The sequence below is a fragment of the Oncorhynchus clarkii genome, chromosome 16 (genome assembly GCF_045791955.1).
Source record: "Oncorhynchus clarkii lewisi isolate Uvic-CL-2024 chromosome 16, UVic_Ocla_1.0, whole genome shotgun sequence".
Taxonomy (NCBI): Eukaryota; Metazoa; Chordata; class Actinopteri; order Salmoniformes; family Salmonidae; genus Oncorhynchus; species Oncorhynchus clarkii.
Genome location: NC_092162.1, coordinates 39,913,759 through 39,985,847, shown reverse-complemented (window position 1 = coordinate 39,985,847; position 72,089 = coordinate 39,913,759). Strand labels below are relative to the sequence as shown.

At 41.2% G+C, this 72,089-nt stretch overlaps 2 protein-coding genes across 2 annotated transcripts; both read right to left on the bottom strand.

Annotated features, from left to right (window-relative positions):
- Nucleotides 1-7,916: 7,916 nt before the first annotated feature.
- LOC139367599 (homeobox protein Hox-C12a) lies at nucleotides 7,917-9,737 on the bottom strand. The gene is made up of 2 exons (XM_071105861.1): nucleotides 9,122-9,737; nucleotides 7,917-8,155 (listed from the first exon to the last, which is right to left on the bottom strand). The coding sequence occupies exons 1-2, from the start codon at nucleotides 9,735-9,737 to the stop codon at nucleotides 7,917-7,919; spliced, it is 855 nt and encodes a 284-aa protein (XP_070961962.1).
- An 11,039-nt stretch (nucleotides 9,738-20,776) lies between these two features.
- On the bottom strand, nucleotides 20,777-24,706 carry LOC139367598 (homeobox protein Hox-C13a). Its single transcript, XM_071105859.1, has 2 exons — nucleotides 24,046-24,706; nucleotides 20,777-21,036 (listed from the first exon to the last, which is right to left on the bottom strand). Exons 1-2 carry the CDS (start codon nucleotides 24,704-24,706, stop codon nucleotides 20,777-20,779), a joined length of 921 nt encoding a protein of 306 aa, XP_070961960.1.
- Between the last annotated feature and the right edge of the window lie 47,383 nt (nucleotides 24,707-72,089).

Here is a 72,089-nt window from a genome sequence, read left to right as displayed (position 1 = left end):
GATGGTGAAGGGTGATTCATCACTTCAGAAACGCGTTTCCACTGCTCCAGAGTGCAATGGTGGCTAGCTTTACACCTCTCCAGCCAGCAATGGCGGCTAGCGTTACACCTCTCCAGCCAACGCTTGGCATTGCGCATGGTGATCTTAGGCTTGTGTGCGGCTGTTCAGCCATGGAAACCCATTTCATGAAGCTCCCAACGAACAGTTATTTTGCTGACGTTGCTTCCAGAGGCAGTTTGGATCTCGGTAGTGAGTGTTGCAACCGCGGACATACGATTTTACGCGCTACGCACTTCAACACTTGGTGGTCCCATTCTGTGAGCTTGTGTGACCTACCACTTCACGGCTTGGCAGTTCCTGACGTTTCCACTTCACAATAACATCACTTACAGTTGACCGGTGCAGCTCTAGCAGGGCAGAAATATGACGAACTGACTTGTTGGAAAGGTGGCATCCTATGTCCGTGGCACGTTGAAAGTCAATGAGCTCTTCGTACTTTTGTATATATATAGTGTTTCTTGCACAAGAACATCAATGTTCACCAAACAAACATGTCTTAATTACCTTAGATGTATGTCTGAAATTGAATACATTACTACAAAGAAACAACAACTACCAAAGAGGTTCATTTCTGCAGGTCTAATCGATACCAAAACGCATTCAAATGAAACAATTTAATGTAGCCGGTATAGGCCTGTTTTTCCATTTAAGTTCTTGCTATAATTACATTTGACTTAGGTCTTCTATGCCTACTTTATTTTTGACTTTATTGTTAGCATAGCAAACCCCTTTTATGATGTATTTGTTAATAACGATGGATCCCATTTGCCATATGGCTTTCCCTTTCCGAGTTTTTCCACCTAACCTTTCAAGTCAAAACGACTTTCATCAACGTCATTTCCCATGCAGCAAGAGTTCAGACACAATGGCAAAGCTCGACGATTTCAATATACGTGTTTATCTTTATGTTGCACGACGCATATATCAAATGTAACATTGGCATGCCAAATTATTTAATTTAGCAAAAGAAGGAGGTGGCTGCTGTGTTGATCAGTGGGCTAACTAGGTCTGTGCACGGGTATCCAAGTCCCGCCTTTCTTTAGAAACAAAAGGCAACGGCGCATTGAACTCTAAACACTGAGCACTGAACAACGCACAGCGCAGATATGAGCTAGGCTAGCAGCACTAAAGTGCATTCCTAGGCATGTTGACTTAAACAGCACTTAAATAACATTCAGGCAACATATGCTTGGTGCTCGAATGTTGCATATTGCCCAAATGAAAGGTATAGGATTATTTTGTAAAGTAGCCCTATACTGTATTTTCCATTGACGTAGTATAGTCTAGTCCTATTTCATTACCTTATCGTTTCACATACAAGACAACGCATCGTCTGTATATACCAGAGTCACAGATTAAGCACGGAATAAATCTGTGCCAATTTCTGCTGCACAACTAACTACAAGGCTAACAGGGTTTAACTGAAAGGAGTTCAGAAGAGCTCAAAGTAGCCAAATTATCCATGGTGTTCAATGCATTTTACCAGTGGCACGTACAACAAAAGGCAAGACGGAAACTAGCTAGACGGTTGTTTTTGTTGTCTTCCCAGTCTGAGACAATTCACAGTTTTCTATTGCACCCAGTAAGTCCGTCAGTCAGTCTGTTAGTGCACTAGGGATCCATATAAGGTGCATACTAACTTGACCTTCAATGTGTGCACTGCTCCCGCCCACACGTATCAGTGAGGGGATTGGGGCTGAGGAGAAGCTATGGAACCCTCCCCACAACTGTGCATAGGCCTCTAAAAAGGTTGTGCGTGCGTATTTTTAGACAAATAACGAATAGGCCTACACACTGTGGAGCTTTGGCCGATCGAAATCCTGTTGTCGTTTGAACGACATGCCATGCCATGCCACAGAACAGTGAGTGGTATATGCCATGTCACAGAAGCTGACAAGTAAACCGGTTACACATTTTAAAATTAGCTGCAAAATACGCTGTTTTGGTTTAGTAATCACAGCGTTTGGTTTGTCTAGACTAAAGGATTTAGACAAGAAAAAGTATTTTCAAGAAACGTTAATAGAGGGCCTACTGGTACGCATGCTGAAACGTCAAGCATTTATGTGGGTCTAAATGGACAGCGTTTTCTGATACGTCCTCGGATTCGTCCTCAAATGTTTTTTATTTTGTGACAATTACTTCTATAAATGATCTTACTATTATTAGTATGATTATTAGTAGGCCCAGTGGTGGTATATTTGCATTGGCAGTATAAGTATTAGGCTTTTCTTATTAGCTCATTACTATTAGGCTATCATTAGAATTAGCATAAAGATGTTCATACTACGGTGGTCGTTATACACACTGACGGAGCCGTCTCTTTTCACCAATCAACAATGTAACATATCATTATGGATAATATAAGTAGACCTTGTTTTAGTACACTCATACCGCGCATGCACACGCACACACACACACACACACACACACACACACACGCGCGCGCGCGCGCACACGCACACACACGCACACACACGCACACACACACGCACACACACACACACACACACACACAGTTGGGTGCATGGAAATACTACTGCCCATTTCTCACTCATTTCCATCTCTCTAACAAGCTCGGTGCCATAAACGGTATGAGAGAGACTGAGAGAAAGGTGGCCTACTAGACCACATGGCTATCTGTGGTGAAGTTCTCTGTGAAGGGCATGCACGGGTGCAGCTCACTGACCTTTGAGACGGGCCGGGAAGGGAGTCAAGCCACCATAAACAGATTTAGACAGTCTCAAAGTCAAAAGCGCCCAGGAGCATTAAACAAGGCCATTGTTAAGATCGCTGCGCATGCAGCCAACATATCTATAGTAGGCCCACACGAAGATCTACTAAATGTGCTTTTAGAAATGGGTCCTTCGGTTAAATAATATTTTGAAGGCTCTATAATCCTCAGGAGTGCCTCTTTTTCATCGCAAGGCTTACTTGGCTCGGCACAATAAACCTTTCTTGGCTTTCATTGCATGTGGAGGCATATGCGTAAAAGCACGTTTATAACACTAGAAGTAGCCATTACGCAATGTACTAGAGGGCCTATAACCTAACCCAACGTCGAATATGTGTTTTGGAAAACGGAAAATAACACGGAGAGAAAATAAAAGGCTATTTGCTCTACTCTATTTGCTAAGATACAAATAACTAACAATTGTTTTGAAATGAGGGCATATTCTACACAAATCCTGACAAAATGTATATATTACATACCATAACATACACAATACTTATATCATTCGTATTAAAAATACTACGCAGTACTAGGCTAATATTGGTCCAGTAACACTACTAATATTATTAGTAATACAATATATTGTATATTGTAACACATCAAAAAAGTGTTCAACATTGAAACTGCAAGAATATTTTCTGCGTGATCTCTGCGCAAAGGCGCTTGATATTGAACTCCAATGAGTACAAACACAAAATGTAACCCGAATCGATTAGACATTTAAAAAAATGTGCGTGCATTCACTTCTATAATCTCAAATGTTTAGACTATTATAGACTGCATGTGCAACCACAAATCAGGAGCACTATATTGCTTTGCCTTGTGCATAAAAAATTCACATATTTCCACCATGCCTACTCCATAGTGTCTTAGATTGAATGCATTTAAACGTACATTCTTTTGTATTAAATATTCGACAACTTGTATCATCTGAACAATTATTCAGATGATTGCTAGTTGCGACAGTAGTACCCAATATATGCTCTCTTTCTCTCTCTCTCTCTCTTTCTCTCTCTCTCTCTCTTTCTCTTTATTCACTTTATCTATAAACAAGTCCAGAGGCTGGTGCTGGAGCGTGGGGTAAAGGCATCATGGTGCAATGCATCTCTCCATTGATGACTTAACGCACCTCTCAATATCTCGACCGTAGAAACTATACATACACACATTGGTTAGTTGAAAGGGCAAAATCACAAGAAGAATACGACAGAAGAAAGAAATGAAGCTGAAAGGGATAGCGAATATGGCGACGTTTTCTAGTAACACCTCACTGTGATGATGATTAAAATGTGCGGTCTTCCAAATTCTCAACGAATGCATGTTCACGCACAGGTTATTGGTGAAATACTTAGTTCAACACAGGCTAGTAGGCTATTGGAAAAGGGCATAAGAGGCTGCAGCGTATGATGGATGTGTTTTGATCATACAGGGACTAACTCAGACCGCTTGGCTGGTGCCACGAGTCGGTCGCTGGAGCCGGTCTGCTACAGTTCACTGAAATGCCAACAACTGATCTCAGCCCAGAAAAAACACAAGCCGACAATTTAATGTGACAAGACCTTAATTCCCAATAGGTTTTTATTTGCAAAGATAATTATGTTTGAGAGTTATTTGGTTGATATTTACAATGCGAACTCCATATTTTCTTTTTAGCTGTGTTTTCCATATAGCGAGTGCTCGTATTGTTTTAAAATCCCAAACAAGAGGGCTATTCAGGCCACTTGTTCATACCCCATCAATTTGACCTAAATAATGATTTTGCGGACCACAGTAATCGTACGTTTGTGGACACAGCATGTAGGTTACTACAATCAAAAATACTCAGCCAAGTATGAGTTTCAGGATATTATAAATGGAATGTAAGCCTGTGACTGATTTAAAGGGCAATTGTGTGTTCGAGTCACTGTTTAGCGTTTCAGCTACATTGACAACATGGCTTTTGTACTGCAAGGTTTGTTTACAGCCTACCATTTAGATGAGTGAGCTATATTCAACTTACTGGTCTTCAGAATGTTTTTTCTAGAAGAAAAAGGGAAATAAAGTAAAGTAGACATATTTCGTGTATTCAACGCAATAATGCTCAAATGTGACTCAATTGTTGTACCATTACATCATAATACAGTATTTAAAATCACAGCATAATGATGATGGTAAGACCAATGATATATATATTTTTTAAAGATTCTGTTTATTAGAAACCTTACTCATACATAGATACATTCATGTCATTATTACTTTTATACAATAAAACGTTTTAAGCAGCCCTCACAAGCGCAAATAAGGGAATGCGATATTGTACAAGAGAACAATAACATAAAACACTATTACACCAAGGAGAGGGTATCTTGAAATAGCATGTCAATAGTACCATATCATATCATATAACCACGTCATTTCATATCCCCTTACAAACGCAAATAATGGAATGCGAGATTGAATTCTACAGGACGAAATAACGGGAACGTTAACAGAAGACAGTATTACATTGAGATAAGGTATCCTCAAATAGGATGTAAATAGCAACATATCACATCTTTTCCATACTTTTACAATTTGATACACGTTATGAGGTAAGAGACATAGAACACAGCGAATAGCAAGCACAGTACAAATAATAGTCAGCAACTCCGACCAATACTATAATAATGATAATAATAATAATAGAGTAATAATAAGCATAAATACTTTCATAATAAAGGTTTCATACTTACTTGCCTTAAAATGCAACGACACTTCTTTAAATCTTTCAGTCGTTTCTACTTTGAAAGTTCCTAGGGCCAGATAAATCGTTTATCTATTAACCATTTGTTATATTTCACATAATCACTAACATGCTGCAAGTATCTTTCAGTGCCATTTGTAGGTTTTAATCCATATACATTCAATATAATACAGTGTGCTGTCCAGATGTTAAAGGAGAACACACTGCGTTTAGATGGTGTAGCTCATGTATGTTTATAATACGAGAATTCTTTCCACAATGCTTATTTTTCACTCAATTTTATATCTACTTTCAATTATGCCTATATCAAATGTGCACGTTTCTATCAGTAAGCGTTATCAGGTACAAAACGCTTATTGAGTGTATATGGGATTTCCATTTATAGGAAGAACACATGCACCTCGGTTTGATATTGCCATAAGGAAATCCATCAACTTGTGGAACACTAATTTAATAATAGTTTTCAGCACAGCTATGAAGGCTACCTTTCTTTGATAGCAGCCTGCACAAAACCTCGCTTAAACAGCAACCTCATCTGTTCTGATCCAACACTATTAGCAAAAAAGGTGTCGTCAGGAAGGTAAAAGGCTTATTCGCCTGTCCCCATAGGAGAACCCTTTGAAAAAAACAATTTTGGTTCCAAGTACAACACTTTCAATTCCATCTGGGTTCCATTCCACAGATGGTTCTACATGGAGCCCAAAAGGGTTCGACGCGGAACAAAAAATGGAATCCTGGAATCCTACCCTAAACACTAACCATAAGCTTCCCTGCAGTCAAATGACCTAGTAGCCTCATGGGTGGAATGTTATTATTATTTTTAATAAGTTCATCATTAATTAGCATTATTCATTAAAAAAAGGCCAAAAATCCGGTGTTTTTACGTTATATTTCAGTCTTCTGTGATTTATATAAAGTGTAATATTAGGAAACCCAAAATGTAATACTCTATCTGACATGGTACACGTATCGTCTTTTTTGTAAGCCCATAGGGCTCCCGAGTGGCGCAGCATATCAGCACTGCATATCAGTGCTTGAGGCGTTACTACAGACACCCTGGTTCGAATCCAGGCTGTATCACAGTTAAGAATTTGTTCTTAGGATTTGTTCTTAACTGACTTGCCTAGTTAAATAAAGGTTACATTCTAAGAAGAAAACATAACCATGTGTGTGGTGTATACTTTTGTTTCAAAGTAGATTTGTTTAAGACTACCACGAAACACTGTGTGTGACCCTGATTTAGCCCACTGCAGTAAAAGGTTAACCCTTACCTCAATAATAACTCTTACCTAAACCCTAACTCTAACCTTAAACCCTACCTTAACCGTTATAAATTTCAACTTCAATGGGGTGACGTCAGAGTTGGGACGTCCCACGGATCAGTTGAGACTTTTCCAGTGCCCTATGCTATGGAGGACAGCCAAATAACCATTTTGGATCATTTTATTCTAAGAGCGAACACCAATGTTATGAGAGGCGGTTGGTTCAGAGGGGGCGATGACGAGAGAGGCGATTAAAAAAGTGAAACTATCTAGAAAAAGTTGTCAGCACTTGAACGAATTCATTGCAAATAATAGTTCAATGCGCTGCATTCATGAAGAGGCTGGCATGGATTTAGAGTTTTAGCTATCTCTAAGATCCTCTGATGTGCGTTTTGGAGTCTTACTCCGTGCCCGTGACAGTGAACGTGCCCAAACACGTGGCGGAGACTACGAAAAGTAGATAAGGGTATTGCGTTTCGTATCACTTACAAGTGAACTTTGGAGATATTAAACAACTGGAAATGTCCTCCATCTTAACCAATCTACACTGTCAGTGACAATGAATGCGCCTAAAGATGATTCAGTTAGGTCTACATTTGGAGAATTGGCTTGATTACGGCTTAATCTCTCACTCTGGTCTCATTTGCTTATTAGGCTACATTGCTTTTCATTTTGTTCATTTAGTTTTCAAATTCATATTCACTGGCCATATGACTAATAAGGAGTATTACGCGGTTATAAGTAATTTATCAGAATCAATTATTCATTTTTAAGGGCTTGGGAATTTACCAGAGTCTAGGACACCAAGCACTAATTCCATCCTTTAGGCCTATCCGGCGGGGGACGCAAGAATATCATCTCACAAGTTTATAAACGTCTGTATAAGTGGTTTACCATAACACTATACAGGAAGTACTATCTGGCACAACTCTGCAGAGATTCTAAGTTATGGCAGCAGATTCACTTGGTCGTTTTGTTTGGGGCCTACACCTCAAATACCTTCCTGATCTTTTTGTACCTCCTGTGTGATAGAGATGGAGTGAGAGTAGGCTAGGTGCTTGCATGCATTTATAGCACTTGCAGACAGGAGAAATACTGCCTATCAATCGATTCTCCGTATACTGCTGCATCTCTGCTAATTCTAAAAGAAGGACAAAGCTTGTTCCCTCATCATCAGTCTCTTCTTCTTCATACGCCGGTTCTGGAACCAGATTTTAACCTGTTGGTCGCTGAGGTTAAGGCGGTCAGAGAGCTCCCTCCGCCGCTGTCTGGTGATGAATTCATTCAGCATGAACTCGCCCTCCAATTCGGCCAGTTGGAGCTTGGAGTAGGGCTTGCGTTTCTTTCGGGTCCGGCTGTGCATCGGATACCACGGGGCACCTGGAGGAGGCATACAACAGATGTATAAGTCACAACAGTTAGGTCTAGAAATTAAGCTCACGGTCACCTCCAAGGGGAGGCTATGCTCTCCTTAAAATGTGACTTCCTGTGCTGTGCACATACACACAACCTGTTGTGTTACACTTGACTTGTTTTGGTTTGCAGTCTATGTCTGAATCTCATTCAATGACACGGGGCATGTTTGTTCAGAAGCAGCAGCTGGAATTCTCTGTGTCCTTCTTGTCGTGTTTATACATAAAGTCAAAGGGACCACTAATTTACAGTAGTTTGTGTCACATGAAGTTTTACTGACGCAGTTAAAGCTACATTAACGTGATAATTAGGCCTAAATCTTGCCTTGCAAATACCCCTACTTATTTACCAGTTTCCAGGCATATTAAACGACTCCTTATTGTACACAGCGACAGATATTAATTCAGTTTACGAGTCATTAAAACGAAACCCCTCTCTATTCGATGCAGTCATCCACAGCGCATTACCTCTTTAAATCACTGCACTCATGTGTGTGCGTAATAGACATGTTCTAACAAGGTATATGATCCAAATAGACCGAACTGATACATTCACATCGATTAGGTTATTCAGATTTTTTGTCTCTGACTCTTGAGATAGGACAGTAAAGACCTAAGACCGTGGACTAAAATGGTCTGCAGTCTATATATAGCCTTCTGGTTGGTTCTATCAGTAACAGTACACAAACACTTGAAGAATGATGGAACATTGTATGGCAACCCCTAACCTCTAGCAGCGTTTGTCCAACATGCAAGTCAAGTCGCCTGCAGGCAAAAATCAAAACAATGTGATGAGCATCATGATTACGAATACCTAGTCTACAACAAATCCCTGGCTATGCTGAACTAGTACGAGTCATTTGATAATAAACAAGCATCTTTGGGATTTCTAATATCATATAACAGTGTCTGGATGAATGAAAATGGGACCCACCTCCGCCTGCAGTGATGTTGCCCGAGTGGACCGTGTGGTTTCCTGGTGACACCAGGGTCTGAGGGTCGCTGGAGGACGGTTTGCTGCCCTCGTTTAGAAGCGAGGAGTTGGAATCGGATTCCAGAGATAGGCAGGACTGCGGGTCTTGAGTGAGTTGCTCGGTCCCATAATCATACTTGGAAAAGGCACCACTGTTGTTGCTGCCCATGCCAGTGTGCATACCGTGATCAGATGTTATGGATGATGATGTGTCCCTCGCCCTATCCTCTCGTTTTAGGCTGCTCCCCCCACCACCCGAACAGCTCTCTCTGTTGCTTGCGCTGCCGTTGCTATAATAACATTTACCCTCCTCCGGTCGAGTAATTTCACACGACCGGTTGAAAGAAGGGTTAATAGATACGGGGCTGCTAAAGTAGGATTGAGAGTATCCATTGCACGGCTCCGATGGGTTCCACGGGAGGGAGCAAACATTGTCCCTTCTCGGGTAGGGGAGAGACGGTAGCCCCGCCAGTTGTCCCCCCGAGGCTCTGAAATTCGGAAAGTAAAAAGTGTCTCCAGTGTGGATGTTTACCAAAGGTCCCACAAACCCGGGATTAAGAAGATTATGCTCGCCCATTTCCGTGGGCCCGACCAACAGCTTCTAGTTTATTGCAATCTGACATTTAACGTAGTTAAACCTGGGGGTGCAAATGATTGGTCAAACCCAAGTCACGTGGTCTGAGGGCTAATTTATTCTACACCAGGGTACCACCCACTTGGTCCATCTCAGACAAAACAAAACATTAACTTCTGTATTATGGGGGTTTATATGCTTTTTTTTAAAGTGCTATAAATATTTTATTAAATATGTAGAATCTATTTTTTATTCTCTGGAAGCCAGTAGAGTCCAAACCTACTTCTCTATACTGTACAAACATGTGAAACTGTCCCTAGTCTCGTTTAATATCTTTATTAGCTGGCAAAACTTTTCAAATATTATTTCTTATGAAAACTATTTATTTCCCAAGAAGGAGAGGGTGCATAGGACATCTTGTTTTCAAGCAAATTACGGTTGAATTCAATGTCATATAAAGCTGTGATGTCCCTCTTTTACAAGCTTGTTTTAAGAAAAGACTGATGTTCATTGCTGCGCTCTACTCATATTTACAGTATCGGGGTCAGCGGGTTGAAACCATTGGCTCTGTTAAAATCAGACGATATTCAATAAGGTTACTTTAAGAGCATATATTTCACATAATATTCTCACATGAACAACTTTAACAGATACCCCCTATAAACGTTCGCAGGCAGACTCGATGGGGATTGTTATGCCTCTCACTGTTCTTTTATATTAACTTTACAAGGTAGCAGAGGGCACTTAAGTGATTCAATCAGCGGAGAGTATGAACCATATTCCATTAATTAGTTGATTTGTGATTTTGAAGATGCTATGTAGGTATCTACTATGCATCACAACACAGCCTGGTCTCATAGACTGGACGTAACATAGTAGATGTAAATCCGGGACACTCAAATTAGTATGATATTTTACGTTTGATATGGTTACATAAGACAGAAAGAAGGTTACTTAACAAAAACAAAAGTAGGGTGGTTGGTCAGAGTGGAGGGTGGGTGTATAATGCAAATGTCTAACCTAACTCCTAACCCTAACCTTAACCTTAACCCTAGCCACCTAGATTTTGTTAGCCACACAAATTGGAATTTGTAACATATCATACGCTTTGAAAATTCTTAACATGTTGAACAAATTGCAATTCATAACATATCATACAAAATGGATGAGATAAGATATCATACTAATTGTATCCCAGATGTACATTTACTATGTTATGTCTACCCCCAAATCCAGGTTGCACAACATAGCCTTTAACCTTGTGGCCTCATGGATGGAAAGTTATTACTATTTTTCATAATTTCATAATTAATCAGCTTCTCTTTTTTTACGCTGAAAATCCGATGTTTCTATGTTAAACCGTTTTCTTATATTTCAGTCTTCATATTTCAGGATGCTAACACAACATTGAATTCATTTCAACTCTACATCTGACATTACAGGTGTATTTTTTGTAAGCCCATAACCATGTGTGTGAGGTGTATACTTTTGTTACAAAGTAGATCTGTTTAAAACAATCAAAAAACACTCCGTGACCCTGATTTTGCCCACTGCAGTAAAAAGTTAATGTAGTTAACAGCCTAGAGAGCCATTTTGGAAGGGGGTGGGGGGGGGGGCTGATACTTTCTTATATAATACTACAGAAAAAATGAATGCTCCATCTCAGCAAACAATCGAATCACTTTTTTTTAAACGCCTCCTATGAATATGGCATGCAGCCAACAGTGCATAAATTCAGGTGTGGTGTAAAGACTGTCAAATTGTTCAACATATACCGTCTTTATAATCTGCCTATGGATGATATGATACCGTATTCGTTCTTTCTTCTACTCCCTCTGGTCTATAGATCATTTCATCAATTGCATTGGAGGGATCTGGAAATACTACCTAGACAACTTAAATCCATGTAATCTTAGTTATACGGACACTCATTTAAATTCTTCCAAAGTTACGTCACGCTTCACCTATCTATTTTCCACCGGGGCAAGACCAACCAATGAATGTATAGATCTGCAAGTTTGTAAGCATATATTATTATCCCTTTTAAATTGAATATATAATGACTTTAGTGCGCATATGTGTATACTTCTAGGTTTAGACTATTTGCTTATAGGTTCCCAGATGTCTATACCACTGGTGACAAAGTATCATATTATGACTGACTTCCTAAGCATAAATACGTAAATGTATTAATAAATACATATTCCTCTAAGTATTTTAGTGCAACTCAAGTGCGTGAATGTCTATTTATTGATCTTAAAACATGTTAGCCACTCACATTATTTTAGGATTTTCAATTTAATAGCATGCACGGTTTCACATTATAATGACATTACATCATATATAACTGTGTATTAAGGGTATGGTAAAGCAAATATAACTCGTTGCCATCCTATTTGTAAGCCTATATAATACTAATAGTAATACTAATGGTCTGCTATAGCGTGAATATATCATTCTTTGTCTAAATCAAGTTGAGCATTAAATTATGTTCATATTAGCCTATGCGTTATAACATAGCCTAACTATATAACAACATCGGCAGGGCTAAATAATACCCCCCAAAAAGGCCTATTGACAACATCATTGCAGTTATATAACATTTAATAGATTTAAATGTTACGTGTGTGGCATTTTGTACTTGCATGTTGAGTCTTCCTGCATAGACAAGCGCTACAAACCTGCCAATGAAGTGTTATCTGAGAATTCTAGTCGAATTAGCATGACATACTACAATGCCGCAGCACAATTTGCCACTCAGCCGTTACTTGATGCAACCCAGACGTTATTTGATCCAGCGTCAGCAGTGACAGATTTCATAGAGAATCTGAGGCCAGTGAGCCTCGGATCCTAAATAGAACGAGAAATAAACATGTCGAATTGGAGACGCTCCCTATAATTATTCGAGGTTTAATCTCATCTCGCGCACTTTCGGAATTGCATCTCCAATCATCGCGGACCACTGTAACAGTTAGTAAGCCTCACAACGCAGTACAACATCGCGTGCACATAAAGGTTATATGTTATGAGAAACACACGTCTGTCTGAGCATTATTGAACATCACTTGGTGTCGGTTAAGTTCACAACTTCATTACTAATAAAATAGGAATTAATCTCTTCTAGTAAAAGTTTCCCAATACAAATACTAAAAAATACTAAATTACAAGACGAGAACAAGTCAGCAACAATGTCATGATAAGTCCACGACCAATTGCAAAGTATAGCTTTAAATATCTATATATCTTTTAAAAACAATCTGCATTATATAATGGTTCCACTTTACCTCAGAGAGAATAGAGGCCGCAGCGTCATTATAGTGCGGCAGACAGCAAACCAGACCCTCCAATACCACAACGCCTTCGATCCACACCAGCTCTCCAACAAGCTGATATCATATTCACACTTGCTTACCAAACGATTTCTGGATTCAAATGTGAGCAATTCTCAACTGTCGTTCTGAGAAAATAAGTATTTTTGATATCTTATTTTACAAAACAAATACGGAGGTTAGGAAATAGTGCTTGTCAGTTCAAGGTCACTGTCTAGTGCACTGTCTGGAGTCTCCGGGTTTGGAATTGCTATCTTGGAATCTCTCGGCCTGTCCAGACAGGCCAATAGGGTAAACAAAGGTCTTTTTTTCTTAGCTTTTCTGCAGACAGGTTGCCACGGTTATGGCCTGGCAGTGAATCTTTTTTTTTGTGTGTGTAAATTCCCCCCAAGAAGACCTCCCTTTGCACAACGCGGGAAGAATTGCAAGATTTTTGAGTGTATTTAATTCGATCTAAAATTGTGAACTCACATGCATGATCCAATTGTCAAAAATCCTTGGGCTACTGTTGAAAATAGGCTTCTGTTATAAAATGTTGTTCTATTAAACTTTATTCATAATTACGATTTCATATCAATAAATATGTCTAAATGTATGTAGGCTACAGGTATAATAAAGCGGCTTGTGTTACAATAGTCGGAATTTAAACACCAGCCTAATGGTTAACGCACACGCTTTGAACTTGACCGTCAACGACGACATTATTTTTTTTCTAAAGATCATGGCGACATATCATATTTGTGATGCCTTTGAATTAAAATGGAAGAAATTATAAAGTTATTGAACAATTCGGCCAATGTGATCCTATACGTAATTACGGGTATTGTTCAAGACACAGATAGGCTTGTATGTGTGTATGTGCGTGTGTGTGGTTCCGCCAAGCAATGATCAAATTACTTCAAAAACAGCTGAGAGAATTGATCAATAAATTGAGTGGTAAATCGATCACAATCTATATATTTTAAATCATTTGACATACTGAGGCATTTTACGCATAGCCATATTGTACAAATATATTATTCCCAATCCGTTGGAACAGCAATTAGTAACAAAATAGGTTAAACAAAATCTGCCAACGACATAATTTATAGCGTAGTTATACAAATAAAAATAACCCATTAACGCAATATCACAACTAACACAACATAAACCATTCATCGGAATCATTTAGAAAATATTATCTTATAGCTGTGAGTGGAATATGTGAGTGGGAAAAGTCGCTAAAACTCTCAAAAACCCTATAATATCTTCGTTATGTTGGGATTTAAGAAACGTACCAAAAATCTATTTGGACTCATAAGCAGAAACATGAATTTCGGCTGAGCAAATTCACATCTCATTGAGTAACTACTACTAATAGGCTACACAAATAGGCCTACCATCGCCACAACGAACCAACAATATGCGTATATATTTATATATGTATGATATATGTATATATTATAGCGACAACACAATTAAAACATCACCAACAACAATAATAACATACAACAATTATAAAATAGATATAACAACAAAAATACACCAACAATGATAGAAATACAAGCATTTTGGTGATAATAAAGCTGCATGAATGTAATATTATTATATATTGATGGTAATTGGATTAAGTGTTAATAGCCTAATAATAATCATAATTGCAAGATGCAATATGCAGCATCGTTAGATGTATGTGACTGACTGGATGAATGCAGAAATAAATCTAGGTCCCGTTTCTACTTCCGGATATTTTCAACTTGTCACCACCAGAGGTTATCAGCCCCCTTCTCAATGATCTGCCTTTGCCCTCCAGAACGCTGCTCAGCAACATGGTGGTTGGGGCCAGAGCCTTCTATTTGGTTGGGCCTGGGCCTGTAAACAACGACAGAGCTAACCACTGTAGCCTTATTTAATATTTAACCAGACTAGGCCTAAACATTAGTCAATGACTTAATTTAAATCGTAAATATCAAAGTTGAAATTTTTGGGCTAATTGTTATGTTCTAAAGGAAGTGTGTGCTATTTTCAATGGACAAATAATGACATTTCATTAGGAGAAAGGTTGTCCTGTGTTTTCGATTTGATGAAATTAGATAGATAAATTAGATAGAATGCCACAAATGATTCACAATATCCGGTGAATAAAAATATAAATCAAAGAATTTAAGCCTGAGAGGGAATGATTCAAGAACGTCGACAAACTCCTGCTATATTTTCAGTAAATTGTCTAACCCGACACGCAATATCTAAGCTTGTAACATCATAAATATGATTCCATTTTCATAATTATCAACGTTCTATTCAGATATTGCAGCTTGAGCGTGAAGTAACATAATTAAATGGGCTAATATAATATCCTGGGTTCAATCATGTGAACATCTGAATGATTGTTCTAGATTTGTCATGATTCCAATTGTCCATTTACTTATAGTGTAGTTAGTGCAGCTACACGATGAGGGAGAGGATAGAAAGGCCTCACGTTGATAACATCCTTAAATAAAGCCCTGTGATTTGCTCGTCCAAACGTGACGACATCCCACGTAATCAAATAATGGGTGCAGAGTGAAAACAATGAGGTTGCAACTATCTTTTGTAAATGTTTTATTAGAGGTGACCAATTGCTAAATGATCCTACAATCAACTCTATTCGTGTATTATCATAATTTATCTGACCAAATACTTTTCCAGAGTGAGTCAATTCATTTTCATGTTCAAAGCCCTTCTTTGCCAAATACAGCTGGATTTTCCGAACATAACAATGCAAACCCGTCATTCCCAAAAACGAAAATAGATTCTGCTTTTATAAGCCTACTAAGCGTTACATTTCCAAAGTTGTTCAAAATTGACATTGTTATTACACATGAACTCAAAACCATATATTTGTTAAGGGCCCATAGCAGCTGAACCAAACAAAGTTGAACTTTCTAGCACACAAAAAAGAACAGACATCAGTTGGCTAAAATATGCTGTCATTTGACCAATTATGCATAAATATATTAAGGAAAATGGCCATTACCTTTAGTCATTATACTGTGGGGCGACGTCTCACTTTCCGCATATAATTTCCTCTCAGACAGAAGCTGCATGTGAGGTGAACCGTGCCTCGAGCTCAGGACACAACATGGCTGCTCGAACTGCTCACTGCAGTCAGATAGGTGGTGTCGGTGTTCGGAGACGTCAACGTTCTACCTGTCCTTCGTGGTCAAAAAAAAAAAAAAAACACACACACCTCATGTTGAGTGAACGAAACCATTGGTGGTTGGTTTTGAGTAGCGGGGGCTGATAGTGCGAGATAGGGGAGAGAGGAACCCACTTTGAGAGAAAGGCATGCTCTGTAAAACAGAAAAGAAGACACAGAAACCCACATGTTAACGATAGGGCTCACTCAGAGTTGGTCAGCAGTCAGGGATGGATCAGTAGGATATCCTTGCTTTTCCCCTTTATTTTACGTATTTATGGCACGTCATTAAGTCTAGCTGTCTAGACAGGGAAAATAACACCTTGTTTGTCTGCAAACAAACTGCGGGCCTTCCTTGCGACGTGCCCCCAGCCCACTGTTCAGTATTCAGGTGCTGATCTCATGTCAAGGTCAAAGTGACTGGCTGCATAGTCACGGTCAAGGGTAAAGACGTCAGAATACCGCCAGGTCCAGGCCAGGTATATTACAATACCAGAGGAGCCACATTCCAAAATGTAAAAAAAAAAAAAGGGAATCTATATGTTTTGTATTTGTTTCATAAAGTTTCGAAGCATTATCAGGTTGATCAATGATGCTTATGGCCACGGTAGTCCCGTCCGTACCGCGTTATGTTTCAAATAACAGAGAAATAGGACGAGTGTTTTGAATTAGATTCTCTCTCTCGCTCTCTCTGTCTGTCTCTCTGTCTCTGTCGCTCGCTCATTTTATGTGTGTGTGTGTGCGCGTGTGTGTGTGTGTGTTTTCGTGCGTGATTGCGTATGTGTGTGTCCTTCAACAAATCAATTCAAATGCTATTGGTCGCATACACACATTTAGCAGATGTTATTGCGGTGGTAGCAATAATGCTTGTGTTCCTAGCTCCAACAGTTCAGTAATTCCTAACAATACGCACAAATCTAAAAGTAAAAGAATGAAATTAAGAAATATAGAACTATTAGGAAGATGGGATGTATAGGCATTATGGACAGTATGTGGATAGAATATGTAGTATATCTGAAGAATACATGGATATAATAATATATGTACAGCAATAGTTGAATAGGATGGCCTTGACTAGAATACAGTATATACATTTGAAATATGTAAAACAGTATGTAAACATTATTAAATTGACCAGTGTCCATTATTAAAGTGACCAGAGTTCCAAATCTATGTACATAGGGCAGCAGCCACTAAGGTGCAGAGATGAGTAACCGGGTGGTAGCCGGGTAGTGACAGTGACTAAGTTCATGGCAGGGTACTGGGTGGAAGCCGGCTAGTGATGGCTATGTAACAGTCTGATGGCCTTGGAATAGGCCTGATAACAATAAACAATATCTAAGAATATTTATACGGGTCCTATCAAATAATAACAATGATGGCCACGAGTATAATACAACTGCTCCAATACATTTACAGAATGTAAGGACTTTATTTGACGATACACAAACAAGGATAGAAGAAAGACTTTGGGCCGAATTATATAGCTTCGCGTGTGAGCCAACTTCGCGCACAGATCTCTAATTTACTTCAATACAAGTGCACCTTTAAATACTTTCTCCACATTCCCTGAGACATGATAGGATAGATACAACCAAACATACAGTATATCACATATGGTATTACCTACGGATACGAAATGTATTTTGGAGGCCTATAGTCCAGCCAGGTCACCAGTGATACAAGTCAGTTTTCGACCTCCATCCATGTCTGACAACGTCGGGATTTGACGTAGAAACCGGTCACTAGGGGAAACAGTGAGCGCTTCAGGTAGGTTACCGGTGTGCCTCTGGGTGTGCCTTGCATGTTCAAATCCAACTAAAGAAAGTCGTTTTTGAGATTTTTGTTTTAATCCTATCTCTCAATCCTTAACCCTTACCTTAACATTTCGGAGTTAATGCCTAACCTTAACCTTTCGGAGTTCATGTCTAAACATAACCTTTAAACACGTTTGGAACAACTTGGACATCTGCTGATGGAGATACATGGATGAACATCTAATTCTGTGAGAGCTTCTTGCAGCCAGCATTTTAGCTGTTATCTAAATGTATGCCTGTTAGCATGAAAATAAAGGCACAATTATAACCTATACACAGTGTTGGGGAAGCTATTATGAAAATGTAGTTTATCAAGCTACCAATTATTTCACACTGGAAGAAGATAAACTACACTGAAGCTAAACTAAATTTACTTTGAAAAAGTAGTTCACTACATCCAAACTACCTGGGCTAAAATAATTACCATATCTAAAATCTGAAATGTCATAGATTACAAATTGCAAGACAGATCGGTCTGGAGGTTAACGTAATGTGTAAATTAGCCTATTAAACAAGAAATTATGTTTCAAGTGAGAATTGAGCAGGTCTGATGTCGAAAAAGAACGGACATCTTGGCTACTTGACCCATATCGTTTAATTTTAGCAAAAAACGTAGTGTGTACCAGACGTTAGCTACACCACTACATGGCTATAGTATGTAATTAACTACTGAAAACACTACCAAGATTTTAATTTAGTCCAACTACCACCAAGCTACAGCAAAATGTCATATAATTACAAGTCGAATTACATAGTTCACTACTCCCCGTGATTGCCTATACTGATATCGTATTCGTTTGCTGCTCAATACCGAACATGAGACAAGCGAATACTGTAGGATATTTTAGTTTGGTGGCAACATCATGGGAGATTTTTACAAACAAGGCACATTAATTACATAACAACATATTATTGGCAGGGGGATGTATTTTCGTATGGGTATCCTGTTGCTGTGTCCTGGCACATCTAATACGTCATTTATAATATCTCGAGACGAGTTAGACATGGTGATCTCATATTGCAAGCCTCCACTTTAAACTTTTGTCGAAAGGTTCATTCTCTTATTAAACAGTGCAGTATAGGCCCAATATACAGGCCTGTGTTAAGTGGGCATATAATATAGGCCTATCCATGCAACCGATCCTCGGCAAACCATCCAATATCAGTCATTTTTTGTCCTATGGATATCATAGACATACAAGCATACATGTCAAAAACATGCCTATCCAAAAAGCATATAGTACTCCTTTAGGCCAGGGTTGGGCAACTTTTATTGGGAAGGAGGCCACAAAAAAAATATCAACTCATCATGAGGGGCTGCAGTGGTTCGCAGGTCTGCACACCCACATCTATACCCACACATCCAGACTACTGATTTGAGCAGTCAATCTATTTGTGCAAGTTACACGCAAAAGAAAAAAGGAGCGTAGAGAAAATGTTGCAGTTGTAAATCAAGTCCTCTGCAACTCTACACATTTTTCGATGGGGTGGAGATGCATTTTTTTTTTTTTGCAATTGTATAACAAATTCCTGCAGCTGCAATTTGCCCATCCCTGCTCTAGGCCATATATCAAACGTCCCTCAAAACCAACGGCGACGTGACAAGCCCACAAGCTCATGGGGATGTGAGATGACATTTCAAAAAGAGTTCCACTGAGTGACTTAGAGGAGACAGGAAAGAAACACGTCATTTAATTCATCATATTTCAGCAACATCATGTTATTCATCATCATTTATTTAGGAAACACCTTACCAGTACGTTTTAAACACCACAATACAGTTCACATACTGCACGAAAGAAAGTTACAAGACAGTCTGTCTGCTTAGAAGGCGTGTGACCAGATCCAAATGTTGTTGTTTTTTTTACTATACATAGGCCTACTATAAACAGAAAACAAAAGAAATCGATTGTGCATTTATGTGTAATACTCACTGACTTTAATTGCTTACAATCATTCCAGTTGCATGACAGAGACATTATCCTTCACTGATAAAGGAACACACAAAGGGTTTGAGACGTTCCAATTGACAACCCTGTGATACGAGAGAATATGAATTAAATAATAAAGGCATTGCACTCTACATGTACAACAATAGCAGCCTTGCTTTTACCTTATTAACAAAACATATCCTACAGAAAGAAAACATATATAGCTTCTGAAATCGGGGACAGGGGCGGTTTTGAACAAAACCATTTTATCATCCGTAGCCCCTGCAAAAACCCTCTTGAGTTCTTGGCTGAGGAGAATACATCTCATGTAGTTTTTTTCTGTAGACTTTCGAGTTCATTCGTTGTCGTTCTCCCTGACCAGTTTATGTCCATATTGCAATTCTCTTTCTGTTGATGGCGCGATGAACACATCTAATATGTCTGTTTTGATTTGGCTGTCTGTTGGACGAAAGATCCTGGAAATGTCAATTGGTTTGGAAAAAAAAACACGCAATCCTTGTGTCTTTTTGAAATACAGATATCGTTTTAAATATTATATATTTATATATGTACATTCATATAAAACAATGTTTAACTGATTTCTCAATATTTTCACAGTTTTTATAGCATTTCTTTCTCTATATCGAAAAAAAGAGCGGTTGGTGATGGCATGGATGTGTGGACTGTTGGTACTTAAATAAAATACACTGCCGAAGTATTCTTCAGGCTTGGTTGTCTCTAAGAGGTAAATTATGGATTGAAAGACGGTGGGGATATCAGCTGTAGTGTACAAAGGCCCGGAAATCTATCAAGTAGTAGGCGTGTGATTACTAGTCTTGGATTTACAGACAAATTTCTTCTCTTTCACCCGTCGGTTCTGGAACCAAATGGTGACTTGGCGCTCTGAGAGGTTGGTCCCGGCGGAGATGCGTCTTCTTTTGTCTTTGGTGATGAACTTGCTGGCAGCGTACTCTTTCTCCAGCTCCTTCAATTGGAGCTTGGTGTAGGGAACCCGTTTCTTACGTCCACGACGGTAGCTACTGATCTCAGGCTGCAAAGGGACTACGTCTGGAGAGAAAAAAAGAGAGAAGGAGAGATGTATTACGCAAAGACATTTCCCAGCACTAATTTAGCCTCTGATCAATTCAAATGTATTTCATGTAATAATACGTTTGTTATGAAGATGCAAATATGTCAACAAGGCCTTATAGACATTAAATACATTACATTACCTGGGCCTATTGTGCGTATTTAAATTGAAACATTACGCACGAGATTTTCGGATGCACAATTGGCTGTCTACTCTTTTATTGGTATTTAAATGTTTATTTATACACTTCATCGCTAAAGTTCACATACAATAATATAATAAGCATGTTGTTATATTTATCCGAGCACCTGAGGTGTATGAGGTATTCGATAATGTTTTTTTGAGTGACAGACATTTGTGAAATGTTGCATTTCTTCAAAATATGATAATCTTGATCCGTGATAAAGACATGAAAGACACAGATGGTCCTTGAGGGTCGATGCATCGTTTATACTTCCTTGTATATCTTGAAAAAGGGATGAGGGATTTAAGTAGTCTCTCTTTCAGATATTTTATGATAATAACATATGCGTGGCCTTGCTGATGTACACAATGTTGTAAAGAAGTTAAATAAAATCAGAATTATATAAGGGACCAAATCTCCAAAACATCCATCCTACCCCAAATATCTATTATTGTTCATAGAATTGATATAAATATAAAAACATCAACAATAGGTTTTTCAACAGTGGACATATCACTGCGTAATTACACAAATTATATGCCCTGCAATGGATCTCTGAATATTTTTGGTATTGTACTGTGATGATAAGATGAGCACTTCTGGATAATAGTATTGCATTTCTTTAATAATTCTGTAATTTTCTCATCTTCTACAAATGCACTTACCTCTGCACTTACCGGGTCAATTAACCTGATATAGGCGTAGCCTAGTTATCAAGAACACGTTATCAAGACACGATCAAACTTTTGAGTAGGCCCATTAAAGTGGAAATAGCTAAACGTTTGATTTATGTTGGGAATTGGGATTTGAGTTACCTAAAGCTACGACTTAGGTCTGTCTGGCTGCTCAAAAAGCTGCCTGACAGACCAACAGTTCCGCCTGTCTGAGTGACAGGAAAGGACAGGTATGGCTTTGCTTTAAAGACGAGACTAGGTTTGGGGGGTGGGTAGCCTGGTTCATGGTAGTAAGATGAACCAGGTCTACTAACATTTTTACATATGAGATCATTTTCGTGGTGCTAAGTCATGGTGGTAAGTGAGTCATGGTGCTAAGTGAGCTAGAAGGAATTAGAAATACGCAAATAACAGGTACGCATCCCTTCATTCCCGCTGTATGTCTTGATATCAAAATATTTGTTAACAAAACTAGAACATGTTCATTTCCTGGTCAAAATGTGTTTTGTGAAACGAAACGTGAGGAAAGAAATGATTCGGTACACGGCATGTTATGTCAAATTTTTCCATGGTAAACCCAGTGCTATTTGGAAAATAATATGGTTGAAATTCTGTACTCACAGATGTTCTCATGTTTTCTCAAGCCAATTGAAATGTTGGCATCATTGTCCCAAGAATGTTTGGGATTTAAACGTTTTCAGAGGAAATGTTCAATATTTTCGGAGGAAATGTAAAGTCTCAAAGTTTAACCTTACAGTTCTACACACAGCCACGCACTGACAGATACACAGACCCATAGGCTACACATTAACTGTGTGTGTTTGTGTGTGTGTGTGTGTGTGTGTGTGTGTTTGTGTGTGTGTGTGTGTGTGTGTGTGTGTGTGTGTAATTCACGAGCTCGTGGTCCGCGTGTGTGTTTTTAAGGAAACTCCTGAAAAAGGAGGCAAAATGGCGTGAGGACAGAGCTAGCTAGGGCAACAATTAAACGCATCTGTATCCGAAATGCACACACACATTTCACCAAGAGGTTAAAACCTTGCTGTAAACGAAGCAGTCTAGTAAACACCATGTAAACAGCATACTGGGCGGTTATGGGCCCTGTATCATTTATCAAATATCAGACTATAGGCTATGTGACAAATACAAAGGAAACTTGGTTCTTCAAAAAGCCATTGGATTGTCAATAGTTACGCAACACAGTATTTGAGACAGATATTAGGCGCACAAGTCTTTGGCGAATGGAAAATGAATTCTGCCTATGCAAACCCGCCCTCGTGCAACATTGCAGACTCTGCAGAGATTTATTGGCACAATCCAAACAGTAGCCTATAGCCTAGCTCGCAAATTTGATCATACAAGGAGAAAGGGTATGTGTTCATGCCCCTGTCTATTCTGCCACTGTGTGACTCACTACCCGGTTTAAGCACTATTGCAGTCATATTGTGACTTGGAAATAACAAAGCTGAAACGAATTGTTTTGTCTCTGAAGAGTTTCTAGTCTGCTCAATATGTCATGCATGTTGTTTATTTATCAGATACATAAAATCACATTGAGTAGGGTGTTATCTCTCACGATTCTTTTTTCAGAAATTGTTTCAACCAAAGCACAATCCATGGTGCTGAGTTGAATTGAAGGACGTGAATTGAAGGATTTTGGGCATATTTTAGCGATCAGTGACATAGCCAACCCTAACCCTAGCACAGACACTCCCCCAGTAAAGGACCCAGTGGATGAAAATAGCCTACCATGTCTGACTGTCAGTTTCATTACGCTGTGAGATGTTCTACAAATATTGCGCTGTCTCTCAATAATTTACTAAATGGATGCTATACATTTATATACATAGTCGTTTGTATACCACTCTACACTTGATCATTGACATATAGGTTATGGACTTTGGTGTGTGGCACGTGATAAATGATGCGGCTACATTACGATGAGGAAATCATTGCAATTCATATAGAAACCCCGCAATTAAAATCCAATAACAACGACGTAAATTTCGACGGAGGGAATAGGTTACTTCAATAATGGATAACAATTCTAAGCTAAATAAAAACAAAGGACAATGCTGCAATTCCACACATTATCTAGACATTTAAATGTCAAAGCATATCACATTTCATACCTGGAAATGGGGATTTCCAAAGATGAGTGGACTGTGTTTGCTCCTTGGAACAGTACACCTGCCCATCCCAGCCATTTGACAGAGCCCAGTGCTGGTAGCCCTCCATAGGAATCAATGCGTCGTGCCTGGGTTCGGGGTGGCTGATCCCGGGCACCACAGACATATCTAGATATCCAGGAACCGCTTGGTACGAGCTAGCAAAACTGGGGTAGAAGGCGAACTCTTTCGCCCTGCTAGACACCTCTTCCGTGGGCAACGCGGTGTGGGGGTCGGCATATTTCTCTGCGGGGTGGTACGAGCAGGGCTTCTGCTGCAAGTTCACGTTGTGCGAGTGAGATAACCTACAACCGTAATAAGGGTTTCCAAACGGATAACCGTAGCTCAGAGATGCACTGGAGGAGGTTTGGGGAGCAGGACACTGTCGGCCGGTGTCTGGGGAAGATATATCCGAGTACACCGAGCCCTGGTGAGTCGCTATAGAGCCAGAATGTCGCCCCAACCCGGGGTGCGACATCAGGTCCCTGCAATGGTTCGCCGGGCAATTCCCGCTCAGTCCCTCCATTGTTTGGTTTTTATTCGGATTGTTTTCATTCGGGCTTTTTTCATAAACGTACATCAAGGTGTCCGCCCAGCGTGGATGCAGAACCAGTGAAGTCGTCATATCAGGGGCTGCGGATGGTTTTTAAAAGTCGACTACTCCAAGACCGACACCTCATTTCCAACTACATTTTACGTGAGCGCATGCGCAACCAAGACCCGTGTGTCCAGTTCATTAAGGTTCTGGCACGTGATATGCTAACGAGCCCGAAGAGATTGGGGCTTGTGAGTGGGGGGAGAATAGCCCTTTAAACAACTAGCAGCTCAAGTTTCACCGGGTCTTTCTGTGGAATACAGGGTCCCATCATTGGCTGAAGTCATCTACACGAACATCCTTAAAGGGGAGGTTGGAAACCTTAGGTGAAGGGGGACACGAAAACAATCTGCAAAGTTTGGCCGACACAGGAAAATATTAACCTGAAGTAAACATTTCATTAACTCAGAATTGTTTTCATTTTGGGCAAGATGAAAAATACATTTGAGTGGTATTATAATAATTGAATATGCAAGTCTAGGCCTTGTTATGCTTTGTGTGACAGTGCCGGTGTTGGTTTCATTAACAAATGTTCCCTCAATTAATTTATTTTGAAATCAGAGTGGAAAACGTTTAGCTTGCATGACCAAAAATAAGTTGCATATTCAGACTTGCATATTCACACAAGTGGTTAACATAATACATATGCAAATAGGCATACATGCTAATGCAAATAGACCATGTAAGCTATGTAATCAAACATGTAATTGTGTATTTTCTTATAATGAAAATAATGAGACGACCATTGGCAAAACATTAAATAGGCTATATGTTTGTCAGCGAACTGTGTGTAGGCTACGGGTAAGTAGTTTCAGCATTCCGAACTGCATTGGCATGAATTCTACTGCTTACTCTAATTTCAATAAAAACTCATTCAGGCCGTTTAATTAGGCTACAGGATTGCATCTTTCATTTACGAACGTAGCCTAGTTGGTGAACTATAATCAATGACGCATTTCAAATGCAGTTTATTAGACTTAAAAAAAAAAAAAAATCCTAACTCATATTTGTGGGAGAAAACATTTGGCTCTTTTTGGGAAATCCAAAGGTGATGGGTGTAATCTAAATCTTGGGTCAAGTTTGTCAAAATTAAAGCGCAAGATCTGCCTATATGTTGTTCTTATCGTGGTCCCTTCAATTGCCTTCATATTCGAATAAATATCGATAGCTATGAACGTGCAAAAATATTATTTTTTTCAGCCTTTTGCAATCGGTAGAGTGATAGACTTAAGGGAAAGTAACGTCGCGAGATGATTTGTAGCCTTTCGCAATAATAACATGTTACTGAAAAAGCACAAATGTGTTTTGTTTTTCCACTATTTTTAATGATTCCAAAATAATACCCCGTCAGTTAAAATAAAAAAAGCGTCAGAACAGGTTCACATATGAGTAGACTTTATTTGTGTGGAGGAGATCCATCTATTTATTTGTTTGGAAGAAGGATTACTTCATTTGTCGTTCTTTCCTTTGGACCGAAGACAGATACATTAAAATGTAGAACATTAAAATACCATACAACATTTCAATGTTCTGATGCCAGTCACGTTTCTAATAACGCAATTATGTGTTTAGGACGCCAAAGGTTGTCCCAATGTTTTGGAGATTGACAATAGGACATGACTACTGAATATTCAACAAACACAACATTTTTACTTGTGATGCTTTGGTCTATCCTAAACAATTTCAGACTCATCAAACTCAATCCGATCTCTTGAATCTCTACATGTTTATCTATATCTAATCGACTGTAAATTGACCGCGAAACAGTTATACCACGGTTGTGCCAGTGTTGTGCACACATTATATGGATATCTAGACAGGAAAGGGAAAGCTAGAGTACAACTAGATGGCTGTAATTCGTCGTCACATAGACAAATAGTGCTCTGTTGTCTCAAATCCGGAGATTACAGCTATGGAGGGCCGGCTCATCCAAATGGCAGCTGCACGGAAGTCCAAGGTCAAGGTAAAAAACGCGGACAAACAAGGTCGTAATCAGTCTAGACAGACAAGAATGAACTTCACACTCTGCCGAGTATGCATGCAAACTCCTGTAATTTACAGACCCTGACTCTGAAATACCTGCAGAGTGGATAGTAAGTATAAAGACAAGGAAGGACAAACAGTCCAATAGTAGCTCAAGTAATTTCCTGTGTTTTTAAAGGGACAAGACAACTAGGTTTGGGGCTGTGTGGAGAGGGAAGAGAAACAGAAAACTGGGCACTATAACACAGGCTAGATAGACTAATACAATTAACGCGTATGCATCTTTTCATGAAACTTTGCTGGTGAGAGGTGTTTAGAAATGTTATACATTTTAGATGGATTACATTGATGATTTATATAGGCGTATACACGTTTTGCAATGTAATTGTTAGCGAGGTGTAGGCAGGAACATGGTGTTCCATTGTTAAAGTGGAGTTGCAAGGCTTTAAAAAAAAAAGAACACCTCTAACTTGTAACCAAATATTCAGCATTGTTCCCTTGCGATACACATTCAACTTTTTACATATTTTTGGACATTAGACTGCATGGGCTTGGTTATTGATAAAGATATCACGTCAATCATTTTTAATTACTATAGTTATGACTCATTTAGAATCCTCTTTCAAACGTGTCATATAAAATGGAAATGAATGGATCTGTGAGGTTATACAGGCATTCAAACTAACTCCAACGTTCTGTATCGGGCGGCAAGCTAATTGAAGAGTGTGCAGGCCCGGCCTATGGCAACACATGTATTTACATGCGTGAGTGTGCAGGCCTGGCCTATGGCAATACATTTATATGCGTCCTTACACGTGTAAAGACAAATAACTTTATTTCGGGTACATGGGTTGTCATTGAATTTCCCTGCTCAATTAATTGCATTACTTTGGGTAATTATTATTCGCATTATTCGCTCAGGATATAATTTATCTGCGGTAAAGTAGCACCCAACAATGACAACATTCATGTTTTCAGTGCTTCCAAAGTACAGATATTTCTTCACCAAGTCAGCAATAGATTTGATATTTTTCTAGAAACTCCCATACCATAAGGCAAACTCTAACGAATGCATAGGCTATAATCACGCAAAACCAGGTATTCCTGCATGGCATCTCGAAGACTGTTAAATGGATATGTATAAACGTTCATGTGAGCTATGGAACATCCTCTATACGTTTTAACAAATGATAATGATACAACAGCAAAGTACGACTTCAAATGTTTATTCTCCATGAGCGAAATCCCCAAAGAGTTTGGACATCCAATATAATATATGCTGTTATATTTCCTGATTGCCAAAATATTGCAACGCTACTAATATACAGAAAACACCTGATACAGTAGGCTATATCGTATGCAATATGCATGCAGGGATAAGGGTCGACACTCATAAATTCCATTCCAGCAACCTTATGTGTGAAATGAAACAAAGAAAATGACGGTGAATGTTCAATTAATGAACTGATTCATTTCCTAAATTGACTGATTTGTTCTTAAAGGGGTATACACAGCTTGTCACTATAGTGATGTAAGGTACGTCCTTTGTACCTTTAGTTCTAGGTACATAATTGTACCCTTGCAGTTCGGACCTTAAAATAGGCAATATTGTACCTTAGGGGACAAGATAGTATAGGCACAAAAGCGTGCCTTTTGAAAATGTACAAATGTGTCTTTTTAGGGTTACACCACAAAGCATTATTTGTATATTTCCCAGGGTGCCTTTCAAGTGAATTTTAGAGATACCAGTACCACCCATGACTGTTTGCTAGTGACATGTCTATTACGTTCAATGGCTTTCAGTTCAAAGTGAATATTTTATCATCGAAATAAAAATATTTGCACAACACAATACATTACATATACAGTATCATAAGGTCATACTTTGACAGCGTAGTTTTACTCAAACAACATAGTCTAAAACTCTGGGTTTGCAAGCCACATCGAGCAAATCACATTATGCTGGCTTGCAAAGGGATATGTAATTCATATTCGAATCCAGCCAGAGTTAGGATTTCCCAAAAGGTCAACTTTTAATCACCAGCAACCTGCATTTACAATCATTGCCATGGAAAGGACATTTTAAATGAGACTACCTAAACCATCTAAATGTGAACAAACATGCAGTAACAAGTGCAATAAGTCCAACTACCAACAGATTGGATTAGTTTAATTATGTATGTTATTTAGCACAAGCTCAATCAATGTGCACGCAAAAACACATATGTTGACACAAAGAAACAATAGAGCATGCTGGGAAATATGATAATTCTGGCCGTGGTTTTTGAGAGTGTGTGATGATTGTACCTTTATATTAAAAGTATTGGCTACAAAAATGTACCATTATACTAGTATCTGCACATGTACCCTAAAATGTACCAAACAGTACCATGTGAGATTATACTGTACCCTATACCCTGGTTTCTGAAAGTGTAGCCTAGGCATAGTGATGTAAACAAGCAATAGAACCGCAGCTGCAAAATTCACACGTCAGTTTTGTCCAGATTTAACACAGCACCCTTAAACTCGTGCTAGATCTGTCACACCGGGAATCAGAGGCTGGAAGATGGAATCATTTTTTTTGAAAGGTAGGGTTTGGGCCGGGGCCCCAGCAGCACCACACACGTTACTCAAGTCCCCATGGTGATGGTCGACAGACCGTGGAGAAGCCTACCTACCTGTGATGGGGCTTCCGCTCTCAAGAACAGACTGACTGGTGCATGTGCTCCCCTCCCGGCCTGCGCACCACATAAAGCATACGATTTAGTACCAGTCATTTCCTCCATAGCGCGGAGAATTATGAATGATTTGATCAAATGTATTATCTAATAATATTTCGGTTATTTACCTGCAGTAGAATACAATATAACGTAATAGAATATAACAGAACAGAATATAACAGAACGGAATAGAAAGAGAATTTATTGATAGATCCTGTTCTCCCAAATACACACACAGATACAACAATTGTGGCGCAATCTCACTGGTTGTATAGTGAGAATGAGGCAATATCCTGGGGGATCATGTACGATTCTTTGAAGTAACCTCTGGTGTGCTAGCATACGGTATGGGATGGATGGAGTGATTGACTTTGCAGGTAAAGCACCTTGTCGAAGCTACTACTGTTATTTATGACTATCAGCCAACTGCCTTGTTAGCCTCAGTCTTTGCTCGAAAATCAGTAGTATGATTATAAAAACTACCATGCATAAATATGTTAGTCGTTTTAATCATCAAAGTGTAGCGAATATGCTCGTTTTTTTTGGTTGTTTCATCGAATAAGCAAACTACAAACACCAATCTCGAGATGGAGTTCTACTCACTTCATTTTGCGTTAATATGCGCTCACATTTTGAAACATGGTTTGGAACATGTACTGCACGAATAGGGTATTTGTAATCAAATGAACTCCGGCCACCAAAATATCCATGCGTAAAAGCATGCGTAAAATCGAATTGCAATTATCATCGATAACTTCTCAAAGCAATGGACAAATAAAACAATCTTTCCTATGTTTTATTATAGTTTTTTAATTGGAAGGGATATGGAAATAAATATTAGTCGAATTCAGTCGAGGAATGAAACTTCAAATACATTTTGAAAATATTGGAAAAATAAAGGCTAAATATATTTTATTTGCGTGTTTTCCTAAACAAACCATAGGCTACTACTCATGTGTTCGGTATGTGTGTGCGTACAGTCTGCTGATAGGTACATGTTTCAATCAACATTAAGTTATGTTTCTTATTTTACACTCCGAATATTGTTTTTGATTTAATGAATCCTTTTTCGAAAGATACAGATACACACATGCATAGCATAGCATGTCACACACGTTCAAAGGTTCTGGGTTTGGAAAGTCATGTTGGCAAAGGGTTGTCATGGAGAGGCTTCCTGTGCTCATGCCGTTTCGACCATCTACTTCAACCCCAGTATTCACCCAGTACCTCGTGTGAAACAGGCCTGCGTCTGGTGCAGTCAGGTAATAAACATACAAGTAATATCGGTGTAAATATAGACTACAGCAGCCAGAACGAGTTTCATTCTCGAATAAAAGAATACAGACTATTTCATTATGTCCAAGGTAATAACAGTGAAATAAGAAAGTCGTTTTGAGACAAAGGCTCACGACATCATTTGATGACGGGTGTAAGTCCATGTTTGATTCAAACAGTTGTTAAATATGTTTAAGACATTTATTATATATACTTATATTCACTTTATTTTGTCACCCAGAAGGAAGAAAACATTTACACTTGCGTCATCTATATATTTTCAACTCAGAAATTAGGCAATATATCCAACATTTATAAATCATCCCCACTTAAGATTTGAGCATGTAATGTATTACTACTAGGGTATTGCTGATAAGGTGCATCCTAAAGGCACATGTATCAGCTCAAGATAACGGCGATTCAAACATGATAATATCTGAAGGCCAACGACTATCCTTTAGTGAGCTTCTTTGGGGCAGGTAAATCTAAATAATTATTCAATTAATCAAAACCGGTGACTGTTTAAGGGTTTGAATGCTAAGTGCTAATCGCAACTGTTCATAACTAAATCTGGGCGAGGGCCACACCTAGGCATGCACGAGCAAACCTGAGAGGGGGAGGGGAGACTGTTTGACCGAGGAAGGTGGATTGACTCACGTGCAGCCTGAGATGAATACTGAACTGAATCAAAATCGGGTGATGTCGCATTGCAGATATTTTTTTCTATCATTTACGATTTCCTATTTGAGATTAGGCAATTCAAAACATTTGCATATATGCGCGATATAGAGTAGGCCTGAACCACAAATAGCATGCTATTCTGTTTGTTTTATTGTAAGGGGGATTGTGTCTTGTTATGCAAAGTTGGTAAGCAGTCAAGCAACGTTTTTCAGGACCGATAGGAAACAACTATATAGATGTATAGATACATCTCTAGAGATAGAAATTGCATATAGATGTATAGATATTTTGGCATATAGGTAATGGCCATAGTACTATATAAAAAACCTCGGTGCTTGCATTGTTGTTTTGAATTGAAGTTGCAGTTGTACGAATGAGCAAGAAATTCTGTGATCTAACGAATATGAAAGAACAAAGGGGGAGTTTTCAAATCCAGTAGATTCACCATAACACTACAGGCACCGACTTGTCCCCCCCCCCACTTTTATGCTGCTTTGATTCTGAACGCATTTCAAATGGAAGCTGCATTTTTAAGATATTTCAAGCAGTTTTTCCTTTAAATATATATTTTGGGGGAAACAATGCTTGAGAGATCTATTCCGTAAAAAGCTTTTGCGTAAACAATATAGCTCCACATATGAAATGCATAATGTTTGCTATGCAATGTCACAGTGGGATACAAGATGAACTTTGAATTAGACAAAGAACTCCTTAAAATGATTTCCGTCGTTGCCAAGTCGCTGCGGTGGATATTAATCATCAAACGGATTCCCATACACGTAGTAAAAAAAAAAGAAAAGTCAAGCATGTATTTATATCCAAATATGGCATGGAGGCGTACAGTAGAATATGTCTTCATTTAGGAAGCACAGGCCTTTATGTATTGCGTCATGGATCATAGAGTCCATTGACATTTTGCTCATTCAGCAGACGCCATTATCCAGAGCAACTTAGTCTGTGCATTTAACCAATAAGTAAAACCCTCCGTTAAAAAATCAGCTATCAGCGAAATCAAAGCTAGTAAGAAAATTATAGAGAATGTATGAATAGAGTACACGTATAGAGAGCATAGCGAAGCAGTGTGTCCAATCGTTTGAAAGCAGACAGAAGCAGACAAACAACTCCCAGGTTGCAGATGCAGACACGTCTCGTCGGAAGTCCAAGTTCAAGTTAGAAGAGGCGGTCACTCACCGCAGCTGTCCAGACAGCACAACAAAAGACACGACACTGCGGGCCTATTGCTCGTTTCTTCCCAAAAATATTTCAGCAAATATTTTTCAGTTGTTGTTGTTAAATATCAACAAATGGCAGGTCAGGAGAGCCAAAACAAGTTTTATTTTTTTGTTTTGGTCTGTATAACCTTTGACCTAAGAGAACTGGTAACTTAAAACATCATAGGCTATTGATAATGACATCATATTTCCATGTTGCATGTGTATTAAACGAAGAAAAGTTATTTGATAATATAAGGTGCAATGAAAACCTATTCCCGCAGACCACTAATGCAGTCACGTGTCAGTGCATGGAGAATTCTTCCTATCTTCTTTTTTTATTATTGAGATTTTCAAAATTCTAGTCTATATACTAACTTTGATTTAACTGTTATTTAAACGCATTTCTGATTATCAAGATATGAAGAATAGAATATGTCTAGCCTACACCTCGTGCGTTCTAGTCAGATGTGGAACGTAATGACCAGCATTCCTTTGTATCTTATTTACAAATGATATATTACATAAAATATATTATGCTTAGAATATATGTTAACACAACATAATAAGTCACAATATATATAACATCCTGATATAAGCCTAATACAATAAATATAAACATGTATACCGAGTCTAGGCCTATATGCAATATTATATGCATAATATATAACATAGACTGTGCACCTTCAACAATATCCTTTTACATAATTCAATGAGTTAAGCATGGGTTATTATAGTATAACATAAGTGTAGGTGTGAAAGGCTGTATGCCCTATAGGATACTGGTGAAGACCTATATTTTACGCATCAAACTGCGTGGCGTAAAAAGTCTGGAGTATTCAACAGTTAACAGATGTAGAAACATTTAGTTACATTTACTCAGTGACTGACAGGACATGTACACTAATCATGTATGGCACACCACACACACGCATGCAGCTAATACAAACGTGGCCTCTATTTACGCTCTCCGTCGCTAATACGAAAAGATGTTGACAAAATATAATGGCCATTTATTTTGTATGTTGCAAAGGACTACAATCCTTGCACTTGCAGTACATTGATAATATCAACCTCAGAATATCTTATCAACGGACAACTCATTCAATTCATACATGGGCTCTCCGGTTGTCGTGGAGGTTAGAGCTGCACGGTGCACTGCATGCAGCAATGCACCGTAAATTCACAAACAACTTTGAATCAAGGCAACATGTAATATGAAACATTCTTCATGTCCTGTGTAGTTTGCCTATTCGCAATAGTTGTTTCATTCATCTGGGGTGACATCAGGGTGCACTGAGTAGTAAGTATCCTGCCGTATACCTTCGCTATGCTATATATACAGCTATACATTCCCTATACAATGCACGGAAGTATTTAGCTACAATACAACGTTCGCAGTCATTCCCCACAGAAATACCGTGTGAAATAGGATCTCAAAAGTTCGAGCATAACCAAATAACGGAATAGTCTATTTGCATCGTTCGTCTGCTAGGAAAATGTATAGGCCTGGTTTAAAAAAAGAAGAACAAAAATATGAAGTTGTAGTACTAAAACGCAACATGCTACAATTTAATTATACAATTTAAATTCCAATATTAGGTTTAAAACGACTGGTTATTACAGAGAATAATGAAAACACATTTGCTGCTTTTGTTTACCCAGAAACCCATACAAACACCCCCATACTGTAACATATTCTCATCCATGTAATCTATGACAAAAAAAAAAAAATCTGAATTCGAATTTGAAGACGTAGAATGTCCCCCCCCCCCCCCCACACACATGCCTGTATGTGTAGGCACGAGTAGCATACTTCCAGGTGTACACCATTGATAACGGACAAGTACATCCAGTGCGTAACATGCATTTACTATACTCTTTATAGTTATGTTTGAGTGGTCTCCAATTCATTCAATCAATTAATGATCTGTTTTTCCCTCTCTTTTTCTTTCCTTCGTCGGTTTAGCTACAATGCTGTCCACCAAGACATAGCACAAACAAAAACCTACATTTTAGAAGGCAGCCTGGAAATATAGTGCGATACATAGACCATACGTCATCTCCTCGAGAGGTGTTATGCCCCTACCCTATACTTGGCCAACATAGATCCGCTATAGCCATCTAAAGACAGGTGAAACATGCAGAAAAAGAAGAAGAAAAACATTCTGAATTGTGTTCAACTGTCATGGGATCACAGGAAAACTCACCTCATCCAGAAGAAACCAGAGGAACAAGCAAATAAAACACCTGTTACGAAATGCTCAAATACATAAAGCGTAGAACATAGAATTTGAACATAGAATGTATATATCTTCAACTTCACAATCTTGTGACACATCTCTTCAATCTCGTTTCTGAGAATAACCTGCAACGTGCATTCGTATGTTTAAGTCAACATGTATTTCAGTTGCGTATTGATCAAGCACACTTAAACAAATCAACATTCGCCAGAATAACTTACATTTTAAGAGGTGGAAATTGTTGATTCCAGAATTTCAGTTCAAACATGAGATATGACAATACAGGCAGGCTATTTTCTATTTCAAGACGTCTCCTCCATTCTCTATTTTTAAGATTTCAATATGTAAATCCCCTCTTACTTATTCAAATGTCACTTTAAAGCCTCTCTCTGTGTCATAGGTCAAGGTCAAGGACGACCATTCTAAGAAGTAGCCTATTCATCCATTCAAAGTCGTCTCAGACGTCTCACAAATTCTTTTCGATCAAGTTTGAGATTCGAAAGCACAGTCCGAATTAGTTCACAAATATCCTTCTCTCTAAAACCCCTTGTTCAATACGCCGCATGCAATGATGTCATGCTGCGTTCTATGTAAACATGTTTTGAATAACCGAATAACCGAAAAATGAAATAAGAAATAATCGACCAAATAGCCCAAACATGCTCGTCTTTTTCAACTCACACTTTTATCTAACGAACAATGTCTAGTTTGACAATGCAATGCATCTCATATGGATCATGTTGAGGAATTGGTGTTTGGCTTATACGTTTTATTGTCAAAATTTCTCATCGAAATGTAGGGATTTTAAAACGACCGCTTAAATCCATCGGTAGATGTGTTCAATTCTCCCCTCAAATGAGAAATAAGACCGGAAAATGCATATTTTCAGGACACAATGTTTTAGAAAACGCATATGGCCATTGACTTCAACCCCTGTGACGCTTCCCTGATATGGTAGCCTATACATGAATGTTAGCCTTGGTCTATATGTCAACAAACATATATTAGGTTAGTAGCCTAACTCTTTAAACCAACTTGCTCAGGCTTCAATCTACACAAAAACATCAACCAAACACTTTCGATTTGCTTTCGTTCGATGGTTATTTCCTCAAATATCCCATTGGCTACTTAAGTTCATATAAGGACTAGAATAGAAGATCCGAGTTCAAGTTCAAAGTCTGTCTCCTCAGACAGAGCTAGGGTAAGCTCAGCAAAATACCTCCTCACTCTCGTAAAATAAACGGTAGCACACAGAGCGGGGTCCAGACCCGACCCAAAATAAAATAATAAAATATAGGATATAACCTATTGAATTCGGTCAGTCCAATGAAAAGTCTCAAGTGACAGAGATTAGTTTGACAACACTCAACACATTGATGAGAGCGACTAGCTACCGTTGCGATCAAATGAGTGTCCATGACATGTCCATGTCAGTCAATCTAAAATGTGCAAACCTCTGCGTAATAGGACGCACTGCACTGTCAATATTGTAGACCACTATAAGTTGAGGAGGTGAACGTTGATCATATTTTAAATGTGATGGGCGACCATACCATTATCCACTGGTGGAAAAAGCGCCCAGGTGTCATACTTGAGTAAAAGTAAAGATACCTTAATAGAAAATGCCTCAAGTAAAAGTGAAAGTCACCCAGTAAAATACTACTTGAGTAAAAGTCTAAAAGTATTTGTTTTAAAATATACTTAAGTATCAAAAGTAAATGTAATTGCCAAAATATACTTAAAAGTATCAAAATTAAATGTTTAAATCATTTCAAATTCCTTTATATTAAGCAAACCAGACGCCACAATTTATTTTTTATTTTTTATTTAGGATAGCCAGGGGCATACTCCAACACTCAGACATCATTTACAAACAAAAGCATGTGTGTTCAGTGTGTCCGTCAGATCAAAGGCAGGGGAGATGCCAGGGATTTTCTCTTAATAAGTGCGAGAATTGGACCATCTTTCTGTCCTGCTAAGCATTCAAAATGTAACTAGTACTTTTGGGTGTCAGGGAAAAATGTATGGAGTAAAAAGTACATTCTTTTCTTTAGGAATTTAGTGAAGTAAAAGTAAAAGTAGTCGAAAATGCAAATAATAAAGTACAAATACCCCCAAAAACGGCATAAGTAGTACTTCAAAGTATTTTTACTTAAGTACTTTCACCCCTGCCATCATCCAAGAAGTCAATCATAGACAGACCGTACCATCCGGAGCATAAACACTGTCTGTCTGGCGCATCTGTTTTGGTCCCACGTCCCTCTCGATCTTAACAACAACTGTCAGTTTGGACTCTCTATTTGTAATGGTGTGTGTGTTTTGTAGGCTAACATCATTGTTTTGGCAGACTACGAAAGGGTTCCATGAGCTCAGTATAAGATTTAAATAACATCTCCTGTTGCAACTACTTGTGCATGCCTTTCAAATCGTAATTCAGTATAGGTCAATGAAAGGCAACAACATCTCCTAAAATGAGATACACGTTTACTTGGATTAGAGAAACTGAATCTACAGAATCGGTTTCGCTTTTGATGGTCTCTAATTAAACGCCCTTCAATGTCATTCCATTTATTGAATAAAGCTATATTCAGATGTATTATCACAGCTCATCGTTTGTACTCGTATTTAAAGGTATTGCATTATTACGTTGTGCTTTCTATTTGCAGAGTTACCGGCAAAATGAGAGAAGAATATACTGATATTGATAATAAGTTGATTACAAAAGTAACTCTAAATTGTTGTGATGTTCAAGTCTGATTCACACATTTGGAAGGCATTACCTGTTGGCGCTGAGTGACATATCACCTCCCTCTATCATCTAACATGTAGGTCTATCTCTTTCAAGAGGACACACAATTTAGAAAATATTTCAATATTCACATTTTTTATATATAAAGTAGCATGCCGATATCCACAGTACATCCCAAAGCAAGTTGTTGCAGTCATCAGATAACATCAAAACATCACGAATTCCAAATAAACGTTTTAACTGTGTGTATCGTGTGTGCCCCAAGTCTTCCAGTGTATTTTATTTATTTAATTGGTGTGTTTAAAGACCTATCCATGTTTGGATAAAAGTTGTTTTGTTCAGTGAATCGTTCTATAAAAGCCAAGTAAACACAAAACCAAATGTAATTTGAAATTGCAGCTTTTTTAATTAACATATTGAGAAGAGTAATGGGGTGATGAAAAACCACAATTGTAACATTTGATCCTGAGAGGGATTTTATTGAGAAACCAACAAAACAATTTCACTTGCGACTCTAAATTCTACTATACAACATAGAATGAATAGAAACGGTGCTTAATTAATTTCTCACTTTAATTGGATAATTAACGGGTGAAAGCCTTGTAAAATAATCTGCATCAGTACGATATTAAATGCATGAGGGGGTTTTACATGGCTGTAGATGTCAATGATTTAGACACTTTTCAAGACAATATAGGTTTAGTTACAACGCAACGATCATTCTCAATCACAAGGATGTGTTTTGACAGTGCACATTGCAGCATCTTACCACTAACGTTAAAAGCAATGTCAATACTAAAAAGTATTCATTGAGTCTCTATTGGTCAGAGGTTTGAAGAAAGACCAAGTAGAAATAGATGGCAATGAAGTGGACCACCAACACTTGACCTCTAATAACACAGCCTGTGGTTCAATACAGGCACTAATGACAGAATAAACATAACCAGATATTGTTCTTTGGTCAGGATGGGGAACCCAGGTGGTCAGCAAGTGGTTGAGATAAGCAACGAAGATAAACATTTAGGGATAGGTTTAAGTTATTGCCCACATTGGCTTCTTAAGTTTGGGATGTGCATTAAACAGCCAACCAACCCACCATTTAAAATATGATGGTGTGTGTGGTGTGGTCATGGTCAGTCACCAGAAGGCTAGTCTACCAACTCTTATAGAAACCCCTGAGATATAGGTCTAACTACACTTAGGAAAAAAAGTAGGAGGATCATTTGAAGAACCCTTTTTGGTTCCAGGTAGAACCTTTTCAGTTCTATGTAGAACCCTTTTGGGGTCTATGTAGAACACGTTCCACGGAGGATTCTACAAAAAAAAAATCAAATAGTTATACCTGGAACCAAAAAAGGTTATCCTATGTTGACAGGTGAAGAACCCCTGTGGAACCATTTTTTTTAAGAGTGTAAAAGCCTGCCCAACAACAGAACCCTGAGACATCCTTATAGGTCAAACTAAATGTCTACCCAACACCAGACCCCAGAGATATCTTTATATACAGTTGAAGTCGGAAGTTTACATACACCTTAGTCAAACACATTTAAACTCAGTTTTTCACAATTCCTGACATTTAATCCTAGTAAAAATTCCCTGTCTTAGGTCAGTCAGGATCACCACTTTATTTTAAGAATGTTAAATGTCAGAATAATAGTAGAGAGAATAATTTATTTCAGCTTTTATTTATTTCATCACATTCCCAGTGGGTCAAATTGTTTAACTCGGGTCAAATGTTTCGGGTAGCCTTCCACAAGCTTCCCACAATAAGTTGGGTGAATTTAGGCCCATTCCTCCTGACAGAGCTGGTGTAACTGAATCAGGTTTGTAGGCTTCCTTGCTCGCACACCATTTTTCAGTTCTGCCCACAAATGTTCTATGGGTTTGAGGTCAGGGCTTTGTGATGGCCACTCCAATACCTTGACTTTGTTGTCCTTAAGCCATTTTGCCACAACTTTGGAAGTATGCTTGAGGTCATTGTCCATTTGGAAGAACCATTTGCGACTAAGCTTTAACTTCCTGACTGATGTCTTGAGATGTTGCTTCAATATATCCACAAAATTTTCCTCCCTCATGATGCCATCTATTTCAAATCAAATCAAATCAAATCAAATTTTATTTGTCACATACACATGGTAAGCCGATGTTAATGCGAGTGTAGCGAAATGCTTGTGCTTCTAGTTCCGACAATGCAGTAATAACAAGTAATCTAACTAACAATTCCAAAACTACTGTCTTGTACACAGTGTAAGGGGATAAAGAATATGTACATAAGGGTATATGAATGAGTGATGGTACAGAGCAGCATAGGCAAGATACAGTAGATGGTATCGAGTACAGTATGTACAAATGAGATGAGTATGTAAACAAAGTGGCATAGTTTAAAGTGGCTAGTGATACATGTATTACATAAGGATACAGTCGATGATATAGAGTACAGTATATACGTATGCATATGAGATGAATAATGTAGGGTAAGTAACATTATATAAGGTAGCATAGTTTAAAGTGGCTAGTGATATATTTACATCATTTCCCATCAATTCCCATTATTAAAGTGGCTGGAGTTGAGTCAGTGTCAGTGTGTTGGCAGCAGCCACTCAGTGTTAGTGGTGGCTGTTTAACAGTCTGATGGCCTTGAGATAGAAGCTGTTTTTCAGTCTCTCGGTCCCAGCTTTGATGCACCTGTACTGACCTCGCCTTCTGGATGATAGCGGGGTGAACAGGCAGTGACTCGGGTGGTTGATGTCCTTGATGATCTTTATGGCCTTCCTGTGACATCGGGTGGTGTAGGTGTCCTGGAGGGCAGGTAGTTTGCCCCCGGTGATGCGTTGTGCAGACCTCACTACCCTCTGGAGAGCCTTACGGTTGAGGGCGGTGCAGTTGCCATACCAGGCGGTGATACAGCCCGCCAGGATGCTCTCGATTGTGCATCTGTAGAAGTTTGTGAGTGCTTTTGGTGACAAGCCAAATTTCTTCAGCCTCCTGAGGTTGAAGAGGCGCTGCTGCGCCTTCTTCACGATGCTGTCTGTGTGAGTGGACCAATTCAGTTTGTCTGTGATGTGTATGCCGAGGAACTTAAAACTTGCTACCCTCTCCACTACTGTTCCATCGATGTGGATAGGGGGGGTGTTCCCTCTGCTGTTTCCTGAAGTCCACAATCATCTCCTTAGTTTTGTTGACGTTGAGTGTGAGGTTATTTTCCTGACACCACACTCCGAGGGCCCTCACCTCCTCCCTGTAGGCCGTCTCGTCGTTGTTGGTAATCAAGCCTACCACTGTTGTGTCGTCCGCAAACTTGATGATTGAGTTGGAGGCGTGCGTGGCCACGCAGTCGTGGGTGAACAGGGAGTACAGGAGAGGGCTCAGAACGCACCCTTGTGGGGCCCCAGTGTTGAGGATCAGCGGGGAGGAGATGTTGTTGCCTACCCTTCACCACCTTGGGGCGGCCCGTCAGGAAGTCCAGTACCCAGTTGCACAGGGCGGGGTCGAGACCCAGGGTCTCGAGCTTGATGACGAGCTTGGAGGGTACTATGGTGTTGAATGCCGAGCTGTAGTCGATGAACAGCATTCTCACATAGGTATTCCTCTTGTCCAGATGGGTTAGGGCAGTGTGCAGTGTGGTTGAGATTGCATCGTCTGTGGACCTATTTGGGCGGTAAGCAAATTGGAGTGGGTCTAGGGTGTCAGGTAGGGTGGAGGTGATATGGTCCTTGACTAGTCTCTCAAAGCACTTCATGATGACGGATGTGAGTGCTACATGGCGGTAGTCGTTTAGCTCAGTTACCTTAGCTTTCTTGGGAACAGGAACAATGGTGGCCCTCTTGAAGCATGTGGGAACAGCAGACTGGTATAGGGATTGATTGAATATGTCCGTAAACACACCGGCCAGCTGGTCTGCGCATGCTCTGAGGGCGCGGCTGGGGATGCCGTCTGGGCCTGCAGCCTTGCGAGGGTTAACACGTTTAAATGTCTTACTCACCTCGGCTGCAGTGAAGGAGAGACCGCATGTTTTCGTTGCAGGCCGTGTCAGTGGCACTGTATTGTCCTCAAAGCGGGCAAAAAAGTTATTTAGTCTGCCTGGGAGCAAGACATCCTGTTCCGTGACTGGGCTGGATTTCTTCCTGTAGTCCGTGATTGACTGTAGACCCTGCCACATGCCTCTTGTGTCTGAGCCGTTGAATTGAGATTCTACTTTGTCTCTGTACTGGCGCTTAGCTTGTTTGATAGCCTTGCGGAGGGAATAGCTGCACTGTTTGTATTCGGTCATGTTACCAGACACCTTGCCCTGATTAAAAGCAGTGGTTCGCGCTTTCAGTTTCACACGAATGCTGCCATCAATCCACGGTTTCTGGTTAGGGAATGTTTTAATCGTTGCTATGGGAACGACATCTTCAACGCACGTTCTAATGAACTCGCACACCGAATCAGCGTATTCGTCAATGTTGTTATCTGACGCAATACGAAACATCTCCCAGTCCACGTGATGGAAGCAGTCTTGGAGTGTGGAGTCAGCTTGGTCGGACCAGCGTTGGACAGACCTCAGCGTGGGAGCCTCTTGTTTTAGTTTCTGTCTGTAGGCAGGGATCAACAAAATGGAGTCGTGGTCAGCTTTTCCGAAAGGGGGGCGGGGCAGGGCCTTATATGCGTCGCGGAAGTTAGAGTAATCCAAGGTCTTGCCACCCCTGGTTGCGCAATCGATATGCTGATAAAATTTAGGGAGTCTTGTTTTCAGATTATCCTTGTTAAAATCCCCAGCTACAATGAATGCAGCCTCCGGATAAATCGTTTCCAGTTTGCAGAGAGTTAAATAAAGTTAGTTCAGAGCCATCGATGTGTCTGCTTGGGGGGGGATATATACGGCTGTGATTATAATCGAAGAGAATTCTCTTGGTAGATAATGCGGTCTACATTTGATTGTGAGGAATTCTAAATCAGGTGAACAGAAGGATTTGAGTTCCTGTATGTTTCTTTCATCACACCATGTCACGTTGGCCATGAGGCATACGCCCCCGCCCCTCTTCTTACCAGAAAGATGTTTGTTTCTGTCAGCGCGATGCGTGGAGAAACCCGTTGGCTGCACCGCTTCGGATAGAGTCTCTCCAGTGAGCCATGTTTCAGTGAAGCAAAGGACGTTACAGTCTCTGATGTCCCTCTGGAATGCTACCCTTGCTCGGATTTCATCAACCTTGTTGTCAAGAGACTGGACATTGGCAAGAAGAATGCTAGGGAGTGGTGCACGTTGTGCCCGTCTCCGGAGTCTGACCAGAAGACCGCCTCGTTTCCCTCTCTTTCGGAGTCGTTTTTTTGGGTCGCTGCATAGGATCCACTCCGTTGTCCTGTTTGTAAGGCAGAACACAGGATCCGCGTCGCGAAAAACATATTCTTGGTCGTACTGATGGTGAGTTGACGCTGATCTTATATTCAGTAGTTCTTCTCGACTGTATGTAATGAAACCTATGATGACCTGGGGTACTAATGTAAGAAATAACACGTAAAAAAACAAAAAACTGTATAGTTTCCTAGGAACGCGAAGCGAGGCGGCCATCTCTGTCGGCGCCGGAAGTAAGTATTTTGTCAAGTGCACCAGTCCCTCCTGCAGCAAAGCACCCCCGTGCTTCACAGTTGGGATGGTGTTATTCAGCTTGCAAGCCTCCCTTTTTCCTTCAAATGTAACGATGGTCATTATGGCCAAAAGTTCTATTCTTGTTTCATCAGACCAGATGATATTTATCCAAAAAGTACTATATTTGTCCCATGTGCAGTTGCAAACCCTAGTCTGGCTTGTTTAAAGAGGTTTTGGAGCAGTGACTTCTTCCTCGCCAAGCGGCATTTCAGGTTATGTCGATATAGGACTCGTTTAACTGTGGATATAGATACTTTTGTACCTGTTTCTTCCAGCATCTTCACAAGGTCCTTTGCTGTTGTTCTGGGATTGATATGCACTTTTTGCACCAAAGTACGTTCATCTCTTGGCGACAGAAGGCGTCTCCTTCCTCAGCGGTATGACGGCTGCGTGGTCCCATGGTGTTTAAACTTGCGTACTATTGATTGTACAGATGAACGTGGTACCTTCAGGCGTTTGGAGACTGCTTCCAAGGATGAACCAGACTTGTGGAGGTCTACAATTATTTTCTGAGGTCTTGGCTGATTTATTTTGATTTTCTCATGATGTCAAGCAAAGAGGCACTGAGTTTGAAGGTAGGCCTTGAAATACATCCACGGGTACACCTCCAATTGACTCAAATTATGTCAATTAGCCTATCAGAAGCTTCTAAAGCCATGACATCATTTTCTGGAATTTTCCAAGCTGTTTAAAGGCACAGTCAACTTAGTATGTAAACTTCTGACCCATTTCTCTGTATATGTCAATGATGTTGCTCTTGCTGCTGGTGATTTCCTGATCCACCTCAACGCAGACGACACCATTCTGTATACATCCGGCCCTTCTTTGGACACTGTGCTAACAAACCACCAAACAAGCTTCAATGCCATACAAAACTCCCTCCGAGGCCTCCAACTGCTTTCAAATGCAAGTAAAACTAAGTGCATGCTCTTCAACCAATTGCTGCCCGCACCCTCCCGTGTGACTAGCATCACTACTCTGGACAGTTCCGACTGCAAATTGGATATGGTCGATCACAGTGCCATCCGTTTTGTCGCCAAAACCCCTTATACTACTCACCACTGCGACCCGTATGCTCTCGTTGGCTGGACCTCACTACACATTCGTCACCAAACCCACTGGCTCCAGGTCATCTATAAGTCTATGCTAGGTAAAGCCCCGCCTTATCTCAGCTCACTGGTCACCATAGCAACACCAACCCGTAGCACGCGCTCCAGCAGGTATATTTCACTGGTCACCCCCAAAGCCAACACTTCCTTTGGCCGCCTTTCCTTCCAGTTCTCTGCTTCTCTGCTGCCAATGACTGGAACGAATTGCAAAAATCACTGAAACTGGGGTCTTATATGTCTCTCTCTAACTTTAAGCATCAGCTGTCAGAGCAGCTCACCGATCACTGTACCTGTACACAGCCAATCTGTAAATAGCACACCCAACTACCTCATCCCCCTATTGTTACTTATCCTCTTGCTCTTTTGCACCCCAGTATCTCTACTTGCACATCATCATCTGCACATCTATCACTCCAGTGTTAATGCTAAATTGAAATTATTTTGCCTCTATATTGCCTCACCTCCCTACTCTTCTACATTTGCACACACTGTACATATATTTCTCTATTGTGTTATTGACTGTTTATGTGTAACTCTGTCTTGTTGTTTTGTCACACTGCTTTGCTTTATATTGGCCCGGTTGCAGTTGTAAATGAGAACTTGTTCTCAACTGGCCTACCTGGTTAAATAAAGGTGAAATAAATGAAATGAAATACAATTTAAAAAAGTTTCATCAAGAAAAGGGAAAATACTTGTGAGTATTATGAGTGTTATGTCTGACATTCTGTATGAACAAAAGTGTCCTACCAAGCCCTTTGCTTTGATGTTCCAGAAGAAACTCTTGCTTGGTTGGTAGTGGGACAGATTGTTAACATAGATAATGTGATTTAACCAAAGATTTTTGGTATCCATTACTGGGAGTTACAGGATAGGTACTGTTTGGTGTAGCACAGAGAATTTTCGATCTACCATCTTGTCTATTTCAAGTCTTCTCTCATTGAGTGAGACAGGTGGGTGTCCACCCCAAAGTGCCACATGTAATGATGACAGACACCTGTCTCGATCAATGAGAGTAGACTTGAAATAGACAAGATGGCGGCATACACATTGTCGGATTACTTCATGGACCCCCAATTTTTATTTTATTTTAATAACAGACCATTTTCAAAATTCAAAAGGACCCCCAGCAACCAGACACAGACATTTTATGAGATTCCGGTTTCCACAAATCGAGGACGAAGACGGTATCGCTAAGGTAGGTCGAAAATTCTATGTGCTACACCAAACAGTACCTATCCTGTAACTCCCACTAATGGATACCAAAAATCTTTAGTTAAATCACATTATCTGGTGTAATCTGGAGGTAGTAGTGGGACTTGTGGGAAGAGTCTGAGTCTGTTGAAAGAAGTTTGATTTGGTTGGTTTCTGGTGTAGGTAGAACATCACATTGACACAATGCTAATGGCGACACATGTAGTGTAGCTGAAGGGTTAGGATGTTCGTCCTCAGCTATGTCTAACTTTGTTTCCTCCATCCAACCGGTCCAAGCTATCCTGTGCATTATAGGTTAACTTTGGGATTTTTTAAAATCAATTGTTACTTCAATAGTACACGGTACAATGCAATGTCATGTTTCTGTATACACCCCACTGTATCCTGTGCATATGCCAAACAAACATCGATTTTGATAACAACATTTTTATTGAATATCGGCAGGTTAAAGCCGTCAATGGTTAGAGCGTTGGACTAGTAACCGAAAGGTTGCAAGGTCGAATCCCCGGGCTGACAAGGTAAAAATCTGCCGTTCTGCCCCTGAACAAGGCAGTTAACCCACTGTTCCTAGACCTTCATTGTAAATAAGAATTTGTTCTTTAACTGATTTGCCTAGTTAAATAAAGGTAAACAAAATAATAATAATATGAGTACATAACAGTGAGAATGTACACTGTTTATGAATTCAACCACATTTTCTTCAATAAAAGATTTCAATGACAATTGAACACTTAAATAAAACACACATACAAGGCAGGACATATACAGCTCGCTACCAGCTAATATGTCATGCAGATGAGCCATTGTTTACTTGACTGACCACGTTGGATATTCATTCAGTCCTTAATGTAGGGCAGTTCATAGTAGGAATCATTACCATGCTATATAGGCAATGTGCTGAACAGGCAAACAGCCTCATGTAGTTAACTATTTTGGTCGATTACCAACCAAATAGTAGTTATTGAAACACAAAGCAAAACAAAAAAATCCATAGCGTTTCTTACCTCTTTTGCTGTTGATTTTTACACAACCACAACTTCTACAACCTCAGGCCTCCACCAGTATCTCCCTTGAGAAATACATGTTTGTGTGATGTTACTGTACTGAATTTGATATATGCATTTATTGGGGTGGTCCATGCTGTCGACCACCTAGCTAGCTAGCATAGATGCCATAAAGAGGCCACTGGAACTTGACCAAAACAATGGAAATGCCATGAAAACGTGTGGGGGAAAGATCATTGCCCCCACATGTCAAATTAGCCTACATTTAGGCTATTGTTTATATGTATATTTCACACTATGTTGAGGTAAAAATTGGAGTATAATGCTGTATGGATGTCAACCCCAATACATGTCCATGTCATCATCACCAGAATCCCTCATTACCCCCCAGCAAAATTAATCTACATTTAGGCTGTTGTTTATACAGTTGAAGTCAGAGGTTTACATACACTTAGGTTGGAGTCATTAAAACTCAGTTTTTCAACCACTCCACAAATTTCTTGTTAACAAACTATAGTTTTGGCAAGTCGGTTAGGACATCTACTTTGTGCATGACACAAGTAATTTTTCCAACAATTGTTTACAGACAGATTATTTGACTTAATTTGCTGTATCACAATTCTAGTGGGTCAGACGTTTACATACACTAAGTTGACTGTGCCTTTAAACAGCTTGGAAAATTCCAGAAAATGATAGGCTAATTGACATAATTTGAGTCAATTGGAGGTGTACCTGTGGATGTATTTAAAGGCCTACCTTCAAACTCAGTGCCTCTTTGCTTGACATTGTGAGAAAATCAAAATAAATCAGCCAAGGCCTCAGAAAAAAATTGTAGACCTGCACGATTCTGGTTCATCCTTGGGAGAAATTTTCAAACGCCCGAAGGTACCACATTCATCTGTACAATCAAGTATAAACACCATGGGACCACGCAGCCGTCATACCACTCAGGAAGGAGACCCATTCTGTCTCCTAGAGATGAACGTACTTTCGTGTGAAAAGTGAAAATCAATCCCAGAACAACAGCAAAGGACCTTGTGAAGATGCTGGAGGAAACAGGTATAAAAGTATCTATATCCACAGTAAAACGAGTCCTATATCAACATAACCAGAAAGGCTGCTCAGCAAGGAAGAAGCCCCTGCTCCAAAAGCGCCATAAAAAAGCCAGACTATGGTTTGCAACTGCACATGGGGACAAATATCGTACTTTTTGGAGAAATGTCCACTGGTCTGATGAAACAAAAATATAACTGTTTGGCCATAATGACCATCGTTATGTTTGGAGGAAAAAGGGGGAGGCTTGCAAGCTGAAGAACACCATCCCAACCATGAAGCACGGGGGTGGCAGCATCATGTTGTGGGGGTGCTTTGCTGCAGGAGGGACTGGTGCACTTCACATAATTGATGGCATCATGAGGGAGGAAAACTATGTGGATATATTAAAGCAACACCTCAAGACATCAGTCAGGAAGTTAAAGCTTGGTCGCAAATGGGTCTTCCAAATGGAGAATGACCTCAAGCATACTTCCAAAGTTGTGGCAAAATGGCTTAAGGACAACCAAGTCAAGGTATTGGAGTGGCCATCACAATCCTATAGAAAATGTGTGGCCAGAACTGAAAAATGGTGTGCGAGCAAGGAGGCCTACAAACCTGATTCCGTTACACCAGCTCTGTCAGGAGGAATTGATTATCATCTACAAATCAAACACACTATCATGTTTCTACAGTGTAGCTACATGATGTAACTATCGTTAGATTCCTTTAAGTAACTTTACAAAACAGTCAGAATACAGAACATGTTAGCTAGCTTGGTAGCCGAGTTAGCTAGCTTGATCGTCGAACACACTAAGGTTAGCTGCTCACGTAGCTAGCAGGCTAAAAAGGAAACCCAACACTTAACTACCAGTCCATGTGAACGGTGGCCATCTCGGCATCACTCTTCAATTTAAAAATGTATTACAATGTTTATCTGATTTATAGATTGGCCATGAGCAGTCTTTTTTTCACTTATTTTTTCTAATTTTGGGGTCGAGATGATTCAGATCCAAGAACCGAGAATTATGCTTGTTTCTGTCGCCATTTTCTGAAAACGTTGTCCCTGCTACCAAAACAGTTTATCTGCAAACAAGTAAGCTAGCTTTGTTGGCGTCATCTGCTCTGTTTGTTTCTTGCAAGTGACTTCCTCTCCAGCTCCATGGGCATTGCGCAGCAAGGGTCGTTTGAGTAGGCGGGTTTTCGAAAAAGACACACTTGGCCGAGAAGGCCAGTCCAAGGCGGATCAGGGCTCTATCCCATTGATTTCATTCAAAGTGGAAAAAACAACACAAGAAGTGGGGTGGCATGCCATGACCTGCAGATTCCTGCTTTAAGGATATAGTCAAGACAGGAAATGTCGGTAAGCAGAATGGTTGGCTTCTTACACTGAGACATTCCTGGTATTCGTTTCACAATATTCAAACTACAGTGTATTGCTGAAGGTACAATATTTCAAAGGAAATGTATTATTCATTATTCTTACAGATTATTGTCAGGCACCCTAGTTTACACGTTCTTGTATTGATCATTCTTCAAGTTGCTTTTCAACAGAAAAAAAGCATCTATTTAGAAAAATTTCTACAAAACAAATATTGAAATGGCATTAATCCTCAGCAAGACACAACTGGTAATACTGTGATTAAGATAATGTGTGCGTAATATTTATTACATGATAGGCCTTACATTCCAGTGGAGGCTGCTGAGGGGAGGACGGCTCATAATAATGACTGGAATGGAGTCAATGGAATGATATCAACCACATGGAATTCCATTGACTCCGTTCCTCCCCTCAGCAGCCTCCACTGCTACATTCAAGACCTATATTTTGGGTAGGTGTCCCCAAGAATGAACAGTACAAATAAAAGAAACAGACTTTTTTTTCTCAAAATGTCAGAGTGTAAGGATTCAGAGGGGGTTGGGTTAAATGCAGAAGACACATCTCAGTTGAATGCATTCAGTTGTACAACTGACTAGGTATCCCCCTTTCTCTAATGCTAAGGCAAAGTCATTACATCAGGTAGAACATTGCAGTACACTGATGTACAGCAGGTATAAGCTAATGTTAATTCTACCTAAACATATAACTGCTGATGACAACAATGTCAAACAAGCAAACATTGGAAACGGACGTCAAAATGACGTCATCTTTTAGTTGAAATCTGTTTTTTTTGGTTCAAGTGACAACAGATAACCAGCTACATGAAATACATATTTTTCTGGTTGCTAAAAAGACGGATTAAACAATACAATCCGACGTCTAATGCAATCAGCATGCAACCTGACAATGAAACCGCAAAACAAATGTCAACCTGACATCAATGCAACCGATTTTGCCTGCTGGGTTGGCATTGCATGCAGGAATTAGAAGTTGCCTGTCTTAAAGGGAAACCTTATAGGATTACAAAAGGCCATTACATACTGTACCTTACTGCCATCCCCTTTAAAGACTTATTCCTATTCATCTCTGTTCAACTTACTTCACCTGACAACCACCAAAACTAACTTCATGAAGATAACGAACCACCAACAGCAATGAAGACAATAGCCTTTTAACTGAGATGCATAGGCTTTATTCAGAGGTTCATATGTCCCCGGTTGTTTCCCAAATAGCTACTTAGGAACCCATAGAGCCCGAAGTGCTCTGGACAAAAGTAGTGCACTATATAGGGAAAAGGGTGCCATTAGGTTAGCATCCCCCCCCAGTTCTCTCTTGACTTCTGTGGGCTTTACATGTCTCTGTCAGAACACACCCATGTCTGGCCTGTTATTTTATATGTCCCTGGGAATATAATTGCAAAGAAAGATAAAGTAAGTGTATATAGCTACCATTATATAAACCACAATAACTCCCTCTAAAGGAAACTGTATTATTTTCTAAGCTACCAACAAACACTTTGTTCTGACTGCAGCAGAGAGAATAGCGTGTTTAGCTTGGCATACTGCACTTAGTCAAGGCAAGGTCGGACGGGCACAGGGAAAAGGCGAGGGTGGAGTTGAGTTCTCCAAAAACCCATGATCCCAAGCCACAAATGTGACGCACTTGGATGAATCTTTTCAGGTCCAATTCCTGACCAAATGGAGGAAAAATGTCTACACGTACACACACTCATACGCACACACTCGCGCACACAGACACAGACACACTCCCCATGACCCCCGCCCCCCACTCCCAGTGCCTCTCCAAACTATTTCCACATAATTAGGGGGTATTGTTTCTCTGTCTCTTTTGACACCTGTGAAGGAGTTTGAGCTTAGTTTCCATTACAGCATTCTCCCTACTTAATTAGACACAATCTGGACACAGTTAAGCATGCTGATGTCACTCACACTCTCTCCCCCTCCCTCTCTCTCTCTCCATCCTTTCCTCTATCTCTATACTCTCTCCCTCGACCTGCCGCCGCCCCTCCTTCCGACCTCCTACTCTCTCCGTTCCTCCCTCCCCTCTCTCTTCATCCTTTCCTCCCGCTCTCCAGTTCTCCCTCCCCTTCCCCCTCTCCTTCCCTCTCGTCCTTGCTCCATCCCTCCCCCTACCCTCTCTCTTTCTCTCTCTTCACCCCCCATCCCTCTCTCTCTCCATCCTCCCCCCTAACCAGTGATATTCCAGTGCAACATGGAAGCCATTTAGAAGCCTGTAATTATATAGCCAGAAAGAAAGTCACTATTTGCATCATCTGGCCAAGCTTTGACTGGCACATTCACTTTTTGGCCGTCCAAATGGCACCCCATTCCCTTTTATAGTGCACTACTTAGGGCTCTGGTCAAAGGTAATGCACTATAAAGGGAATAGGGTATCATTTGTGACGCACAAAGACTGTTACATTTGGGGGTTTTGGAATCCTTTAACAATATCCCATTTTGTGTATTTTCCAAACCCAAAATGTATTCAAAAGAAGCATATGTATGTTGGGAAAACGCAGCAGAGCATGGAGGTGAGGATAGGATATCCCTTGAATCTAAGCATTATTCCATCTCCAGTTTGAAGTGGCTGTTTGGAGAGTCGTGACTGGTTTTAATTGCCAGTATGGCCTCGGGTAGATCTCTCTGTCTCTTGCAGCCATTGGGCTAATAAAGGGGCTCTTGTCCTATAATTGTTGTGTCCTATATAGTATTCATCCCTCCGTCCATCTGTCTGTCCGTGTGTGCGAGTGTGTGTCTGTCCGTCTGTCCGTATGTCCCTCTCGTCTTGATCACTTTTCCTCATGTCAGGTTGCTGCTCAGGTACTAACATCTGGGGCATTTATAGAGCTGGCCAGTGGTTGCTGTTGAGGTACTAACATCTGGGCCTTTATAGAGCTGGCCAGTGGTTGCTGCTCATGTACTAACATCTGGGGGATTTATAGAGCTGGCCAATGGTTGCTGTTGAGGTACTAACATCTGGGGCATTTATAGAGCTGGCCAAAGGTTGCTGTTGAGGCACTAACATCTGGGGCATTTATAGAGCTGGCCAGTGGTTGCTGTTCAGGTACTAACATCTGGGGCATTTATAGAGCTGGCCAGTGGTTGCTGTTGAGGTACTAACATCTGGGGCATTTATAGAGCTGGCCAGTGGTTGCTGCTCAGGTACTAACATCTGGAGCATTAGCATGTTTTAATTATTCATATATAAATGGTAAATTGTCTGGTAAATTGTCACCCTTCAATTTTGCGATGTACAAATGTTGGCAAAGAATTGCGCATAGAATAAAAAAGGTCTTACTGGATATTATTCATAACGATTGGACAGGATTCTTAAATGGAAGATATATTGGAGATATTAGACAATTATTAGAAATAATTGAAAACTAAGAGAATGAAGGGAAACCAGGCATAATCTTTATAGCATATTTTGAGAAAGCCTTCGATAAAAGTACGACTGGAATTTCTTAATATGTGTCTGAATTATTTCAATTTTGGAGAATCTCTCATAAAATGGATAAAAGTTATGTATAACGCTCCTTTATGTAGGCTACTAAGAGAGGCACATCCAATGTATAACAGCTCTTTGCTGTTATACAGAAGCAAACTATCAATTTCCAGTGGATTGACATTGGAACCCTGTTTTAAAGTATCCTTCTTGTTAAATGAAGCCATACAGAGTTGGCAATTCCAATTGTATCCTCCAGAAGAGATTAAACATGACTAAACTCCAATGTACTGATAGATGATAAACACATTTTCTTGGAGAGCTGGCCAGTGGTTGCTGCTCAGGTATTAACATCTGGGGCATTTTATAGAGCTGGCCAGTGGTTGCTGGCTGGCTGTCGGGCTGACGTTTACTTTCAAGCCATACCTGAGAGGGCTCGCAGGGTAGTTTGTTAGGGTGGATGGCAAATACCCCTTTCTGTTTACCCCACCCCTGGGATAAGCCCAACTGTCCCCATTTTGGGCCATTTTGTGGAGCCATGAAAAGAAAACAACAAGCAAAATGATTGTGCTTGGTTAATAGAATGAATCAATCGCACAGTCTAAAATGAACCAATCAAATGACCCGGAGTCAATCACAAAAAGAAGAACTATATTGTTCACACTGAAAACATAGTCATAAACAGACTGCATAAAACTGTGAAATACTATTGATATTGAAAGGTACCATATATATCCACTATAAACACAGTAGGACATAAATAATCTATATTATCACAGGAATGTGTAGGTGAACTTTCTGTTCATTAGATCCTGAGCTGTAAAAGGGTGAAGTCCTCACAAACACATACGTTGTAGCCCGGACATAGATCTGTTTGTGCTGTAAAGCCAACTCCTATAATGGCCTGACAGCAACCATAGGACCTGGCTGCACAGCACAGACAGATCTAGGACCCAATTCGACAGGAATTGGGTTTATATCCAAAATCATAACGACTTCAAATGAATTGATCTTTCTTTCCTTCTTTTCTTAAGTGTGATGTCAATCACTGTGCCGCAGTCACCAGAGCTTTTCTATCAATAAACAATTTTATGGGTAGACATAACATTTGACTGTAAATATGTCCAAGCCAACACAGAACTAAATGTGCATGCCACTGGAGCTCCACATGAAACTCATTATGAAGCCTTTTATTTTCCTTTTTAGTGGGCTTAGACTGGAGAGCGAGAGAGAGAGACGATAGATATAGAGCGACAGAGAGAGAGAGGAAGAGCAGAGAAAGAGAGAGAGGCAGGGAGAGAGAGAGAGAGAAAGAAGCGATAGATATAGAGCGACAGAGAGAGAGAGGAAGAGCAGAGAAAGAGAGAGAGGCAGGGAGAGAGAGAGGAATATAGAGAGAGCGAGAGTGAGAGAGACAGAGCGAGAGATTATCTTGGCCTTGTAGCTTAGCATTTTCTCCTTGGCACCGAGCCTCATAAATGTTTATTTTATTTACAGCAACAGCACAGCACTCCGCTTCCCTCTCCAAGACAGACAGACAGACAGACAGACAGACAGACACGACGGGAGGATATCTCCGATTAGATGTGTCCAAGTTGTAAATACATTACATCGCAGTGTTGAACTAAATACAAGCCAGAGACAGACGGACAGACGGACAGACAGACAGACAGACAGGGACAGGCCTTGTCTTTGCAAACCTAACTAATAGATGAAGAGGAATGTATTTTCTACCACAGGATTCTTCACTCATAGCCTCCACTCCGAGGACACTTTTGTACTTGTGGCTGACTATTGGCAAGAGCAACATTGCACTGTGTGCCTCTCCAAAAGTTTCCCCAGCCATGACCAAACATTTTCAAGCAGTTCACCCTGCATTTATCATGCATGTGATGTCGTCAACAAGCCATATGATCTGTATATATGTTCATCTGTAAGGTATACAATGGCAATAATGATTGAATGTCTCTAACATGTCTCGGTTCAGCTTTCTTAACTGTAATGAACAGAAATATAAACGCAACATGCAACAATTTCAACAATTTTACTGAGTTACAGTTCATATAAGGAAATAAATCCATTAGGCCATAATCCATGGATTTCACATAACTGGGCAGGGGCGCCGCCATGGGTGGGCAGGGGGGGCATAGACCCGAGAGGGCATAGGCCCACCCACTGGGGAGTCAGGACCTGACAATCAGAATGAGTGCTTTCCTCACATAAGGGCTTTATTACAGACAGAAATAATTCTCAGTTTCATCAGATGTCCGGGTGGCTGATCTCAGATGCTCACGTAGGTGAAGAAGTCGGATGTGGAGGTCCTGGGCTGGCGTGGTTACACTTGGTCTGCGGTTGTTAGGCAGGTTGGACGTACTGCCAAATTCTCTAAAACGACGTTGGATAGAGCAATGAACATTCAATTCTCTGGCAAAGGCTCCGGTGGACATTCCTGCAGTCAGCGTGCCAATTGCATGCTCCCTCAAAACTTGAGACATCTGTGGCATAATGTTGTGTGACAAAATTGCACATTTTAGAGTGGCCTTTTATTGTCCCCGGCACAAGGTGCACCTATGTAATGATCATGCTGTTTAATCAGGTTCTTGATATGCCACACCTGTCAGGTGGATGGATTATCTTGGCAAAGGAGAAATGCTCACTAACAGGGATGTAAACATATGTTTGCACAAAATTTGAGAGAAGTGAGCGTTTTGTGAGTATGGAACATTTCTGGGATATTTTGTTTCAGCTCATGAAACATGGGACCAACACTTTATATGTTGTGTTTATATTTTTGTTCAGTACAGTTGAATTTACTTTTCCTAGTTGTCCTTGATGTTTAGGTTGAGTAGTATAGACTTTAGGTTGAGTAATAAATCAATAGAGAACTTAGCTTGTTGTGTTGTTTCCCCCGGCTATTCAACCACTTGAGGTGTAAACTGCCAAGGGCCAACAAGCAACAGGCAGCACTTGAAAGTCTGGAGTTGTGGTCACATTCTGCCCACCATTTATCCTGTCTGGCCTGAAGTCGCACGCCTCCCCGAACCAATGCTGCTACATACCAGTCCAGATATGTTTGGGCCTCTACACACATGCACATAAGCATACACACACACACACACACACATGCACACACACACACACACACACACACACACACACACACACACACACACACACACACACAGTTATAGAGACGCAGACACTAATAACACCATCTTTTCAGAGCTACAGAGGCAGTGGAAAGCCTCAGGCCTTCTCTTCAGAAGCACATGCCTGCCTGCCTCCCATCCACCCACCCACCCAGTCAGGGCTGTTATTGACGACCACTGACGTCTAGCTCCTAAAGCTGGGGTCAAAGTGGACCAACCGCCACAGGGCAGCATGACATCAAGCAGACAGCAGACTGAGCTCTTTAGCCTAGCTGCTAAAAGAGAAACTATTACAAGTATTCTTCACTCCTTATCAGTACCTTGTAAGTTACCTTGTGAACATGGATGGATTGCATGTGATACTCAATAGAAATACAGTGACAGACTGTGGAGGTGGGCTCATTGACTGACTGAGAATTTGTTGTTTCCTTTTCTGGATGCCACCCAATAAGAAGCAGACTGACAGACCTGTCACAGAGATTGATGGGTCCAGCTGGTGAGAGGTGTGCTAACTTAGAGACAGGGGAGTGGTGATTGGTGGGTGGTAACTAAGTGACAGGGGAGAAGAGCTTCACATGTTAAGCCTGACTGCTAGAATGGTAAGGGAGTGGTTGTTTTGAGAGAGAGGCCTATGGTGTGTTCGGTGATGTGAAATGCTCAGAATGTCACTGATATAAATCAGAACTAAGAGACCTGACATGGTTCCCTATTCTACCATTCCCTTTTCATATCTGTTCTACGTGGCACATTTCTATCTGAACATTCTGTAATGTTACATATTTCTGAATGAGCGCCGTAGATGAAGGGTTTGAAGGTGATAGAGAGATGAGGTAAGATTGAAGGACCGAATGGAGAAATGGAACAGCGGGAGGGGAGAGGGGGGGGGGGGGGGGGGGGGTGATGGAAGGATGTGGCTCTACCTTGGATACCTTCAAGGTGACTCAGACTGACAGAATGTTCCCAGGGGTTAACTGCTGAAGGAGTGAGTGAAGGAGTGAGTGAGTGAGTGAGTGAGTGAGTGAGTGAGTGAGTGAGAGAGTGAGAGAGTGAGTGAGGGAGAGGAAGCGATGGTGGGGGAGAGAGAGAGAGAGAGGAAGCGATGGTGAGAGAGAGAGAGAGAGAGAGAGAGAGAGAGAGAGAGAGAGAGAGGGGGGGGGGGGGTGGGGGGAAGTAAGAGAAATAGAGAGGGAGAGAGAGATAAAGTAAAAGGAACCCCTTAAGGAGAGAAAGAGGCTGAGAAGAACGAGAGAGAAAGAGAAAGAACGAGAGGGGAGCGTGTGCGAGAGAGAGAAAAAGTGAGAGAAACTGCTCTAGAGAATGTTCGAGGTGCAAAAGCTCTTTGCAGATGTCCAGAGAAGCAGTAAATCACCAGAAGGACCTGAGGGTATTCAAATGCTTTCTGACTGAATCTGTCTGCCAGCCCAGAGCCCGGGGGCTCCACTCCACAATGACTAAAACATTAACAGCAGTATGTCTTCAGGGTAGAAGCTGCAGCAGCCTCTAGCTGTAGACTGGTCTGTTTGCCGTTCTCCCCATCCCCCACCCCACAAGCCACCGCCTCAACCCGCCCGCCCGCCCGCCTGCACTAACCAAACCAAGGGCTGTGCAAACACACACGGACCCACCAACCAACAACCAACCAAAATGGCCCCCATTCCAAACCTCCATTCAGATGTTCTCTAAATTATTTTTTGTTTAGGTGCTTGGAACTATGCAGAGAAGGGGGAAGAGGGCTGAAGCATAGCGGATGATAGGGTTGTTGTTGTGTGTGTCTGTATGTCTGTCCCCATTCCCAAGTGTCATAAACTTCCCACTGGCATTTGAGCAGAGAGGTCTGTCTGTGTGATGAGTCACAGGTGTTCTTTTTAACACAGTTGCTTGAAAAAAGAAGAAGAAGGTTTTATGGCTTTTCTTCGATGGATGGCAGAGGAAACAGAAGTGACATTCTGGGCTAAAAAACAAGTTGGAACCGCCAAGGATGTAATCAGTTTAAGAGAACAACAACAAATGCATAGGTTAAAGAACAACGTTGTATTTACAGACAGCGGACAGTAAAGCCTTAGACACATTGCCTTTCAAAATGGTTGAAACGATGAAAACGACTGCATACAATTGAAAACAGATGACAAGAGTTCATTTTGCTTAATTCTGTTGCACCACTACCACATTTCTGAAAATGTACTCAAACGAATACATCTTTAAATTATTTGTATTGGCAATGCCTTTTATGCATGAAATAATGTCTCGGGTTTTTCTGATTTCCTTCAGTTGTCTTGATAGCCATGAATGAAAGATCACTGAATTATACAAGATATTACATTGCTGAGAAATAGCTCACTGTGTGTTTGAATAAAGCTTTGTTTTTAGTGTACAATAACATTAATGTTTGTAATTCTTATAGCTAATAAAGTCTCGGCTTACAACAAGGGAATCAAATAATTTTACAGTTTTTTTTACGAGCAGAAAGATTACAGCCCCACATTTCAAACTCATTGAACTTACTCGCTGGGTTATTTTGGAAAGTCATTGACAATTCATTTTACAAGTACTTTTAAATACTTTTTTTTTAAATCCACATAACACGTATGCCTAACACATCCATGCCTACAGTCTCTACGAGCTGATCTTCAGCATGGATTAACTAAGATATCCATATAGGTTTGATCATACTCACTCTGTGGTTCACTGTGCCCTGCGTGGCCTCTGAATGGGAAAGGACAGTGACCTGATTTTACAGTAATGTACAGAGCATTAATACAGGATGTAAACCGGAGAGCAGTGATAGCTATAACAGGACTATAGCAGGGCTCTTTCAGGGCGATGAACCTCGACGCGTTCACATGATCGGCTTGTCTTTGTTGACCTCTTGGCTGTTGCGTGGTATGTTCATCTATCTCTGTGTGCATGTCGTTTACATACCATGCATTTATATCTAGGCATGTTGTATGTTTATCTAGCTTTATATGTTGCACATTTATATAATTCTACATACATTGTATATAAAATAACCGTTTCGTTTTGTAGATGCCATGTATAAACTTCAATTTGGGGACCAATTTTCTTGGAATATTCCTTGACACAATTCCTCCATTGGGTGAAGAGGGTGCCATAGATACACTGTCAGAGGAGACAGATGAGGCAGATAGAACTAGAACCAGGGTATACCGTCGACTGTTCCGGAGTTCTCATGATGCAATACTCAATATCAACACGACAACATGCGCTTTGTGTGTGCTCCGCTGCCCCCTGGCAGACTCTAGCGGTACTACAACCTCCCTTGCTCACCTCGCTCTGCAATTACACCCGTAGAAATAGAAGATAACGCACTATAATATTATCGTCACACCCATAGGCAATATCCCATCTATGGTTGCATCACTCCCTGTCTTAAGGAGCACCTCGCTGTCTTAGCATACACGCTTGTCAGACGTAACCACCGAGTGTGAGGTTTGTCGATGAAGTTGTGAAGTCGGTGTAATCTGCGGCCGTTGGAATTCAACGACGTGCACCACAGTCAACCAACGCTTACGTCACAAGGCGCAACCGAATGCATTGCACCATGGTTCTCTAGTCTCAGTCGTAGTAAAACTGTAGTTACACACACTTCCGACTCAGAGAGCTGCCTGCGTCAGTGATGAGAACCAGTCGAGCTACATTCCACACGCACTGTTCACCACCACACGTAGACATTCGACTTGTTCTACATAATGTATCCTCTGTCTTAGACGGGCAGTAGATGAAATTAAACCAACTGAAGAATGTGCATCATGTGTTTCTTCATCTCACAAAAAAATCGAATCAAATTAAGACTATTATTGTGACACATTCCACTACTCTTTCTGTTTCTGATAGTTTCTGATTACATTGTATTAAGTATACACACACGCACGCGCGCGCGCGCACACACACACACACCAATGTAGTTCCATTTCAACAATTCAGTGTGCGGTCTCCTTGTAGAGATCCTCCCCCTCAGTCCTGCCAGAACAATCCTTTTTTCAAAATGTTCCACTAGAAATTAAACCACAGGTTGGATCTTTAAACGGACAACCACCTTCCTTCAAGGTGGGCATCCTCTTCTCTCATCGTGACTCACCCTCACAACATGAGTTAGTGTAGGTGAAGGGTTAGGTTGAGACTTGATGCCACCACGCTCCCGGAGCTGCGTAATATGCTGCAGTCTGCAGTCTGCCTATAGGTGGCAGCACAGCCCCTGAGACTAGTACACCGCCTGGCTTCAGTCAGTCTGTCTGATGGCTGGCAGGGCACTCTGATGCCTTAGCAGACACATCCAGGTACTAATACGGGACCACATAGAGAGAATCCCCTAGCTTAGTAGTGAGTAGTGACTCAGTCTCTCTAACCTGGGAAAACAACCTCCAGTGACCAACGGAGCTCTTCACAACTCATATCAGGTTTGGGGTCAATTCTATTTCAATTCCATTAAACTCAGACGGTGAACTGAATTTTCCAATTCCAATGCTTTTAAATTTGGGAGTTTGAAATTGGAATCTGGTTTACTTTCTGAGTTCTCTAGAATTGAAATGGAATTGACCCCAACCCTTTGATGCTGAGAATTGTCCTGCAAAGCAAACATGCAGTGTATTCGAGTTTGAAAAAGGCCTCTACAGTTCGTAACTTCCACTTAGAAATGTTAGACTTGATTTGCCCTAGCGATAAATGTATCAACCCCTACAAAAAATCTCCATTCATTATGATCCACGTAATAATTCACATGTCCTGTTGCTGCAGGATTATTTTCCTGCCTTAGAAAACTGGCTCAAATTAAGAACCCGACATCTGTGCACCTTCATGCTTTCACCTCCACAGGTAACCATAGATACCGAGCCATAGAATGCAGAACACTTAACTCATTATCATCCTCTAGCTTCAAATGCGTTGATAATCCCTTACATTATTTTGTATGCGGAACGCAACATTGTCCCTTTGTCTCTTTCAAGGGTGCTGAGTGGTCACATGATAGAAGCCTAGAGTAGACCAGGGCCATATCCACATAGAGTCTCAGAGTAGAAGTGGCTGATATAATATCTGTGTGTTCTTTCACATGATGATGAATGTGAAGGATCTAAAAGACAAGGGGAACCTTCTTCCGAAATCAGCAGTCCCACTCGGAGATGTTTTTTGAACACGGACCCTGTGTCACTGAACCCAGAATGACATCATCAAAGATCTTTGGAGCGGAACCAAAGGCTGCAAGGCGATTTAAATGAATTAACAAACGGCCTTAAATTAAAAGAGGGCGTCACAGGTCAGACAGTGAAGGCATTTATCAATTCAATGGGCACTCTCATAAATGTGGTCTCCCTCTAGTCTCTTGTTCCTCTATGCCTGTCACAGACAGACAGACAGACAGACCAGACAGACAGACAGACAGACAGACAGACAGACAGACAGACAGACAGACAGACAGACAGACAGACAGACAGACAGACAGACAGACAGACAGACAGACAGACAGACAGACAGACAGACAGCTATTCTATTTAAGGACAAAGCAAATACATCCTGTACTGTACATGTCAATGAGAACTATGATTTTGAGACTCACAATTTACTGTAAAATGGTCTTTCTTTACAATTTCAATAAGAATTCTCGGCATTGCCCATTGTCAGCAACTTTTAACCTGAAATTGGACTTTTGACTTAAATGCCTCTGCGTCATATCTCAGTACTTTTCTTTTTGTTTGGGAAAAAAAATCCTATCAAGCGCAGGTAATAAAGAAGCAACCAATCCAGAATGCTGTCACACAGCGTTCTGACAAAGTGTGAATTAAACTATCACAACAATATGGTCTTGTCTTTTATTTCAAACAGCTGCCCAGCCGGCCAGTACATATCGGACCAATCTCTGAGAGACAAGTCAATCTCTTCTGGCTCTGCCAAATACAGTTTCCTTAGGCAGCCTTAGGATAAATCAATCCCTGGATAGCAACAGAAACACAATCAATAAAATAATAAAGCTAGCATGGAAACAAACCACAGAGGAGATGGAACTGATGGACGGAGAGAAGAGAGGGAAGGACGGATGGAGAGGGGGTTCAAGAGAGACGGATGGAGAGAGGGAATGAGATATGGAAAGAGGGAGGGAGGAAGGGATGGAAAGAGGGGGAGAGAGAGATGGAGGGAGGGAGGGAGGGAGGGAGGGGCGAAGAGAGAGAGGGATGAGGGGATGAGAGAGAGATGGACGTACAGAAATAGGGGGATGAGAGAGAGATGGATGGAGAGAGAGAGGGGGATTGTGAGGATGAGTAGGGGTGCATCACATAAAGCACATGGTGAGGAGGAGGAGGAGGAGGAGGAGGAGAGAGAAATAAAAGGAGGAATGAGGAATATTCAGGGAGAGGCGGAGGAGGAGCGCAAATGAGGAGAGAGAGATAGAGGGAAGAGATGGGAGAGTGAGATAAAGAGAGAGAAAGAGAGATAAAAGATTGAAGGAGAGAAAAACGGGAGTGTAGAAGTGATTTATGCTAGTTGTATAATTTTCTACAACGCTGTTCCCTTCTCCCCCCACGCTCTTCTCTCTCTCTCTCTCCCTATCTCCCTCCCTCTCTCTCTTTCTGCCCTCTCCCTCTCTCCTGCCCTCTGTCTCCCTCTCATCCTCCTCCCTCTTTCTCTCCTCCTTCCTCAGCCTCATCAGCCAGTGCCCCCCTCATCCTCTTTTCCACTCTTCCTCCTTCTCTAACACCAAGACAGAGCCCCTTCCCCTGCCCATCCACCCATTACCATCAACACCACCCTCACCAGCCAACCAATGATTAAGATTCTGCCCTTATGCCGCTGCAGCACTTTGCAAATGGAAGACTGGACATAATCTCCCTAAAATGCTTTTTTTTATCACCTATTTCCCCTTCATCAGCCTGCCACGATGCACGATTGATAGCTGATGGCACCACTGACAACTCAACATTTTTATGGCCAGATTTATAGGTCCTGGCTTTTTATTGCTCAAACTCTGTAAAAACGCGTATTTCTCAGATAAGGAAAGGGAGCGCGCAGTGTCTTCTGTGCGTATGGAGCGGTATTACACAGACAGATACATGTACGGCTATAAGGAAGCAAGACAAGTCCATCACATCACTGCTTTGCAGTCTGGACTGGGATGGGGACTTCTGGGGTTCTGAAGGAGCATAGGCTTTCATCCGAAGACACTTACAGTCGTGCTTGCATACATCTCACGTAAGGGTGGTCCTGAGAATCGAACTCGCCATCCTGGCATTGCTCTACCAACTGAGCTACAGAGGACCAGTATTCACACGGGAGTCGTGAGAGGCTGCCACTTAATACTTTATCAGCGCGACACAGCATACTGATCTCCTCCTCATCAAGTCTGACATCATAGTCAATCAGCATGATTACTACCCAGCTTTTCTCACCATTCCCGACTCTACAGGCAACATTAAATTGTTTTTACCAGTTTGTGAAACAGACAAACATGTCCCATCCAACACACACAATTGCACTGCTTTCCCAAGTCCTACCCCTCATTCGTATTCTAGCCCACAACCCTAACTCACCAGGCTTGACCCTTTATTTCTTACCAACCCAATTAATCAACCCATCGCCACGTTACACTCAACCGTGTTATCAGGAGCTGCAGCTTTCAGCACCGCATTTACTCTACAACCATTATTCGTCAATCTCACGTTCGTAATCACTCATTACAGCCACCGCTATACAGCCACTAAACAGCCATCCCTCCGCGTTTCACCGTAAATCACACCGTTTACTGTCAGCACGTGAGCTTAGGCGTACACGTGTAAAATGGTTGTCTGCGTGAAAAGCAGTCTTACTTTGTTAATATTGTTACGTTTATTTTTTTGCAGGGACAGTGCACAATAATCAACATTTCAGTTAAAGTGCCGTTTTTTTCCGACAGCCCCTATGCATGTTATTAAAAACGCGCAAAATGTAAAAACAAACGGACAACGAGCACATACTTTGCAACACATGACAATAAACCACCAGCACGCAGAGCAATAACACAAAAAGCATCCAAACAAAACTAAACAACATGGAAAGCGGCGAAACACAGATCATTTATTTGACTAGGCAAGTCAGTTAAGAACCAACTCTTATTTACAATGACGGCCTACACCAGCCAAACAATGGGTCAATTGTGCGCAGCCCTATGGAACTCCCAATCACTTCCGGTTATGATAGAGCCTGGATTCAAACCACCGAGACGCAGTGCCTTAGACCTCTGCGCCACTTGTAAGCTCACTCGGTGTTGCGTTCACAGCAGTAAGAGAAGCAGTATCGTGTTAATTGAAGCTACTGTATGTTTGGTGACGTTTGGTGAACTGTACGGTGAGGTAAAGGTTTATGCATAGTGCGCAGTGTATGTGAGGTCCCTTAGCCTGCGTTGCACTGATGAAGTGGTCCTGAGGAGCAGACTACACTCAACCCAGCTCGACTCAGCTCACTGAAATCAGATGTATAACCTGGTTTCTCGTCTCCGTTCCTCTCATCTCTCCATCACACCCTAGATGAGCATGACAGAGCCCAGACATACAGCATCCAAAGCCCAGACATACACCCATGGGTACCAGGGTTGGGCTCAATTAAGAATTGAATTGAGAATGTCTCATCAATTCCAATTCAATTCTTGAATTGGAATTGAATTTGAATTGAGGTAGTAAACAGGATACAGATTTGCAATTCGAATATGAATTCAGTTAAATTCAATTAAATGAAAATGCCTGTTCTATTCTTTATTAGGTGTAGTCTATACAAACATGCATCTCGTACATAAAACATCAAACATATCGTTATATACATGCATATAAAATATTGTTGAAACAATTGATATTCAGGACAAACTTAAAATGAACAATCAAGAAAAACAAAACCTGTCTGCGAATATTCTCATTTATATTTCATGAAACACTTACTTATTTCCTTCAATATGGGGAATATAGTATATCTCCTAGAACGAATTAGTGTAGCCCTCATCTTGACCCCGAGCCCTTCAAGAAGAAGCCACGCAAATGAAATGTTTGGTGGAAATATAAGTAGACTATTCTAAGCACTAACGTTAAAAGAAACACCCTTGAACGGGGGTATATTTTGCATCTGGAAGTGTAACCTGGGAGAGTCATTGAACATGGAGTTTATTTGAATCGCACGGAATTCAATTCAGTTCGAATTTCATCTCATGAGTTGAATAGGAGTGGATTCCAAAATTCTAAATTGAGCCCAACCCTGATGGGGACTGGAGAGTGACAAAGTCCCTGGGGGAGGGGAGAGTGGAGGAGAAGGGTGCGAGTGGGAGAGAGGGGAGGGGAGAGTGGAGGAGAAGGGTGCGAGTGGGAAAGAGGGGAGGAGAGGGGGGAAGGGAGGAAGAGTGAGGAACCAGCCCGATGAGATCAATGATTAATAGACAACCAGGACAAGGTAAGGTAATACCGTACATGCTTTAACTGGGCCAGCCCATAATTCATTAGGGTTACCAAGGCGATGTGTGTGTGTGGGCGGGACATCTAGAAACCTTGCCTGTCATTTGAAAATGTGTTCCGTTGATTGAAATATTCTATAAGGAACCTTGTTTGCTGTTTGAAATAGATGGACATATTAGATATTGAAACTTTTCTCCCTTCACACTAAACACAGCATGTGGATTGTTGTAATTGTTTTACATACTTAAATACTTATCTTCAGGAGACAATCAAATCATAAGAGAACTGAAAATAAAGGAGGAGCTCAGATTTTTTCTCTGTATATTTCCACAGGAGCCACAGCTTGTTGTAAATGTTCCACTCGGTCTCTGTTTTCCGTGCTCTGTGTGTCTGGGGTTCAGGGGTGATGGTGGGAATTTTACGAGGTCGAATCTAGGAATGGAAAATGTGTGTCTGAACTAACAAGTTTAAATTCAGCTATCTTCCTACTGCTGTAAAGCCAGTAGTGCTAACCTCTCTCTCTATTACATAACTTCTAAATACAACCTGGAAAACACATACTCCACAGTCGGTGTTTGTTTTTACAGGTGTGAGTGTGGATCAGCATGACGCTGTGTGTCTTTGCTCTTTGCCTGGAACAGTTTGTGTGTATGTGTGTGTTTGTCTGTGTGCGTGCATGCTTATGTTTGCCTGCACGTGCTCACACAGGCATGTCCCTGTTCCGGCCCTGTTTTTGTACGAGGCCTACAGTACCAGTCAAAAGCATGGGCACACCTACTCATTCAGGGGTTTTTCTTTATTTGAACTATTTTCTGCATTGTTGAGTAATAGTGAAGACATCAAAACTATGAAATAGCACATATGGAATCATGTAGTAACCAAAAAAGTGTTAAACAAATTCTTACACGGTAGCCACCCTTTGCCTTGATGACAGCTTTGCACTCTCTTGGCATTCTCTCAATCAGCTTCACCTGGAATGCTTTTCCAACAGTCTTGAAGGAGTTCCCACATATGGTGAGCACTTGTTGGCTGCTTTTCCTTCACTCTGCGGTCCAACTCATACCAAACCATCTCAATTGGGTTGAGGTCGGGTGATTGTGGAGGCCAGGTCATCTGATGCAGCACTCCATCACTCTCTTTCTTGGTCAAATAGCCTGGAGGTGTGTTGGGTCATTGTCCTGTTGAAAACAAATGAAGGTCCCACTAAGCGCAAACCAGATGGGATGGCGTATTGCTGCAGAATGCTGTGGTAGCTATGCTGGTTAAGTGTACCTTGAATTCAAAATAAATCACAGACAGTGTCACCAGCAAAGCACCCCCACACCATCACACCTCCTCCTCCATGCTTCACGGTGGGAACCACACATGCGGAAATCATCTGTTCACCTACTCTGCATCTCACAAAGACACAGCGGTTGGAACCAAAAATCTCAAATTTCAACTCATCAGACCAAAGGACAGATTTCCACTGATCTAATGTCCATTGCTCATGTTTCTTGGCCCAAGCAAGTCTCTTCTTATTATTGGTGTCCTTTAGTAGTGATTTCTTTGAGGCAATTTGACCATGAAGGCCTGATTCACGCAGTCTCCTCTGAACAGTTGATGTTGAGATGTGTCAGTTACTTGAACTCTGTGAAGCATTTATTTGGGCTGTAATCTGAGGTGCAGTTAACTCTAATGAACTTATCCTCTGCAGCAGAGGTAACTCTAGGTCTTCCTTTCTTATTGTGGATCCCTTTGAGAGCCAGCTTCATCATAGCGCTTGATGGTTTTTGCGACTGCACTTGAAGAAACTTTCAAAGTTCTTAACATTTTCCGGATTTACTGACCTTCATGTCTTAAAGTAATGATGGACTGTTGTTTCTCTTCGCTTATTTGAGCTGTTCTTGCCATAATATGGACTTTGTCTTTTACCAAATAGCGCTAACTTCTGTAATTCACCCTTGCCTTGTCACAACACAACTGATTGGCTCGAACGCGTTAAGAAGGAAAATAAATCCACAAAATAACTTTTAACAAGGCACACCTGCTAATTGAAATGCATTCCAGGTGACTACCTCATGAAGCTAGTTGAGAGAATGCTAAGAGTGTTATAAGCTTTCATCAAGGCTACTTTAAAGAATCTCAAATATAAAATATATTTTCATTTGTTTAACACTTTTTTGGTTACTACATGATTCCATATGTTATTTCATAGTTTTATTCTACAATGTAGAAAATAGTTTAAAAAATAAAGAAAAGTCCTGGAATAAGTAGGTGTGTCCAAACCTTTGACTGGTACTGTATATTGCAGCTGCAATTGAGCTCCTGCTGAGGACTTGGCCCCTACACTGCAGGCAGGGTGCCTGAACACACACACACACACACACACACACACACACACACACACACACACACACACACACACACACGAGAGAAAGTATACATTTTTTCTTAGTCATGGGACTATTTCAACATTCTTTAATTAACACCCCTTCCCACAGGACACTCACACTATACCAAACTATGGTTTGTGTCAACAGGATATCACAGGATATCTCTCTCTCACACACACACACACACACACACACACACACACACACACACACACACACACACACACACACACACGCACACGCACACGCACACTCACAGGCTACTCTCCCCATGAGGCCAAAGGTAGCTGGTAAAGGCTCCATCCTTGCCCTCAGCCCTCCCTCTAGAACTTAATTGCTCTAATCATTCCCTGTAATTGCCGTTGCATTCTCAGACCAACAGGGTTTTACAGAGGTGTAATGAACAGGTATGCCCTGATAGCAGCTCTGGATCAACGGACACAGCACAGCGTAGCTCCGTGTAGTTTCGATGAAATTGAGAGCTATTTCTCTGTAGCACAATTTGGCTAACTGAGACACATCCAGACAGTTCCCATTTTCCAAAACAAAGTCAGGAACACGTTGTTGTTGCGTACCAAAGAACAATGGGACTACAGGCCCATACAAGGTCCATGTAACGCACCTCTCCGTCCGCAGCAGCTGGGATTTAGAGGGGATCTGTATGGCAAAGAAATGTGATTTAACGCATCACCTCATTGACATCCCAAGTCATCCTACACACTATGTATACAGTGGATAGTGCACAACAAAGGTGGGTAAGGGGCTGTATTGATTTTAACCGTGGTCTAATCTAAATGGCTGCTACTAGGTATATAAAAAAGGCATTTTTCTAGGAAAAACACCAATCAAGTAACTGTCTTTGGTTGCCTACTTTGAATAAATCTCTTGAAATCCATCAGTAATAAGCAGCGGTGTGTGTGCGTCAACGTGTTTGTGAGCGCACGTGTGTGTTTGTGTGTGGGCGCCTGTGTGTGTGTGTGCATCTCACATTTTCCAAAGCCTGCTCTTTAGGACACTCCTCATTAGTGTGAATATTAATGGGGGGGGGGGGGGGAAGATGGGAAGAAAAATGTAAAAGGAATTTGGAAGAGCTTTTTAAAGGGGCCATTTCATCCGAATCGTTTTTTCTTCTTTCTTTTGCGGTCCTCTGAAGGCTCGTAACTGGCGGTCTATGAAGAGAGACATGCCGCAGTGGGGCTTCATTTAAAACCAGAAAGGTCACTGCGCTGAGAAAAGGTCTTCGGCTCAGCCAAAAATATAAAATGAGAAGGAAAGAAAAGAGAAGAGAGAGGTGGAGGAGAAGGGGAAAGTGGAGCGAGAGAGAGAGAGAGGTGGAGGATAAGGGGAAAGTGGAGCGAGAGAGAGAGAGAGGTGGAGGAGAAGGGGAAAGTGGAGCGAGAGAGAGAGAGAGGTGGAGGAGAAAGGGAAAGTGGAGCGAGAGAGAGAGAGAGGTGGAGGAGAAGGGGAAAGTGGAGCGAGAGAGAGAGAGAGGTGGAGGAGAAGGGGAAAGTGGAGCGAGAGAGAGAGAGAGGTGGAGGAGAAGGGGAAAGTGGAGCGAGAGAGAGAGAGGTGGAGGAGAAGGGGAAAGTGGAGCGAGGAGAGAGAGAGAGGTGGAGGAGAAGGGGAAAGTGGAGCGAGAGAGAGAGAGAGGTGGAGGAGAAGGGGAAAGTGGAGCGAGGAGAGAGAGAGAGGTGGAGGAGAAGGGGAAAGTGGAGCGAGGAGAGAGAGAGAGGTGGAGGAGAAGGGGAAAGTGGAGCGAGAGAGAGAGAGAGAGAGAGAGAGAGAGAGAGGGGAAGAGGGAGAGGGAGAGGGAGAGGGAGAGGGGAGTGGGGAAGAGGGAGAGGGAGAGGTTTAAATGAAAGACATACGACCATTATGGAAAGAGAGAGTGATAGCGGGGCACGCAAAAAATGGAAAAGAAGGATGTCAGCAATGTAACGTTTAAAAAGAAAAGAGGATAATGAACAAGAAGAGAACTGAAGTAGAGTGGAAATGTTGTCGGCCCAGGCAGCATCAAAACAGATGCGAGGAGGGATTGCCATTTTTATTATCTCCAGTGGTCTTTTTCCACAGTCATTTATTATAATAGACAACCATTTGGAATATTCCAAAGCTACATCCAATCACAGAGTTAGAACGCCGATCTGTCCACCAATCTGTGCTGGCATAGCTCAGGCCCTTCAATGCCTGGTCGGAGTCTGGACTGAGCCCGACAGTCAGATGGGAAATTAACTTAGCCATTTGGAATTCAGAATGGACACGAATAACAATGACTTTCACAAACCAAATGTCTACTTCACAATACAACCAATTCATAGAAAGGCAAGTTTGTTTATTTGACGTGAAATACTGTAGTGTAAATCATGTCACTAAATGTTGGCCTTGCTATGTTGTCACCGCCACCACCCATCCCCCAGTTCTAACCCTACCTACAGCGTTCCTCCAACCAACCACCACCCCCACACCCTCAATCACTAGTTTATCTATGAGCTCAGTGGAATTTATCCACTGGATTCCTGACTGCACCGCGTTACATAAAAGCCCACACGAGCCTAGTGGCTGGACACAACAGCATTCTAACGTAGAGCCTCTGACGCTCTGCACAGATAAGACGGCTTTGGTTTTAATGCCCCTAGCACACCGAGATGCACCGGGCTCACTTGTAAAAACGGAATGCCCCCCCCCCCCCGTTCGCTTGTAAAAGCAGGCAGCCCAGAAGAAGGGGGAGGAGGGAGGATGGGGGAGGGGAGGAATAAAGGAAGGGAAGAGAAGGAATTTCGTTTCAGAGGGTTATCAATTTTCTCCTCTCAAATTCCCAATCCGTTCCCGATCTCTTTTAAAAAACGAATACCCAATTCCAATCACAACTGCAATAAAGCATATCTTGTTAAAGGGGCCAGAGTCCGACCTTAGGCTTGTCTAAATTGAATGCCTGCTGCCTGTTGGCCCACTTTGCCTTGAAATACTGCAGCGCAGGGCAGCCAAAGCACAGCCCGTCTAGAGCGATGTAAAAACTGCAGAGAGGGCCCCCAATCACTATGCCTGTGGGAGCTGCATCCTAGCTGCCTCCTCCTGCCATTCAGTGGGTGTTTATTTGGATCAGACGGACCACAGCAGAGCAGAGTGTGAGAGAGAGAGGGGACTTGGGGATTGTCCTGTCCTGTATGTGGGTGTGTAGTGTAATGAGGTGGTGGTTCTGTGCCAGTCAGTGTTGGAGGGGGAGCCAGACCTGGGAACTCAGGGGTACAGGGGAGGTGTTGGCGTGTGTGTGTGTCTGTGTGTCATTGCCAGCGGCATCTCGCGTGTGTTTCCCCTCTTCCATCTTCCTCACTTCCAGCTCCGCTCAGGCATGGCCAGTGTCTGATCAGATGGCCGATCAAACACTAATCATTCCCTCACGGCCCATAGTGAAGTAAAGCTGCCATTAATTTTGCGGAATTACATCAAATGTGAGGCATTCTTTATGTGTCTGGGAGGCCGCAGGACAGTTATACGATGTAGGGCTGCTGCGCTAGGCAGATGGGGCAGCTCGGCCGTGCATACTAAATACCCACCCACCCACCGTCCGTCCATCCCCCACTCCTCTCCTCCACCTCCCACTCCCTCCCCCTGTTTTGCTCTCATCTCAGTGGCTCTGTCTATCACTTATCCTGTCCTTTCCTCCACCGCCATCCTCCCTCTCTTCCCCTGTTCTGCCCTCCTTTCAGTCACTTATCCTCTCTTATCCTCCTTTCTTTGTCCTCTACCCTTCCAGTGCCTTTGCTCAACTAAATTATTATATAACCCTTATTGGTTACTCCCTGACCCCCCCCCCCCCCCTCACTGATTTGTATTATTTAACTGCTACCCTTGTGTGTCTAAAGCTCTCCGTTGTGGTGTCACCCAGCTTTGAATATGTTCTAAATATTCTGTCACCTAGTCAGTCATCCACCGCTGCTCAAAACACATCAAATGCAGAAGTATTCTAGAAAAGGTTGCAAGACCTTTGCAGCTACCGCATATCTCAAATCATCAAGATATGTTGCAAGCGACCAATGCACTTGATTTGATTTAAACATCTGCCGCTCCCTTTGAGCGAGAGAGTCAAGTCACCCAGACTGAGACATGAACCACAGCCCGCGAGTAGTTTCTAACGCCTCGAGATACTGTACATCCAACGGCCATCTCTTACCAGCCCGGCCAGCAGTAGACACTAGACAGTGTACTACTAGACACAGAGGCCAAAATAACATCACAGTGTTGTGTTGGGTTGCTGCAATAGAATAACCAGGATACCCTTGACCAGGTAAGTCTCTATACTGGAAAAAAAAGGCAAATCAACACCAGGCCACAATTCTCTACCCGGGCATCCACACAACTTCTCAATAGTGATTCTATAAAAAAAGAAATCAATAAAAAAAAAAAATTGGAGAGGGGGTGAAGGCGGAGGAGAGGAAAGGAGGGTGTGGCGAAGAGAGAGAGTTTTGATGGGAGACAGCCTGGCAGCTGGACCTGCAGTCAGAAGCCTAGGCATGATCCAGCAAGGTCTGTAACACCCTGTCCAACAAAACGTGTGTGTGTGTGTGTGTGTGTGTGTGTACGTGTGACACCCAACTCCACTCTTGTTAAAACCCATCTTAACACTCTTTATAGGCTACTCTCATGCAGTACACTGTATGTCTGCAAACAATGAGCTTCTAATGACCACCTTATTTGGATCGCTGAAATGGGTTCACATCAAGCGACCAACCCTCTGACGAGTGGGCTGGTGTTGTTCATGTGACATTGAAAAGCAGTAGGAGG

Coding starts and splice junctions, on each gene's coding strand:
- LOC139367599 (XM_071105861.1), bottom strand. CDS start 9,737: ATGGGCGAGCATAATCTTCTTAATCCCGGGTTTGTGGGACCTTTGGTA. Junction 8,156..9,121: donor CAACATCACTGCAGGCGGAG/GTGGGTCCCATT, acceptor TGCCTCCTCCAG/GTGCCCCGTGGTATCCGATG.
- LOC139367598 (XM_071105859.1), bottom strand. CDS start 24,706: ATGACGACTTCACTGGTTCTGCATCCACGCTGGGCGGACACCTTGATG. Junction 21,037..24,045: donor TTGGAAATCCCCATTTCCAG/GTATGAAATGTG, acceptor TTTTCTCTCCAG/ACGTAGTCCCTTTGCAGCCT.